This window comes from Chelmon rostratus, chromosome 1 (assembly GCF_017976325.1).
Source record: "Chelmon rostratus isolate fCheRos1 chromosome 1, fCheRos1.pri, whole genome shotgun sequence".
NCBI classification, from domain to species: Eukaryota; Metazoa; Chordata; class Actinopteri; order Chaetodontiformes; family Chaetodontidae; genus Chelmon; species Chelmon rostratus.
Window position 1 is genome coordinate 13818577 of NC_055658.1, and position 72089 is coordinate 13890665.

Sequence of the window (72089 nt, forward strand, 5' to 3'; positions counted from 1 at the left end):
ACGCAAGTTCATGAAAAATTATGTCAACATGTGAGACTGGATAATGTACAATAGGTGATTTTTTGACCTGAAGTATGTGTTTTTGCCACTAGGGGGAGTTCGAATACAGCCAAACAAGCACGGCCTTGTTGTCATTGAGTGTTGGAGGTTTACCTTGTTTATTTATCACAACACGTTTTCTACATATAATCCCGTATTGTTGTTGTTAGTGCTCTCAAACTCAAAACAGATACCGTAAAACCAGGAGATTACTCCAGAAAAAAGTTTTTTTCAGTATTTTCTGATATTGTATATAGTAAAGCAATGACTCAATCAATTAAAAAATAGTAGTAGTAGTAGTAGTAATAATAATAATAATAATAATAATAATAGTAATAGTAATAACAATGATGATAATAATGTGGGACTTAATCAATCATGTAAATAATTGGTAGTAGCCCTGATTGTAATAGACTAATATTTCTGTTAATTTAGCCTAATTGCAGAAAAAATATATAGTTTTAGTATTATTATGTAAGTGGAAGAGTCAAGGTGTGCTTGCCATCTGTTTACAATACATTACATCATATATGAGACTGAACTTTTTTTTTTTTAAGTTGAGACCTGGAATAGATGCTTTGTCCATTAGGGGGAGTCCGAATACAGTTAAACAGCCACTGCTTTGTTTTAAGTTAGATGTCCTCCTTGTTCATTTATCATAACAGGTTCTCATGTGCCGAGCCATCAGCTTTAAATAAAACGCATCCACCTGACACAGTTTCATCGTGCTGTTTTTTTTATTCTCCTTATGAAACTGAGCCTGTTTTGACGCATGTATGTTTTAAGGCACCTGCCATGTGTTCAGTGTTGGCAAAATGTTTTGTGTTCTTTGTGTCACTTGTTTCATCATATGTTTGTTTGCATGTGTCCAACCAAGGACGGAAGAAATATTTGTTTGACTTAACTAGAAACCGCACACGTCTGTTAATTTAACCAGATAAGGATTATCTATCAGTAGCCTATTATTACAGCATAGTTCTGTTATTGTGGTTACTGATGTCACTTTTAGTTATTGCGGTTAGGGTGATTGCTATTGTTAGTAGTATTGTAATTGCTGGCCGATGTCTGCAGGAGTAATATTAAGAGGAGCTGTGTTATTGACAGAAAGTCATGCAGTTTTCGCGTTGAGAGTGAAGCAGGCAGCAGTCGGCTCTTTTGTTCCAAGAGCAGATTCAGCGTGTGTGTGTGTGTGTGTGTGTGTGTGTGTGTGTGAGAGAGAGAGAGAGAGAGAGAGAGAGGCTGTCTTTGGGATACAGCAGAGTCAGTGAGGAGGAGGAGAGAGAGTGAGGGAGTGAGAGAGAGAGCGGGATGCTGACAGATTCCTGATAGATGGTTAAAATGGCGAAAGCTTGTTCGACCCCAGCGAGCCACCAAACTGTAGCACTGTAGGTCGGAACATGTAGTAGCCTGGCTGAACCTGGATATCTGTGTGTGTGTATGTGTGGGTTTTATTTTTATTTTTTTTTTACCTCCATCTATTCGCCTCACGTTGTTTTCTGCAAGTGCTGGAATATTTTCAAGTGTTTAAATGGCATCCGCGGGGCGCTGCCGCCTTGTTCCATGCTTTTTGGGAATACTCCTATATGCTTTAATCGGTAAGTGGCATATGTTATTACCGGAGTAGAGCGTTGTGCTGCAGGATGTGAGAGCTTTGTAGAGGACAGACGCGGTCGGTCTGCTGCTCTCCGGAGCACGGTGCAGGCTGCAAGCGGCGAGAAGTGTGCTGCTGACCAGCAACCCTGAACTTGGCCCCTCTCCGGCGTCCGTTAGTGTTTCGGCAGTAAATGCCAATGTGAAGACTACTGGAGCCTCGTGCACTGCGGAATTTGAGCCTAGAGGTCGCATATCTATATGAGCATCGTTAAAGTTGTGTTTTGTGCATTCTGCAGAACTTGAAATGTTCTCATAGGCTAATTGGTGTTGTTCCACATGCACATGGATGTTCAGGCAGCACCATAATAATATACGGTACCCACGTGCAGTGTAGTCAGCAGAGTTTCTGGATTGTTTTCATAGCTATTTTCATATGAACACCATCAGAGGAATGTGAAGAATGTCCCACTGGAAGGTGTCCAATTAGTGCACTGTGAGAGTCAAATATTTTTGTGTTACAATAGCTGTGTGCAGGAAACTCTCAGTGGTCTTGTCTGTTATCAGAAGTGGTTTTCTAATTCTCCTCCTGAGTGCCTTTTAATCATGTGTTCCAGGCGCTGTAGGGCTACAGAGTTAGAGCCACTTTCTCCACGTTATTGTTAACCACATCAGAACTAGAATCAGGATCTAGTCATTGACAAGTAGGTTTTCACATAGCAGGAATTTGCCTTGGTGCATTGAAACAAACATAGCAAGTAGAAAAATAGAAAGATAAAAAGCAAATACTGCAAGTCAAGAATAAGTAGAAAATAGGACATTGACAATAAAATCTGAAAAAATATCAGAAATAACAATATATACAATTTGAGCGTTATTTAAATGACAGCTGTACAGCTTTGTGCATGAATGTGCAAAGAACTTACTGGGGAAAGTGCAAAAGTTCACAGCATGAGAATGAGAATGAATTAGAAATGTGCAAGATAGTAATCCAAAAAAGATCAAAAAAGATGGTCACACATGGTCTCTATCCCAGTTTGGAGGGGAGAATTAGGACCAAATGCTTTAATATTTACGAAACTTTATAAAACCAGATATTAAGATATAGTAGTTGTACAGGCTTTAAGGCTTTTGAATTGCTATCCACTGTTGCCTCTAGCTCTTAAAATTGATCAAAATGTCCTACTACTTAACTCTTCACGCTAACTTTAAAAAGTGACATACTTTCATAAGTAGATGGAGTTTCATTTCTTATCAGAGGACCTGTGAAGAAGATGGAGTTTTTGACTGGTCAGTGCAGGACACCACCCCATGGCTGGGTGAAATGACAGTGGTTATTGCTCTGGGGATAGATTAAAAGACTGTGGTTATTGCCTGCTGGGGAGAATATTTGTACAGATTAAATGTCAAGACTGTCCCTCTCGTCCTTTTCAAATTTTCTTTTTTGGCCCTTTGTTCTCTATGATAGACAGTTTCTCTCTCTATATGAGGCCCCTTAATTCAAAGGCAGGAGAGAGAATTGAGTATTTGCAAAGCATACCACACAGGGACCCACAAAGGCCCCCACTGGAATCATAAAGGCCAGTACACAGTGGTTCATAACATGTTCAGTCAGGGGACTGGGAACAAAAACTTCAGAAACACGGCTCTGTGACGGATGTAGTTCCAATTTACCCATCGCATTAATGAAAATGAAGCTCTTTCAAGTGCTTGTCTGCCTCTGAGATTAGATTCAGTCTAGATAAAGGCAGTTTTTATGACATTTAAAACAGAGTTGATAAGAGTGGAAGAAGCAGTAAGAGGCATATCAGTATTATATATCTTATGGTCTGAAAAGCTCAAACTCTGAGCTAAAATGCAGCAAATCTATCAGAGGATGTCATGATATGACAGCTTTATTCTAGGGATGGGTAATTGTTTGCTTTGAATGGATTATCATGTGACTTTAAAGGACAGTATGAATATTAAGTGAAACCGAAGAAAAATAGTGAGAACCTTCACTTAGCTTTTCGGCTGTTTACACTCCTGAAAGTATGATCTGATTAATCTTAATCCAAAGCCTCCAGAATGTATATTTGGTTTATCATTTGGACTGTTAGAAAAAAACACTGCAGGTGAATGCTTTGGTGAGGGAAGACTGTGCAGCAGCTGGCCTACATCTGCTATCATGCCAACACATGGACTATTTCTCAGCGCGCTTGCGTTGCGTTTTCCTGCTGTAGCCTATTTACTGTCATTGTGTAATCATTACAGAGGTGCTTTTATAACAGGTGAATATCAGAGTACGTGAAACCACATGCTCACGAGGAAGCTAGGAAAAAAGAGTATTGATTCATAATTTATCAAGCAGGAGCCTAAGAGGGAAGTATCAATGCATGCATGCATAGTCTTCCCCCTGGAAATAGAATAAATATTGCTTTTTCGCCAGACACTATAAAAAAATAATAACTAATAAAATACACCTAATAAAGCTTGTGAAAAAGAAATTGAGTCGTTCTGTGGATGCTTTTTTTAATAGTTAATTTATACTAGTGACTCTCTGGTGTTTCATTCTCGCACATATACTAGATCTGAATGCAAATATGTGGTTTTAATACGTTTATACATATTCCAATTCAGCACTTAAGATAAATCCACAATTCTCATCCAGTGAACAAAACATCATTCCACATTCAAACAAACCTAACGTGCTGCAGCAGAGTTTCATAGCAAATAAAGCTGGTTCTTTATTTAAGAATATGTTGTATTTATTGTGATGGTGAACAGGAACGTATGGCCAGTGAGCTGCAATAGATGGTTGGTGAGAGAGAAAGGATAGACAGCAAAGTCACTTAACAATAAAAGACAAATCTAAATCCTAAACTCTGGAGTATTCCGTGAATGATATCATATTTGAATGAGCTCGATAGTGTTTATTAGATAAAACTATTAAATAAATTCCAAAACAGCTTTTTTATCAGCTATCATATCATATGATGCCAAGCAGCTGTGTTGCTCACGCTGCTGCATGTAAGAAGCCTGTGGTGTGCCCTAAGCTCACTTAGCTACATCAGTGGTGCTCGTGTCTGCTAACTACATCTGTCTGTCAGTAGCTGGTGTGTGATCCTCACTTTACTGTTGCAGCAGTAAACCTTTGTGCCAGCCAGCCACACTTATCTGTCAATAGTAAGCCAGAGCATGAACCACACTTAGCCAACACTTGTCTGTGGTCTCACTCGGTAATCCTACATGCTAGTGCCTCTTTCCTCTGTGTGAAAAGAGCATTAGTGTGTGTGTGTGTGTGTGTGTGTGTGTGTGTGTGTGTGCCTCCTTATCTAACCATGAAAATCCACGCCTGTATAGATTCATGTCTGTGAACATGTGTTTTTGTGGATAGGCGTGTTCTTGCCATCGGTTTCTGCAGCTGCTCTGCTCTCTGCACACCCTCTGGGTGCTCAGCATTCACAGATGACCTGAGCCTAAACCAAACACAGTGCAACATCCAGCTATCCCCTCTTTCTTTGGCCTCTTATCTCTTTTGTCTCATTGGATGTGTCTTATGAGTCCAGTGCTGTCTTCACAATGATTTTCTCTGACCTTTTTCACACTGTTGTTTGTAACCTTCTACCCACCCAGAGCTCAGCGTTGCATTAGCCAGTCGCTCCACCAACATGCTTTATTCATTAGGAAAGTGAAAGCCTGAGAACCCTCACATTGTTCAAGCTAATGGAAGAAAGTCAGATTAATTGAAGTCATGCGGAAGTACATACAACATCAATAAAGCTGTTTAATCAAGTCCAAATCAATGACATTGTAACACACTGAGCACTGTGCTGTTATTATCCTGTTTGCTGCAAGGCTTGACAACACTGACTAATGTCATGTGACAGCACTGAAAGCTAAAAATAAGAAGCCTCCAATACATTTCAGTCAGTCTGAGCAGTTGAAGGTTGAATAATAACATCCTCAAATTTATCCAAAAGCATTTTGCTCAGTGTAGAATACTTACTTTACTTTGAGAAGTATCCATGTTTTGATCTTAACACGAAGTGTGACTGACCGTGTGTGTGGCTGCAAGCTCTTTTTCCCTGTTTGCTGCTTCCTGTGGGAAAACATGTGATCTTTGTTGGACCAAAGGAGATGGAGCTCAGTGGGCAGCATCATTTTGGAGAGCAGCAGCCAAGGCAGCGGGATCACCGCCTGCCAGCTAAGGGTTAAATATTTCTCCCACCACCACCCCCTTGTTTTTCACAAGTGGTAGCACTGATGTCTCTCTGGTCCCATGGCCATTTACTTACCGTGCTTGTTGAGTGGAAAAAAAAGGGAAGGGGGTTGCACATAAAGAAAGGATACTGAGCAAAAAGAGAGGAGGAGGAAGTATTTTTTGCATTATAGTCCGTATGTGATCTCTCCAGAGGAGTGTGTCAATGAATTCCTTGTCTGCACCTAAGGGGAAGTATTTCTCGACTGGAATTTGAGGGATGAAGCTGGAGGTTCACTGTTTTGACCCTTGTGCCCCCCACACTGCCACCCCCCATCCCCTGCCCTCCCCTTGCCCCCCTTGCACCAGATTCCAGGGCCTGGGGCTGAGACTGGTAGTGCTTAGTCCATCAGCAGCTGAAACATGATACCAAGAGAGCCCGCTAAGCTCCTCTTTTATAGTACGAAGTCAGGTCAGGCTGTTTGCATCCTCTATTTATTGTTCTCCCTCTCTCCTCTTTACCCTCCGAAACCGCAAATCTAAAAAAAAAAACAGCTCCTCACACCATTATAGAGTGGAAACCATCACGACAAATAAATGTAACTGAGCTTTAAGTCGCAGAGTATGGTTTTGTGTTTTGTGGTGAAAAGCAAAAGAGAATACAGCTATCACAATGACAAAGTTGCTGCAAATGATTAACCAGTACTGCATATACAAGGCCATGCATGTGTGTTACAAGAGTACACTGGGTGGGTGCATTCAGTCTATAGCTGTGAATTCAGTTGTGACTTCAGCCTGGAGGTAGCTCAGTCAAGGCTTTTTTATTTGTGACCTGTAAGGCCTGATGAGCTGCTGTCACTGATACAACACAAAGAGTAGTGAGGAGGAGGGAAATGAATATGAAAAATTATCCCACAACTGTTGCAGTCCCTCTTGACCCTGGATAGTGATAAGTTTATTTTAAAAGAATGAACGGAGAAGTAAATCGAGGAGTAAATACAACCTAAATAGCGTGTCAGAAAATATCAGGATAAAATTAAATGAATTATATGAGTACCATCAGCAGCAACATACTACAGCCAGACTCTTAATAAAATAAAAAGATCACATAAACCCTATTGTAGCTTCTTTGCACTGGCCTGCAGTTGATTTTAGAAAGGTTTTAAAAATTTTTACCCCTTAATTTTTAAAACGTGGTTTGGCACCTGTGTACATTTGTTATCTTTGGTGCCTGTATGTTCATGCACTCAATCTCAGATCCTGCAACAAAATTCTCCGATCAATCCTGCAGTGCAAACTTTAAACTAAAGGTGATTGTGCATTTGCGGTAAGGGCCCCAAAGCTCAGGAACAGTCTTTCTTTTGAAATTTAAAGGCACGTAAGACCACTGAATTGAGTGGTATTGACAAAAACAGGATTATTCAGATGTTCAGATGTTTTTGTTAAACTACTGCGTACAGGGTCAAAAATGAACTTTCACCCTCGACTGCACAGTAACTGTTTGTGTGTGCATGTCTCTTCAGGTGTAATGTGCGAAGCCGAGCTCTCCTTCACACTGGAGCCCAGCGACATCATCGCCGTACAGGAGCAGCCCCTCATGCTCCACTGCCAGGTGAACGGCATCCCCCCAATTACGATGCAGTGGAGGCACAACGGCCTGCTTTTAACTCAGGATCAGCATCACACCACCTTCATCAATGGCTCACTCCTGATAGGCCACTTCCAGAAGACCAAATTTGATGGCTCATCTGACGAGGGCGACTACGAGTGCGTGGCCCAGAATTCTTTTGGGCTGGTGGTCAGCCGCAAGGCCCGTATTCAGGCAGCCAGTAAGTCTCTTTTTTGAGAGTGATGCACTTGTAAGAGGGCATATATATATATATATATATATATATATATATATATGTGTGTGTGTGTGTGTGTATTTTTTTAAGTTCTACACTGTGATGACATGCATTCATTCAAAACCCAATTAAAGGAATAGTTTGACATTTTGGGAAACACTCCTATTTGCTTTGTTGCCAGGTGTTACAATAGATGAGAAGAACAATTCCACTGTTTGTTTAATATGCACCCAGTTAGCTTAGCTCAGAATAAAGAATGGAAACAGGAGGAAACATCTACACTGGCTCTGTCCAAAGGTAAAACAATTTCCACCTGGAGTCTCCACTGGTTGCCTGGCAGCCACATGGTGACAAAAAGTTCAGGAAGTCACTGTGCCTGGCCAAAAGTCCAGCACATAACTCTCCAGACAACCACAACATATCACTTTCACACTTCAGTCTTTATATGGATTAAACAAACAAGATATAACGTGTTAATTAGTCAGCTTTAAACACGCTGCCAGTCGGACTGTGTTACCATCGGGCACTTCCACTCTTTATACGAAGCTAAGCTAACCAGCTGCTGGCTGTCAGAGTCAGAGAATCCTCTCATCTTACTGTCCTTAACGTAAATGTCTTTATTTTAACATCATTCAGTTTTCTAATTGTTATATTTAAATCCAAACTTTATCATTTTGAATTATCTTGCTATCTTGAACCTAAATGTGTAGGTAAGTGTCAGGAAAAGAATTTATGATTGAGCAATGCAGAGATGACCCAAGCAGAAACTGCAACCAGAGCCGCTTCCTGAAGTTTGATTAAGTCCTGATCTGTGTTCACTACAAATGTAAACATTGTAATTGAAATATCGGCTTAAGTCATCATATTTCAGTCCAGTCCCAGTCGTCGGGGTACTGCTGTGCTGTAAATGTTGTTGATATCCCCAGCTGTGGAGTCATTTGAATATTTTAATATAATTCTTTCAGTGTAATGAACTTTCTGATGCTCATCTACAGTGCTGCTTAGAAATTCAAGCCTTTGAGTTTAGCATTAACAAGTGCTCACGCTGAGAGTCTCCAAGCTTCTTTGTGAGAGTGCAGTAAGCTCAACGCTACCCAGCAGCCCAAAGGCTGGAAAAGGCATCAAGATAGATTTTCTCTTACTTGACCACTAGATCTCTTATTTGAAGTCATTCTAGTTCAACATTAAGTTCTCGGCATTGTTGCCGTGGTTCATTTACAATGTTTTTTATCGTAGTGAGACGGTCAGACTCAGTGCTCCAATTTTCACTTTTCTCTCACACACATATGGCACATGTCTCAACGCACTTTAAATCAAAGACATCGAGGATGTTCACATTCCTCTGTGGACAGGCTGAGATGTTACAGCGGCAGCTTTAGTGATACTGTACTGTTGCACAAGTTAAGACTTTCAGATTGCTCTGCTGTGTATATTGTGTAACACAGAGCTTGTCAAAAGCCCGCAGAAGCCTGTTGAATCCCGGGCTGCGTGTAGACAGCATACTGCTGTGCTGTTGTGGCCAATGCAGCCTTTCCACTCAGTGGGATAGTGGGGTTAGCATAGACGTCTCACTGAAGGGAAAAGTCACTTCAGCTCTGTTCTGTGGCTGGCGCTGTCAAACACATGCAACCTTTTAAGGCCTCCCCAAAGGGGTCTTTCTTTTTCAAAGGCCAGATTGTAGCCACTATTTTCTAGCACATTTTTTTATTCTGTATCAGGCAAAGGTAATCAAGTTTGCCCCCCCAAACTAAATGGTAAGAAAGCATGAGGACAATGAAAATCCACAGATTTATGAGCAGAGAGTTCATCACGTGAACAGGGACTAGAGAAAACAATAGACTTATACTGATGACTTGTAGGGAAGCAATATGCAGTGTATTGTATATAACTTCAATTTGTAGTGGCATTCACAAGTTATTCACTAAAAGTTTTGGCTCAGTATTTTCTTAAAATCTTCAATGACAAATTTTGAATCAGAGGGAGAGTCACTTTGATTGCCAGATCGATCAACACGTGCAGTTGTAAGTTGTCTCCTGTACCTCATGGGTATTTCAGTGAGAGTAGTGCAGTGCAATGAGAGGATGTCATGCTCTGATTTTAAGATAAGTTAATTTGTTGCATACATTGGATAAAAGAAGAAATTCGTTAAGTACAGAGTTGTGAGTCATCCAACAATCCAGTCCTCTCTTCTCTTAGCCAACCACAAACCACGCAACACTGTCCCTCACTAATCTGTTCCGACAGTTATTGAATCAGTCTTAAAGGTGTTGCAAAGTAATTGTGCCTCACAAATTAATCTGTCTGCATACAATTCAGCAAATTCATCTTTTTTTTAATGCAAGGGTTCAATACTGTATGAGCATGAAAAATTAAGAGTTATGCAACTGTAGAGCAAACCCCCATCACTTAACTGTTATAGAGTGAATACAAATTTAATCTCACTGAATGAACCTGACCTGAAGCACACCTCAGGTTCCTAATCATTCTTGATGGAAATCTTCTGTTGTGTCTGGCCTTTCCTCTCCTGCAGACCTGTTCCGCATTTTTCGTCTTGCCTTGTATTGATTAGGAAGGAACTGATGGATTACTGAAAGTCACATTTTGGGCCCTGACCTCTGACCTTTTGGGTTGTGTTGAGGAGACTTATGACATGGAGTTAAATGATTAAAGGCTTTTCTACAAGGTTGCTCTGTGTCTCGTTAACGTACTCTCACTTCTATCAATGCAGCAAGTAGTCATCACTGTGACAATAATCCTCCAGAAACCCCTCAAAGACACTCACAAGATTGGAGCCTCTGACTGTAAGATGCCCCCATGTTAGCCATCATTGCACACTGATACATTCTGTATTTTATAGGATTTGCAAGAGAAAGTAATGTTGGCATTTCACTGTAGAGTTGACCATGTTTTGAGTTGCCATTGTTTTTCAGTGTATGAAATACAATTGTTTTAGAAGTCAGATTAATGAGGCTTTCATTGCACCATTAGTTGTGGTTATTTATTTATGCCTAAGTTATACCTGCAGACATGACAGCTTTTTCTTTGTTTCTGGCTGTCTTGGGAAGGCTTCAGAGATGGTTTTTGTATTGTACATTCAGAAAAGTCATCCGTCAGAGCTCAGCTTCTTGCAGTCCTCAGCCTCCAGGTTCCTGCAGGCGCCTGTTCAGAACAGAAGTGCTCCCCTGTTGATCAAGCCTCAATTTGTCAAGCTGTAATGTTTTAGGTCTTAATAAGGTTTTAAAGGAGCTTAATCTTTGAGGTGAAGTATATTTCACAGGGGTTTGGACAATCGCTGCTCCATTTCATCCTCTCCTGTTCTGTGCTGGGCGTAATTAATTTAGGACAAAGTTTTTTCATTTTGTTTATGAAGAGAAATGACCCAAAACAAGTTAACGCTCCCCTTACATAGATTAGTGACTAGTATTTGTTTCTTTTTGTGTTCCAACTGTTTGTTAATGTTGACGCTCTCTTTGTGTTTTTGAGGTAATTTGCTGTGTTATAGTCCCTCTTACAACAGAGCTCTGACTTGTACCACTGTGATGCAATGGGTGGTGTGATTACTGAAGCCTCTTTATAGCCTTCTCAGTAGATAAAGCTTCCATCTTACCCTCTACACTACCTCCCTCCATAAATTTCACTTTTTACTTGCTTGACAACCATTTGTGTGAGCTCACTGTCGGGGGCTGGTGTAGGACGGACTCCCCGTCGTCCCTCTAAATCGCCGGTTGGTCCAGGAAACTCTTTTTCCTCCTAAATGTTATCTCTTTGATGGTCGGTTTCTCCCTCTTCGTCTCTCTCTCTTTCCTCAGTTTGTCTTGGACCTCCTCATTAGCTTACGTTCAGGAAGCTTTTCATCATTTGGATGAATGACAAGCCTGGTACAGTGGACCCGGCCAGGGCTCCTGCCCCTCCCCCACAGCACACCAGCGTCACCAGGCAACACACCACAAAAGCCCCCCTGTTACAAAATAGCTTTTAGGATCAATTGAAATGACTTGCTTTTGTCTGTTTGTCTGGAATTAATTGGAAAGAGTTGAGGCTTTGTTAGGAAATAATTTATTTTTTTCCCCAGTCCCATTCATAGGAGGAGACTGCAATTGACCTCAGGGATCATTCGAAAAGATTTGCAAACACAATATGGAAGTGTGAAAAGGCAAAGTCAGTGCAAACATGAGTAGAGTGAAAACACAATACAATAGTAAAAAAAATGCAATAAATGTAAGTATAATAACTGTGCCTTATACGTGATATTTATTTTATAGCCCACTTCAGTAAAGATATATAGAGCCCTTGGCTGCTGCATGATAATTTCTACCTTGTTTAATTCTGAGATCATTATGGTGAATCTTGCTGCCATTATAACAGTAGGCTTCTGAATGAGACTTTAATGAAAAAGCAGAACCCAGGGGGCTGTAAAGGATGAAATCGGAGAAGACAGAAGATGCCTGTAAAAGTGTCTCGGTTTATACCCATGCCTCTCATTTGTGTGAATTTAAGTCCTTTCAGGGATGTAAATGTAAATAAGTGTGATGTTGTCCGGACAGAGTCTGACAGAAACTGCGTGTGTAGCTGAGGCAGAAGATGAGAAGTTGCAACATGCTACATTTCAAAGCCTTGTGGATGGCTTACGACTAGCACCTTCTCAGACCGTGAGAGTGATTTATGTGGAGCTCATGTTAGTTTAGGTGAGAGCGCGAGTACGTGTGCGTGCGCGTGTGTTTGGAGGGTCGACAGTGGCTCTCCATCACCCTCCGACCCTCCTGTCCTCACCCCTTTCATGGCCTCCTGCCTGGGTGAGTGCTGAAGCGCCATTCCTACATCTCCTTGTAGCTCCCTTTGTCTGCCAGCCAAACCCCGCCCTCAGCCTGTCCCCCTCCTACCCTTGCTCGTCTCTGCTCAATCTCCACGAAGCAAGTCATCTCTCTGTCATATAGATTAGCCAACTAAATGCATGTTTTGACATTTAAACACGAACCCGCATAGTGTTTTCTGTTAATCCTCTCAAAATTAACATCATTTCAAGCATGAACTTCATCTATCATGATTTTTGAGAAATCATATGGTTTTGCCATTTCATGCCACAAAACAAACAAAGAATAGTCATCTCTGTAATCCTCTCGTTGATCGTTCTTCTCATTGATATTCCTGTCTTGAAACCATCACACAGCAGTAGTGCATACAGACATGGCCTCTGACTGCCCTGTTCCCTCCTTTGGGCAGGTATGTGGCTAATGTTAAATCAGTGTTCCCTCCCGCTGTGTGGTCAGCACCCCTCCATCTGTCCACCAGTGCGTCAGAGGGATTGAGGAAGAAACGGCTTTTTTCTTTCTTTCTTTTTCTTTTTCTTTTTTTCTCGTACTGACGAGGCGGGCTGAAAGAACGACTGTTCTGACCTCTGCTGTGTAATTACAGTAGAAACCGGTTTATTACTGTACACCTGCAGACTAAATACTAAGATCTCATTGCCTGATTATGTATGCTCTGTTTGAGTTGATTGAGAATTGGCAACAGTGAATAAGATATTTTATTACTTGTCTTAGAATAGAGGCTTTTCAGAACCGGTTGAGAGGGTCCTTTTCCTATGCACTGTATGGTTATACACGAGCAAAGGCAAGGGTAAATAACTGCAAATCTCATTGTATCTCTCTCTCTCTCCCCCCCCCTCCCTCTCCCCCCTTGCCTATAAAGAAGCTGGTTGTCCTCGACATTTTTTTTCTCCCTTTTTTGTCACAGAGCTGAATAAACAGCAATACTGAATGTCCCTAATGCCAACCCTGGATATTTGCGTTGACAAACTCTTCCAACTCTCCTGTGGGGAAAGGGCAGGAATCCCTATTATTTCTGAAGATGGCACGTCATTGACCTTGAAGCAGTGGAAAATCACCAAGGGATCCCATACTTTGCCCATAGTAGCCATAATATGCCTTTTTGTCTTAGTTTGCTCAATGTCTTTACACAGTGAGAAACACTGTCGATGTCCAAACCAATTAAGACATTTTAGTAATTTGTTCATTAATTACTAATCAAATATTTATTGAATACATTAGCTACTATTTATATTTTTGACAGTATTGATTATGCAGCATGGTTGGAAACACAGAAGGACATACACACCAACATTACATTCCTTTAATTCCCTCTATCTCCAAGTGTGCTTTAATGTTGAGCTATGATGACAGGACTCCAGCCATGCACAGAGCACAGATATGTGCGCAGAGTTAGAACAAGTTGATGTTCTGTAGAGGGGAGCTGCTTCTTAATAGTGCATGAGGCATGAGCTTCTGTGCGGAGCAGAACGGGCACCCTTGTGCTCTAAAAATATCTGCCTGTGTAAACAACATCACTTGGCAAATCAAGCCACTAAACGGTGGAAGGGATCCTGCAGAGTGGTGAAACAGCTGGGTGATGGAAATACTGAACTGCTTAAAAAGGCCTTTCGCTTATTCCTCCAGGCGCACTATCTTCGTGTTTGACATGACTGTAATCCTATTTCTGTCTTTCTTAGTGTGATATAACACTGTTTGTTCATATCGCACAGATTTGTGCCAAAGTGCTTTTTACACAATAGAAAATACAAGATACATACTTTATATGTACCAAATGCATATGTCCACACATACAATTTAGAGCAAGTAAGATAAATTGATGGGCTACATTTAGGTGTAAACCAACCACAACTAGATCTATTAAACCCACAGAGTCACGAAGAAGAAAACAGAAGGAAAGTGAAATAAAACAAGCAACAGAATCTATTACAATTGTATGCAAGGGGGAAAAAATGCCTTTTAAGAATGACAGAGTAGTCCAATCTGATGTTTAATGCTTAAACCAAGAATAAAACCTTGGTAAGAGGCTCTAAGGTGCCTCGAGGCACTGTGGTAGTGCTATATAGTGCATTAGTCAGTGATGTAAGTAAGTGCAAGATAATTCAAGGCTTTACATGCAAATTGCATGTCATCCAATAATGTTTTAAAGAAATGTATTAACACAGTGTGCATGATTTGGTCCCTGGATTTTGGTGAGGCATATATTTGAGTATTATCGGCATAACAGTGAAAACAAGTAGATTGTACTGTATAGTAGGAAAGGTAAGGGGCCCAGAATTTATTCCTGAGGGACCCCACATGGAGAGTGGAGTGGGACTTGAAATATCTAGAGAATGAAAGACTTCTGTCTTACGTGTAAGAGTTGATGCAGTTTAAGTCCATGCAGGAAGTACTACACAAGTCCATAAAATACTCAAGTAGAATAATTATGATGTGGCCAGACCTAATCTACAGCTACTCAAAAATGTTATATTTGTTTAAAGTGAAAGTAATTGGTTAAAATCATTTGTAAAAATTACAGACACAGTTAATTTTTTTTTCAAATATACCAGAAACTGAAGCACCATCTTCCTTCGGTTTTTGCTTCAGTGATCAGTGTCTTCCTTCTCCCACTACTACTACTGTTTTGCTGCGTATACTACACTTATTCTATAATATAATATAATATGATAAAAAATGTACTAGCTGCACAGCATTTTCCCCTTTCATATTATAATGTACATATGTGTTTTCCAGTACAAACTGTTTTCAAAACGTGCTGATAAAAACATGAAATATTAGCACATCTGCTGTAGCTCATCACTGAAAATGTGAGAAAAAAATGTGACACTTGAAAAGTAACTGATGGTCTTTCCATCATCAGCATCCTGGCTTGGAGTCATTTTTAATTGGTTTGATTAATTCTTAACCTTCAAACATCTTATTCCTCCTTTTACTGGTGCATTTTATATATCTTGCAGACATATTTAACTCATATCTATTTCAGCTTGAAATACGTGAGCAAGCTTTGACCCTGTCTTTGCAGGATGCTCCCTCCTGCCACTGCGCCAACTTCTCTAGCAGCCGCTCTCATCTGCTGTGTACACACTGTAGCTGATCAACCAGATAAAACCCATTCAGATAATTTCTTTTTATTTCTTTGTCATACAAATCAGTGTTAACTTTGGAAAACATTGTCCTTGGATGGACTGGAATCATATTTGTTTTAGAAAGTTATATAGCATGCTGGGTTGATTCTAATGATGCCAACAAGTTGTGGCGCAAGTGTTTTTTGACAGTGTGAGAGGTTTAAAGTGAACAAAACATCTAAGCTTTACTGTTCACCACACAAGGGTCAGCTTAGGCCTTGATGAAATTCAAGTTCAATGTTAGCAGGCTTGTTTGTGTAGCGTGTGTGTTTGTCTGTGTGTTGGTCTCCGGATGCCCCTGGACCACCCGAGCTATTCTCAAACAAACAAATGAAAAGGGGGCCTAAAATTCCTTCTGCCTACTTTTAAGGCTCATGGGAGGAATTCCTCAGTAATAGAGGTGAAAGGTGACAGGAAGGAGAGCAGAGGCCGGGCCAAAGGTTGGGCAGACCATTCTTCAACTGTCTAGCTTTATAATCAGTACACACTAATCTTACATTGTTTTGAACTGGACAAATCAGGTATGATCTCCTCTCCAGGAGTTTTGTCTGTTCCAAGCATGTCTTGATGATGAATCCTGTGTTTTCATGCCATTAATGTGTGTCATCTTCTTTTCGTCACCTGGCGCCTTTGAAGAGAGTGTTTGAACTGTAGTTCTTCAAAGTGAAGACAAAAGTGGTGTTCTGTTTGGTTCCCACTGGTTCCCCTGTTGTAGTCCTATGTCGTGTTAAGATCAAAAAGATGATGTGGTGCAGGTTAAAATCAGTCAACAGGTGATCAATTTCGGCAGTAGAGGGTCCTCCTGCCAAAAGGATATTTGTGTATGTTGGTGTTCCCATGATTCCAGACTTCACTCGAGGCTTGGCCAGCTCTCAGTACTGCCCCGTCACCGCGCTTCACTACACTTAACAGAGCCTTTATGGCCAGATTGTGCAGTTAAAAGCCTTTACAGGGTCTGCACCATCCACCAATAAAAACACCAAAACTCCCTCTTCCTGTCTTCTCCTTTGGCAGGCATTTTGTTTTGCATGTGTGAAAATGTGTAATAAGGACAGAGACAGACAGGAGGTGGAGCCAGTGGTGGACATTAGTTAGTTTTATTAGTAGCATAGATAATGGTCAACATGATCGTGCTGACTTATAATGCGATCGCCCCCACAGACACACACAAACACAGAGCCCCTCTGCCCAGTTTTTGCATTTTGTTCCAGCAAGGATCAGGAAATCCCTGTGGTGGCCAATAATCAGAAGAGTCGGAGACAAAGGCCAGTCAGTGATGGGCAGGCTCCAGCTCTCCTCTGGGCCTCAGCTACCTCTCCCTACTCTAGCCAGTGTGTTTGTGTGTGTTGGGGTACCTCTCGGAGCTGAGCAGCACCTATTGTTAGTTGTGAAATGCAGGGCAGTGGAGTGGCTGGGAACAGGCAGAGGCTGTGGAGATGTGCAGCCTCTGGTGGCTCTGCTTTGTGCCGGTGGCCTGAGCGTTTGTTCTCCTGACCGACTCAGCTAGCTGTGGCTGAGGCCCCCTTTTGTCACTGCTGACTCTGGGTGGGTGTGTTTCCCCTTGCGCCCTCCCTCCCCCTTCTTCTCCCTCTGTTTCAGCATTGACTCAGAAATAGAGGGGTCAGAGGTCATGAGGGGCTGGACGATGGAGAGGGGGGTTTATCTGGGAAACTGTGACCTTTTTGTGTGCACTAGGGCAGAATACCCCTCCCCTTTTTTTTTAAATTCTCCTCCCATTACGTTTCCCCTCCTCCAACATTCAGCCTCCTGCTCATTCCCCAGTGGAGACCCATGCCCCGGTCTGATGGCCCCGGGCAGTGGCAGTGACCTTGGCTTTGGCAGTGAAATAAGGTGGCTCAAAACCTGCCACAGCATCACAGCTCTAACCCTGCCCTTTGCCAAACAAGCAACGCAGCAGCCTGCAACAACAAGAGCAAAATAAGCACATTTTCCCTCACTCAGAAAGGACATTTATTTGTCTCTGTCTGTGAATAGAAGTCATCTCTATATAACAATGCACTTTTTAAACTCTGTTTACTGCTGTTATTTTCAGGCACGTTCTGTACAATACGTGAGTAGATGATTGATTGACGATGGACCTGGCTTGAGGGAATGCATGGCGATATTTCACTTTCTTCACATAATTGACATTAACATGGGTTGATTACACACAACATCTCCTAAGTCCTGTCCTCTGAGTAGAACACTATCATAGGTAGGTGTTGGACGGTGTATTTTTCACTTTTGGTGGAGACTAACTTGCATATGTATATAGGGAACGGGCAAGAATTAGATGGTGAGATGTGGGAGGAAATTATTGAATGGGTATAGCTTTACAAATCATTTCAAATCAAACTCTGAAATTGAAGATTCAGTGTAAAAACATGAATTCACCAGTGAAGTAAAAAGCAATCTTTCCTGTTTTCTCCGTAGCTGTCACATAGGGACGGAGCACCCGAAGCGTTTGGGGTTAAAAGCCTGTCAGGCCCAACTGTGTGTGGAGTCGGTCACCAGGGATAAAATGAATTCCACAGGAACCAATTAGAAGAGGTAGCTGCTGGCATAGGATGAAAGATTTCTGGGATGGCTAATTTCCTCCTGACAACCTGTTTGGAATCCCTTTAGTTTTGTTAGCACGTATCACTTTTAGGAATCTAATGAGTCGAAAAATGTACAGTTCAAGAGGCTTTTATTTCAGTGTATCATTACAAATTATTACAACTTTCAGTGTTGCACATTTATAATATTTGAGACTTAAGAATGGAAAGGTAGATTTGTGCCATTCAGGGTGGTTAAACCAGACAAAAGCAGTGTTTTACAGTGTTAAACAACCACAGATTATGAAGAAAACCTGCAATGAAATTAATCAGTTATTTAAACAGTCCGTTAAACCAGCTTCTCAACTGTTATGTTCTCATCATTTTATAGTCCTCTTGGGCTAAAGGAAATTGCAATCAAAATGACACAATATGATGCAACATGCAGTTTAACGTCTAATAGCATTATTTATTAGTTTTCATAGAGAGTAGAGTTGATTTAATCATCATCTAAAAGTGTAGGTGACCTCGCAGCATTAATTTGAGTGATTAGCGATAAGCTGCCATCTGTAAAGCAGGCAGGGGTGGATGAAAGTGGAGAGAGTTAGGGAGTAAAATAGATGGAGCATGTGTCGGTGGTCTCAAATGATCTCTGGGCCCCTCTTGCTCTGGAGACTGGACCTTGAACCGGGAAGGAACATTCCATTCCGATGCTGTGCTGCGACCTCCTGACCCCGGCAGCTTTGTTTCAAGGGCAGCTTTCGACAGGCAGCAAGATGCAAAGAAACAAGGGCGGGCTCGCCTAGCTTGAAGAAGCACGCCTCTGCCGTTAGAACATGCCGGAAAACTGCTCCCCTGACCCCACACTCGTAATTCCTCACTGTAACATGCACATTACCTACGCTTAACATCAAATAAATGCACCGACAGGGACATGTGCACACTCTGCCACAGGCTCATGGTCAGTAGCAGTACATACGGTACATACAAAAACAGCAATTAATGTGCAGTGTGCATTCCCTTAACACATGTTACTGAGGTCTTTTTTTCTATCTGAAGCAGCATTAAAACATTTAATTTAATTCCCACCTCAAGAGATGTAGTAGCAATTTTAGGATCCATCCTAAGAGATGTTTCAGCTGGCCCTCTTTAGCTGCTCAGTGGGTGAGATGTGTTTATTTTATAACAACATAAAGAATTTGTATCATCCGCCCAACTGCAGTCTTTAATCATGTTTATGAATGTATCTTTTTTTTTTTTCTTTATAGAAGTGGTTTCATGTCATGCGTTAGTAAGTTGTAAGGCGGACCATTTCATTGCATCAGCGTGAAAAGATGAAACATGATGCTAGTAGTGTAATAGCCCTCTCCATTTGCCAGCATAGGCATTATTTGTGAGTGGGAAGACAGTTTTAGAGGGTTAGCGGGCTGATGGCAGGTTGGAAGAGCCAGTGATATGTGCTTATGTCTGACAGCTTATGGTAGCGCTCCTCCCATCCACTGCAGGGAATAGATGAGAGCAGAGCATGACAGTCAGAAAACCACCATTACAGGCAGCTTGTGTGTTTTTTTGTCAACCTTTGTGTTTTGAGGACATTCTTTAGCATCACACCAGGTAGCAGAGCAGAGAAACCTGATGTGTGAGTGAGCGACTGCTCAGAAACATTCAGTGAGGGAAACGCTTATGCAACATATCATAATATTTCATGGAAAAAGTGGTAATTTAGCATCAGTGGAAACAACATTAACTGATTTATCATGCTCAGCTCCTTCGAATGTTAAAAGCAGGCAGTCTCGAGCTGAAAAGATTAGTTGATTAATCAAATAGTTATTTCACTATTTCACTTTATTTTGATGACCGGTGAATCATTTGAGTCATTGTTCAAGCTTGTCTTGACTCCAGTGTCAGGATTCGCTACTGTTCTTTTCCTTATGCGATAGGAAACTGAAAATGTTTGGGTTTTTTGGACTGTAGGCCAAATTAATCAAGCAACTGAATATGTCACTTTTTGGTATTTTATAAACAAAAAGATTAAACAAGAAAATAAAGAAAATAATGGCAGATTGGCTTAAAGATTGACAGAGGGAGAGATGCTTGGAACCAGAATTAGTCAGTTTCTAATCCTAATTAATAGGTTTTTTATTTACAGTGAGGAATCACTGCAAAGACAAAGCCTATATTTTATTCCATTGTTCATAAGCCCCAGCCTTGGGATGGTTTTTCTATGGAAAAAAATGTTTCTCTTAATTTATGTAAATCCAGAGCTGCCCTTTGTTTACTCAGATCCCGAAAATGGTATTTCATTATCTGATAGAAGAGATATGCCATCATAACAAATACAGTATCTGCACAGTCTTTGTTTGCACACACGCTATAGGTAGCAGCAGAGACAAAGGGCTTTCATATCTCACCCACTGTCTTGTAACACTAAATGGTCATGACAGGGCCTACATTTGCTTTTCCTCTTTCTCCTGTTCTGCTCCTCTTCCTCTATGGTTATTTTTCGCTACAAATTGGTGTGAGCTGGACTCCATGCAGTTGGCGCAGCGGAGGGGTCACACATGTTCATACGAAAAGAGCCAGGGGTTACCGACTGCATATTAGCATAAATTTATCGGGATTAGCCAGTTTGGAGTGGGGGCTGGGTTCGTCGGATCAGCGAGGGGCAGTAATATCCCTGGTGACCGCAGTCAGCTGGCAGCCTGAATGGAGGGACAGAGGGAGGGAGAAGATAGAGAAAAGAACAGAATGGGAGACAGACTTTGAATTTCCAGCTGTCTCAACACGAGGATGTGGTGGTGACAATAGCTTGACGTCACAAAATGAGGCGATGGCAATTCTCCATACATTAACGGCTGCTGCTCGCCTTGTCATTATCGTAAATGCTCCATGCTCTTAAAGGGCTGCTGTCACTGTAGCTGCTCTGGAATTATTCAGTCTTTATTCCATGCTGCCCCTCTCTTTTCTCAACCTTATGCATTCAAGTCTGAGTCTTCAGCACATTTCTTTCTCTGCTTACATGTGTATGACTGTGTGGTCTGTGTTGCTGCTACACGTTTCTAAAGGCGTTCAGCGGTTGGCACACGTATGTCCCACCTATCTTGTTGGTCATGATTGATGTTTGAGTATCACTCCTCCCACTAACTGAGCTCATATTTACAGAATAGAGCATGTGTGCTTTTGATACTTCAAGTCTTTGTCCTCCATTTAGCCCACTGTGAGCTAAGGCCCAGACTTCCCCTCTGCAGGCAGGAGATGGTTTAGCAAACCAAACATTTTCTTTATGAAGCACCATTATATTTTTTATGGTTTTCTCATTCCTTCCTCATCAGTCCACTCCCTCCATCTTTGTCACAGTTGCAAGCTCCTCCTTCGCTATGTTGTAGTCCCGTTGCCCCCCACGAATGCATCTCTGTTTGTGATGGCACCGTGTTGCCCGGGATTGTGATTAATGGCCGCAATTCAGCCTGAAAAATTCCCTTGAGTGGGTGCCAGTTGGCTTACGCAGAGAAGAAACTCATTACTGCTGTCAGTTGAACTGATGGAGCAGGGAGGGGTGTGAGTGATTGTACGTGTGTCTGTGTGTGTGTGGATGTGAGGAGGAAACTCATTTTTGTACATGTCAGTAAGTGCATGCATGTCTGTCCACCTTTGCTGCATAGAAGCCGTCATGCGTGAATAAGTATGTCCATGTGTTTTGAGCTGGGTGTAAAAGTGACAGCGTGTCACGGGGCTGGTATCCAAGTAACATGGATAATTTCTCAGAAATGACTGAGCCTGACTCCGTCAGCAACCTCCACACACAAACACTCCAACTTAAGCTTTTTAATAGATAACCTGTGCCCACCTACGCTGATTTATGACTACAATCGTTCTCCTCTATTGTATGTCGTATGTGTTTGGGTCGTAAGGGTTTTTGTTGTCTATTTCGACACATCCTCCATTTACAGATAAACTCTCCCTTATCTGTGGCGAGGTAAATGTGACAGGTGGTGGGAATATTACCCCTGCTTATTAGTCCTGTGCTGGAGCCTTTTCTTGTTAAATTAATGGAAAGGTTTCCATTTTAAACACAATGATTGCCTGTCCATGCTCATTAAATATGATATGGAAGTGAGAAAGTAAGCAGGAGAGCAGAGAAAAGGCAGAAGAGAAAGCAGTCTAAAATTGGTGAAGGACTGCATAATATGGATAACCAGGGTGTGTCGTTCACTGAGAGACTGTGATCAACATTTACTGACACGCTGCCAAAATAAAGATTTGAGAACATGCACATACACATTGCACATACGGTAAGTAGCTCCATATGTCTGCTTAGTTTGCAGAGTCTGGATCAATGCTGGGAGAGAAATCATATTTATTTGTTGTTTTTTCATTGTTTTTTTTGTACATTGCATGAAGTTATTTATATATCTCAATATCACAAGTTACAAATTTACAGAAAACCAAAAGGTTAAAAACAGATCACCAGGGGCCCAACGTAACTGAGATACAACTCTTTCTAGTAGTCGATGATTATTCAGAGAGCCTGGATCAAAATGTTGTTTCTTAGGTAGAGGTTTAACCACAGCAGTCTTGCCACAAATGGAGACAGTGCCAGTCATAAGTGATAAATTAACAATATTCAGCATGGTTTCCCAGAAATGGTCTTGAAAAGGTTAGCAGGTAGGCGTCAAGGTGTCACATGGTTGGTTTAGTAGCCAACACCAGTTTAGACAATGTATTAAGAGAGACTAACTGGGATTTAACAGTGAGTATTGCAATACCATAGGATATCTATTCAGATATCCACAGTGTGTGAATTGTGGATGCACAGTTTATAAATCTGGATATACTATTAGCAAATGTCTTTTCCTGCTCTCTGTCAAATAGTGTGTGCAGCTATTTTAGGTCAGGTTATTTTGAGGCTAGCAGGAATTGGGCAGCCGAGCTGAGTTCAATACTGCAAAGATTGCTGTTATTTTGTTGTTCTTGCAAAACTGTTGTTGCTTGTATCAAAGCATTTTAAAAGATGGAGGGACCCTCAGAAAGACTTCAGTACTGATGCAGAGTGGTTTTTGTCATATGTGTAAAAAACCTGTGATTTAGCTAACCATAGCCACATGACTCCGCTAGCCAATGGTCCGATCTTGTCGGGGAGTTATAGTAAACATGGTTATGACATGCAGCCTTATCACACCCAGTATCAACTACATAATGGCTGGAAAGAAATTTGTGGGTCAAATCTCAACACAGAATAACCAAAAAACACACACACATTGGTGGTAGTTGAGGACAGCTTGCGTTTGTTGGCATCGTTTGTTTTATTCTATGAATGATTTATCTTTGAGTTGTGCTGAGAAAACTCAAAGTAAATCAGTTAACCTGTACCATCAATGATTTTGGAAATCAAAACAAACATTGGGCCATACTGGGACATACTGGAGATTTCTGTCACATGGACATCTAGAGATTTCAGACTCTCACTTGTCACTCTGTTGATGGATTTGCTTTTTGACAGGATGCATTTTTGGAAACTAATGTGAGGATTTGGAAACCAAAAGGGACAGTGAGACACAGATAAATGCCCAATGGGAATGGGAACCACGCAGCTGAGGCACAGTGGACCCCCTCTTACAACTACTAGAGGCTTCTCTTGTGTGTGTGTGTGTGTGTGTGTGTGTGTGTGTGTGTGTGTGTGTGTGTGTGGGATGGAGTGAAGAAGGGGTGAGATTTACAAAGCCATTTCAGCCATTTGGGGAGCCCAGTTTTCTGAGATGCAGTGGAGCGCATGGGCCGGTCCCGCCCTGCGTCTTTCAGATGTCCCGTGGGAGTGCCAGATGTGGGGTCATCCATCTACTCCAGGTTCAGACCAGCCCCCCTCAAAATCACTGTCAGATGCATAGTTAACACTGCATGCTACACTTTCAGAAAGGAACACGCACACACACACACACACATCGGGGTATACTCAGGTCAGAAATTTCTTATATTCTCTCCACCAGCAGTATATGATCAAGAATCAGCAGCACAAAAGAAAGATTTTTCGGGAGAGATTCATCCTGGCCTCCTCAGAATGGCCTCCCTAGCCAACAGTTGTCCTCTAATGAGGGGGAAGTAATGAGTGTTGGACTGGGGAGAATGGTGATGCCAAATGTCTGTCCAGGTTGTTATTCAGAGCCACTGCTGTCTGCGGGCCTCGCTCGTTTCTGGCTTCACAAAACAAGAGGCGGAGACGAGCCAAAGAAGAATTTACTGGCATTTCCATTTGAATATAAATGTTATTTTACCCCAGATGCCTCTTAAATGTTTAAAATTTTTTCAAACCCTCCAACAAGAAGAACAGGACAGGGATAAAGCTAATGTAGTGTTTTGCTTCTGTGCTGAGTATACAGTGAATGAGCTGAATAAAAGACAGGACATAATTCTTGTGGATATGAGCTCATATATACTGGTAGGATGATGGGAGAGGCATCTCATTTGAATTCTAAAACAGGCAGTTTCATGCTGAAGTATTGGTGATATTAATTAGATATGTGGCCTCTGGGCAAGTAGAGAATGGCACTGTGAAGGCATAGTGTCTTCACAACGACAATTAGGTGTGAAGAAGAGGAGTGACAGAATCTTTGTTAAGGTGCATTAGTCTGTGCAATGCAATAAACGTTTGGAGAATGATGGTTGTTATGAACGCAAGAGGAGTGGTCTTGTCTTGGTGACGCTGTTGTGCTAAGAATTGCCTGAGTAAGTGTAGAAAGTGTGTGTGTGTGTGTATCATTATTCAGCTTTTTAGAAAGAAACCCTCTGTGAGGAAAACAAAATAGCCTGGCTGAGGCTGGTGGAACATGGGCTTGAAAAGTTGATGGGACTCCAGCGCTCTGGAGCTATCCCACTTGCAGCGTCCTTAATAAGGTGGTAATTTGGCGGAGGGACAAACTAAGGAGGGGGCAAGTTAAGAGGAGATCAAATTCTTTCAAGTAGAGGATTCCAGGCTGCGGTAATGGGAGAGTATGTTCATTCACTGAGAGCTGTCTGTGTCCTCAAATCCTCTTTACCTCTCTGCCTTTCATTTCTTTTTCAAAATCTGAGCAGAAGAAGAATTGTGTCCCCAGTATACAACCAGGGAACTCAAAGTAACGCCTATTAGGCCGCATGTTGTTACAGAGGCATTGTTTTCTTAAATAGGTTACGTTCAGGTGATAGACAGCAAACTTATAAAGATAAAAACACAACTCTCCAAACAGCTCACTCCTGAGCAATCAGGTCTGCTTAATGAGACAATGTTTGAATGTGTTTAATGAGTGTTCAGGTTTACACCCAGTTAGTCCTTTTATCATACAAAAAGCCTTTTTTTATTCGAGCACATCAAATCCCTTCTTTGTTGCTTGTGAGTCTGTGCATGCACTTATTTTTAAAAAAGAAAACAATATCAGCAAGTTTGACACTAACAAGGAGAAACACTTGACAATTCATTTCAAATCAAATGCTGCTTCTCATGGCAGTGGCTTGTCTGTTATTTTAACCCTCCTTTCTCTGTTGTCCTCCCCCAGCTCTCCCACTCTCTCTCTTCTCTCGCTCGCTTGTCTCTAATCTTACCCAAGCTGTGACTGGGAATCATTTAAATAATCCCTTAATTTTCAGCATCTGTTGTGCTTTAATGGGTCTCTCTTTAATTAGGGTCCGCATGCTGAAGTGAGTGTAGGAGGCTTAATGCGGGGGACTTGGGGCTACTGGGGCAGGGCAGGAGTGGGAGGAGCAGAGGGACGATGGGGTGTGGTGCATGGTGGAGGGGGCTTGAGGTGGTGCAGGAGTAAGGGGTGTGATGGAGGCACAGGCACAGAGCAGGGCACCAGGGGAGGCCCAGGCTTTGTCCCTGGGGTGGAGAGGTTAGGGGGGACGGGGGAAAAACAACTAGACAGTGAGCAATGTGCCTTTCCCCTCATACTCTCTTTGTGCAACAAAAAGCTTTTATCTTCTTACCTTAATTACTTTGCTACTAATAGCTGATGCAGAGCAACTTTGTGTTTACTCTGATATCATTTACACTGTCTAATTATGCTGTTTTAGTGTTTGTTCAGCATTTGCCATCTTGGCAGGCAGTATAATAATGTTTGCTACGACTGTAATGAATATAGACAGCCGTATAATGCTATTGAGCCTCCAAAGGGTTTGCAGCAGCATCATTATGTAATGTAACACTGCTATATGTAATTAATGCTCACCAGATGGAAGCAAGAAATATAAAATAAAAACTGTTTTACCATATTTACTGTTTGAAGGAGCAAAATATCTGAGAACCCTCCTGCTTTTGCACAATCCAGAATAATGCTGCAGTTTATGATTATTTCCATTTTCGATTAATCTTTTTAGTCAATTATTATCCTGATTTCTTGATTAATTCTTTCTTCCATAAAGTACTAAAATGTTTCCCTATAAAACCCAAAGAGATTTGTTCTGTTATTGTAGAAGAGTAACCAGCGATAAGAAACTGGAACCAGGGGCAAAGTTAGCAGAAGGTTTTAGTTTTACAAATGTAGTGGCAAAACAGTTTCATCTTACTCGCTTGTTCTGGAGCTTTCGACTGCATCTCACCGTCATCTTCAGCAGACTGAGTGAGTTCAGTGTTCAAGGACTTCTCATCTTAACAAAGGTAGTATTTATGGCAGAACAGATATGTTGGATTGCATTTGCAATATGCTGGGGTTTCTATTTTTCTGGCCACTGCATATTGTTGTGTTTCATTAACTTCCCTGGTTAAACAAAGGAGAAACGTTAAGCATTTCCACCTTCTACAGGGAGCCTTAATAGCAGCCATCAATCTTACTATATTTAACTTAGTGCACACAAGCTCCATAGTATTGATCACTACAGCCAAAGGACAAACCACTGGAAAGCCTAATGCAAACAAGCCAGCAGCACAAGCAGAAAAGGAAATTCAATTCCAGTCAAAACTATTTTGTGATGCGAGAGGGGAAATTCACTCATGTAAGAAAATCTGTCACGTTGAGCTGAGAGTATAGGAAATCTAAAGGTGGAGAATCAACATCGGTAGGCAAATCTTGGAAAAGAAAAAGTAGGTGTGTAATTGAAGTGGACAGAATATATATGTTCTTTAGTTGACATTTAGCTGTGTTCTGCTGTGCCATTTGTTGCAACAAAAGAAGCTCATGCCTTATTGTTTGCTTGCAATTTAATGACTGACTCATGCTATCTGTGACTCATGCTATGTTGTCATATTCTGAGCACCCTCTCTCTACATTTGGAGCAAGGTCACAGTGTACAGTGTTGATATTTTTAAAATTGTATAGGTGATCGTGCAGGTAGTTTTTAGCCACCCTAGCGGTGTGGTTCTGGGGATGGCGGTGTTGGTCTGTCGGTCAGTGGGTCCACCTCTTTGGTCCAGACTGAAATACAGTATTTCAACAACTGTTAAGTGGATTAAGTTAAAATTACAGACCAAGAGATGAATCCTAATAGCTATTGGATGGTTTGCCATGACATTTGATACTGATACTGACATTTCATCATCAAGTCAAAATGTCAGTTTGTCTAATACCTGCAAAACTAATGACATCCCCATCAGTCTCAGCTGTTCTTCCTGCCACTATATAGCTACATAGCTGCAGACTCTTAATTGTGTTGTATGGCATACTTTGTTTTTGCCTTTAGAGAAGCTTACAAAAAGCAAAGGCTAAAGAACAATTCCTCACTTAATTGCACTAAAATAGACAATTCATGCCACATTGAGGTAAAGTTTCCATTGGAGCACCACATGTGTGTTAACCTGTTGGTAAAGAAGCGATACTGATCATATGTCATCATCATAAAGTAAAACAAGGAGTAAAATGGCACACTGAACAGCTAAATAAAATACAAGACAGCTTGCTTGTGAGGTCCTGCTATATAAGCCATATTACTGGTACACTGACTAGAGAGCGTTTCATATAAATGACCAACAGATCTGTTTCCTGAGCTTTACTGTACTCTGCTCAGCATCTGCACATCTGCCACCTGAACCCGAGTGGCAGATGTGCAGCTCAACTGATGCTTTTGCACATGCAGGTACTGACACAGCAAGGTGCTGATGTGCCAAGCATTAAAGAAGGAGAATGGGTGTGTGTCACAGGAAGACAGGGTAGAGCCTACGCACGTGCAACCCTTCCTTTCATAGGTGATAAGCATCATGCACCACGAACCAGCAGATTGATCACAGGAGTGCCCGGGCTTGGGTGCAGGGTGGGGGTGGAGGTGGGCCTGGTGAAACAGGGAGCCAATAAAATATCACATCTGCATTAAAATGCCATCTCTAGGGTCCCAGCACAGCGCCTGCTATTTCAGGGATGCCTATTTAAAGGCTGTTGAAGAGTGGGCTCTCCACACTGGAATAGCACCGTACACCATCTCCATTATTTATGTTCCTCATCTCTATTTTACTGGTTTACCGGGGTGGGGGTGGAGTGGGTACGGCAGTCATCACCGCTGCTTGAACAACATGTGCTTAATGATGTCACAGGCTTGAGAGCACCCATGGGGGTGGGGCGAGGGGTGCAATGAAGAGCTGAGGAAACGGTTGAAATGCACAGTGGAGGGGGCTGGAGGCGAGGGGAGTTGTGAGGGAGGGCGATGACATTATAACATGGGGGTTCACTGAAGCTTTACGCCATAGCTGCAGGTCTGAGTGGTGCTGTAGGATGTCTGTCCCCGGCATCATTACCTCTGTCATATCAATGAATCATCCCTAGCACAGGAAAAAAAACATCCACATATGACCACAGGTCTGTAAAAAAAGATGGAAATGTCTCATGATGGAAATGGCTGATTTGGTCACAGCAGTCGGAGCTGTCACAGAAAACAGCACAGTTTTTTAATCACCTTGTTAATTAGTCTTTGTTGTGTGTGTGTGTGTGTGTGTGTGTGTTTAACTGAGCAATAAAGGAATGGATCATTACTTTAGAGCCATTAGGAAAAAAAATGATTCAGCCAGGGGTCATTCAAATAATCACCATTTAATCTACGTTTCTTCATTAGATAGATGTGAGTCGCTCATACGGAAAAGGCAGAAAATCCGCTATCTCAAATTTCTTTTGTACATGACCAGTAGTGTGGAATTGAAGGATGGGAAAATTCGTCAACATCGGCTGCCCTTTTTAGCTTGTCACAGGCCATCAAACCCAATAATCAGTGGTAGCACACCTGCACTTGGACTTTGCATTGGCTTTTAAAACAGTTTTGCATGTTGATTTCTACCTGGTTCTGACTGTTTTTGGAGCTGTTTAGTTGTAAATTGTGAAGCAAACAGCAGGCCAGAGTTTTGACAAGTCCTGATCTACAGCTCAGCTACCCGTCTAAATCACCACGCTTCACATTTCCTGTCTGTGACCTTGCCTCATATTACTCCCTCACTCATTCTTCTTTTGTGGTTGTCACCGAGGAACCGTCAAACATATGTTCAATGAGCAACCTCCTCCCTGTGCACTTGTGTATGGATTTCTTTTTAGTATGCACCCCAACCATTCTCTCCCTTATTGCAGTAATTAGACCTGCTCCATTTAAGCCAGCAACGTCATGCTGGTAGTGGACAGTCTTTAATCATGTGTGAGTGTCTGTCAACACTTTGCAAAGGAAGGGTGAAGAAACAATTGAGGAACATGTCTGTTGGGGCTGGGTGTTGGGATGAGAGAGAGCACCTCGTTGCCTCATGTGTGTCTGTCTTTTCCTTCAGCGCAGAGGGGGATCGATATAGTTGTGGATTTCTGATGAAGCAGCTCTTTGCATTTGTTTGTACTGTATGTGTGCCCTATAGCTGAGCTACATCACTTTAGATTGACTCTGCAACCTCTTCGACAACAAAAGGCACACACACAATGCAGATTACAAACTGCTGTTTTCCTTTACAGCCAGCACAGATGGTTAACAAGGTTCTCTGCTTCTGTATGTGTTTATCTGCCTATGTAACCCTATTGTGACTTTTCTGATGGCGTCTGATTGTACGAGTGTGTCGATAGTCGCAGGGGTGTGGGCCTCTGAGAGAACCCATGTTTTATGCATGAGGGCCAAGGGTGGGGCCCGTTAGGGGGTTTAATGTCGGTGGACAAACACAACAGCCAGATCAGCGGACACCATGACTACTTGGCAAAGATGCACAAGAAAGCTCCTACGGGCACTGGTCCATCTTTTTAACTCCTTTGTTCTTCAGCATTCAAGTGCAATTTTGTTTCTTTCTCCATGTCCCCAGTGTTCCCAGCACACACGGACAGTACAAACAGTGTGCGTGCATGTGTATATCTTAATTTGAGCCTGTAATCATATTCTTTGATCACACTAGTCGATCTAAGTTCCTTGTTTTCTGCGTATTTCTCTCTGAAGGATTCCTAGCTGTTTCACTACTCCTGACCTTTCTGCACCAGCAGTGACAGTGCCTTCAGGGCATTAATTCACTGCTACACTCTGTCGTTCTCTGCCACGGGCTCCGTATTACAGCAGGCAAGACAGAAAGTATAGCTGATTGCTTTTGTCAACAGTCTTGAAAAGAAGTGAGAACCCATGAGAATGGTCTTATGAGCCAATTTTCTGTCTTTTGAAATATTGAGTAATTTGCTACTTCTATTTGCAATGATTTTCAGTGTTTTACAACTTTAATAAAGTGAAATGAATGTTTTAGAGCTTGATGTTCTGTCATAAGAAGAAATAGTTATTATCTAAAGAACAAGCTGTATATGTACTACAATAGTGGTTTGGTGATGTAATATTACTGATGTTCTCTGTGATTTTTAAGCCACCCATGCTTCGCTGTGAGGTTGCCCAAAAACATTTTATGGCCAGAAGGTTGTGAGTCCCAGATGGAAAAAGTGCAGTTGGGCCCTTGAGATAGGCACTTAGGCTGAATTACCCCTGAAAGATGTGCAGCTGTTTAAGTGCAGGCTTACAGTAGAGAGGCAAAATAAAAAGTATGAGGCCCAGAAATCTGTCAGGCAGAGTAACAACCAGATCTTCTATTTGTTTCACCTAAAGAAAAAATAATGGAATGTGAACATGCTATCTCTTCTCACAGAGAAGACATAGCTTTGGAAGAGTTAAATGTCAGTACTGGGAGAATACTGAATTAGCATCTTTAAATTTTCATCAGGGCTCCATACATCCATCCAGAGATCTAAGGTCAAGTCGTGTTGGAGAATGCCACACTTCTCATTAAGCTCTGAAATGGAATAATCACAGCATTAGACCACAGACGCAGCCATATTGGTCTAAAGTACTACCACTCTATATCAAGTATATATATATATATATATATATATATATATATATATATATACATATCCCTCCGTCTCTCTGTCTCTGTATCTCTCTCTACATCCCTCTCCATGAGCAAGAATTTATAACAGAATATAATGTTTACAACACATCAGTAGAAAAGATACAAGTCACAAACAGATAAGTAAGTAAACAAGCTGAAGTCACTATCCACAGTGCAAAACAGAAAAGGGAAACAAACAGGAGGAACAAAAGAAGCAATACGAAGGACAAACAGACAACAGCCAATCATGCCTCAGGCATAAATAAAGCGCTCGGAGTCGTGCTGCTTACTACTTGCTCGCCCTGTAAGTAATGAATTAATGCAGGCCACAGGTTGGGGAGAGCAGGAGGTTATGAAATAATAAGGGGGCTGTCCCTCTTGTTATGCTAACAGTGTTCAGATAAGTCCTCCTTCGTCCAAGTTAATTATGGTTAACATTTAAATGAGTACACTTGTGTTGAAGAAGGTGGGAGAACTGTGGAAGAAGAGGGCCTCTCTCTAATTGGGTTTGTCGCTGGCTCCACCTTGGATGCCTCTTTTGTTCTGCTGGGAGTAGATATGTGAAGTGCAGCTGGATGAGGCTCTCTGTAGGGATATTGATACTGGTTTTGCTGTATTAAGGTGTATGTGTGTATCTGTGGTTTGTATGTGTTAGATGTGTTTTAAAAATTGTGCCCGCCCTACATATGGCAGGAAATCCATATGCCTCATGTCTGTGAAGATCACCTTCAGCAACTGAATAACTGTGGCTCAGATGGGTCACGTCTTCTCTTAGGCATCAATGTGCAGATATGCTCAGATTACTTGAGTAAGTTTCCTAATGATGGCGTTTTTAGAGAAGGTTTTTAGAACGTTTTCTAAGAAATAAATGTAGGATTTGGAGCATTTGGATCAAAATGATATTAATTTCAAATTCTTACTAAAAGAATAATGCTCTTAAATGCATATTGCACAAAAAAATCAAGTGTCTACAACAACATTTGTGTAGAAAGAAGAGAATAAAGAAAATCCACTTGTAAGATTTCTTTAAGGAATGCAGAAGTAGTTTTCTCTTTTGGTGATTGCGACAACCAAACTGTCCTTCAACGTGTACAGGTTATTAAGGGCATTATTGAAACACACAATATCTAACATTCCTGCATCAAAATGTCGAATAACAACCAGACCTATGTTATGCGTTTTGTTTATTTGTTTCCTTACATTAACACAAACATTTCCAACAATGCACAGACCCAAAGAAAAACAGAATTTTACTCAAGGTAATGCTGTGTTTCATTTGGTCATCTCTAAACACAGTACTGCAGAGAGGGAGGAAGGAAGTCAGCGAACATGACTAAATGTAACGTGAATAAAACACAGAGTCTGTTTAAACTCATTTATTGATTTAATATTGTAACTGGTAAAGTGACCAGCGAGCACTGTTATAAGACTAGCCAGTGAGTCAGTATTCACACCCTGTGAACCACTGTTTCCTAGTTTTTGCTATATCTGTTAACGAATGCATGCACATGACACACAATGTTGATGGGACTAGAAAGGACAACGTAAACGTGTCAGAAGAATTCTCCATACTTTGCTTGGCCTATAAATATGTATGTATGGTAAGCAGTAGGGTTTGTTGCTCTGTTGTTCTGTTCGGATGTTATGAACTGATCCCCCTTTCCCTCCCTCTACAGCCATGGCAGACTTCCATGTCCAACCAGAGTCGGTCCATGCTGAGGAGTCTGGTGTGGCTAGATTCCAGTGCCAGATCCACGGTCTGCCAGAGCCTGTCATCAGCTGGGAGAAAGACAGCCGTCCGGTGGACACCAAGGACGAAAGGTTGGACCAACCACATCAGGGCCTAATGCTTATTACAGATGGCAGTACTTTAGGTCGTTTACCATTTCTCATCGCATTTGTTTCCTGTTTCTGTCTAACATCTTGTATTCTCTCTCTCGTAGGTACACTCTCCTGCCGACTGGAGTTCTGCAGATTACAGGAGTGCGTGAAGAGGACAGTGGAAAGTTCTGCTGTGTGGCCCATAACAGTGCAGGAGTGAAACACAGCGCAGAGGCGCTCCTCACTGTTTCAGGTTGTTGTATTTAATGAATTTCACAAATATAAATGCTGAGCAGCAAGAATGCATACCCTCATTGTAGATTAAGGGTTTTATACATGAGATTTTTAACATTAATATAGTAGAAAACAGTTATTTTTCTGAACAGACAATGAAGTCTCACTCCCTCTGTGCAAGTTGTAATTGGAGCTTCTCTGTTCTTTCTTTTGGTAGCCGGTCCGGCCATGCATGCATGTTAGTGTGTGCAAGTCCCTCTCTGTGAAACTGTTCACCATGTTTCTAAACAGATAAACCATAAGCTGTAAAACAGCAATCATCTGCAGGCACCGAATGTGTGTGTTACTGTGTGTTTGTGTTCAGTTCAGCCTCTGACTGAATTCAGTATTCACCAGAAACTCCAGCTCTTTGTATTATTTCCCTCCAGTCTCTCTTCTCAGTCAAATTACATTATAACACCCGGCAGTGGAGGTAGGCACCTCGGTGCTCGCTGTTGCAGACAGGTTGAGAGACAGGGGTGAAGACAGAGCCACTTTTTAATCCCAGAAGTTTAGGAATCAAACTCTGAGCTCTCCTCCCGCTGGTAAACGGCTCAGAGTAGAATCCATTTATTCCTCCAGAAGCTCTGGCTCTGCCCTCAGCTCACTTCTCCAGAGCTCCCCAGCGCTCAGCAGCTCTGTCGGCGAGCAGCTCCGTCCATTGCTCCACCGGCAAAGCCCCAGAATATTTTCACATTTATCTCAGTCAATTAAGGGTTTATTTCAGCCAAACCAGAGTTGGTAGAACAGTGGAAAAACAATCCAAGACACTTTTAGTGAGTTTTATGTTTATATTTAAAGGAAGTGAACTGTTTCTGTCACTGGGCACTGGTAGCTTCAAGGAGAGCGAAGCGATATAACAGCTTTTTCTGGTTAAGGGGGAGGTGTGGCTAACATGCCCATCTAGTGGTCGCAAATGTTGTATACAGAACCTTTAATTTAGCTTTAAATCTGTGTCGTGTACCGGTCTTTTGTTATCTTCATCATTGCTTGAATACAGTACAACCACTGCATTCACCTCTGTTAACTTCCAAGAAAATCCACAAGATTTTCCAAAGCTATTGTCCCTCTGCCTGATCTCGGAGATACAGCATATCGAGCTAATGCACTCCAGAGAAATCCAATTAAAGGATGCCATCCATCATGTTCATTTCCATCTTATGCCCTCCCTCTTTCCTTTTCCTTTTCTTTTTTTTTCCTAGGCTCCCAGTCGTCTGTTTACAAAGAGCCTATGATCCTGGTCGGTCCAGAAAACCTCACTCTCACTGTTCACCAAACCGCCATCTTGGAGTGTGTTGCTACCGGATACCCTCGGCCCATTGTGTCTTGGAGCAGACTTGGTGAGAAAAAATTCCTGATCAGATCAAAGAAAAGACTTCAGGAGGATTTATGTTATGTTGTATATGCTGTTTGGATCTTTCATTTTATGCATGACTATGTGTGTGTGTCTGAGGAATTATGTGCCACTGAGCTGAAGTACAACCACAGTGTGCATTCATGCAAGGGGAAGTTTCATGTGGGTCATATGGGCTTTGTGTCCTTATGCGTTTGTATGCTGTTTGCAGCACGGCTTTGATCTATCCTGCACTGCGTTATGTACATGTGTGCGCAGAATATATTTGATACAGTATAGCATCTATTCGTATACATGAGGCAATGGGATTCAACATTAGACCTCAGGGCTAAACATTATGTTCGACTCTGTGTTGATAAATGCATGTTTCATCTCCTCATGAAGTTGAACCTCCTTCGAAACCACCGGAGAGTCTCTGAGTAATTGCTCGGAGGTGCTGAGACAGATACGATTAGTTTCCCCTCCCTCAATGTGCATTTTTTTCTTGACTATCACTCAAAGTCTGTCGTGACCAATTTTTCAATCTGGTATCTGTTTTCCTTACCTATTATCCAATCTGATTTGCGGTCTGAAATGTAAATTGCTGCCCCTCCCAAGAAGTTGGGCATAATCAGATTGAGGGTATTGCTTTACACAAAGTCGCTAGAATGAAATGCTAACACGATGGGATTTGTATGTATTAGATTACAGCATGGAGGCTGGGATAAGCTGCATAATGAATCTGATAGTTTCACATCAGTCACTCCTTAATGCCAGAGTTTGTTTGTATGCTATTCATTGAACAACACCACAGCCTGCTAGCTTGTGCTCTTTCTTCTCTGACACTAAGTTAATTAGTGCTTCACAGAGAGAAAGGGATGGAGGGGGCAAGAGAGAGAAGGAAATGCAGTAGAAAAAGGCAAGAACAAGACTGCTTTTGTTGAGACAAAAGGCATCACAGTCCAGTGAGTTAGAAAGAGATAATGGAAAAATGCAGAAATAGCAATAAAACACATCATAATGACAGACACAGAGCGAAAGCATTTGGCGCTCAAGTTTGTCAAGATTAATTACAAACATTGTTCTCTTCGTAATTTATCACCACAACATCACTTTCTTTCTAGATGAAGCTGCAAGATTCCTCACAAAGACTGTAGAGCTGATATCACATTGGCACCTGTTCCGTTTTTGACTGACTAAAATTCTTATAACTGCTTTTAATGGATTTAATGGCTGTTTTTTGAATTGTTGACTTCCATCATGAAAGCTGTGAGAGACGTTAGGTCTTTAGATAAGGGCCTTTTTAAGGTGCTGTGTGATAGTTACTTTTTGCAGTGTTGGACCACTGAGAATATCTAATTAATGGGCATTTCAAAACCCATCTTTTCACATTCGTTTGCACTCATATTCTCTTTGATTTTTATTTGACAGATTTAATTGTCTGTCTCATTGTTTATCCCTTTACACCTATATTTCTTTGTTTTATATTGCTGTGTTTTGTACCATTTTGACAGAAGGAGTAGTACAAGTTGTTCAGAGAAATATTTGATTACAAATAATTTAAACTTGCTTTTCCCAAGTTTTTTACAATAAAGATATAAACCTAAAAATACACTGCCGACCATGTGGTTTGTATCTGTAACTGGAGCTTCTGCCTCTGCATGTGGTGCCCAAGTCCCTGCCTTCCTGACTGGCCCTTTAGCACATCAAATCTGGACCATACAGGCTTGCAGGCTGCAGATGGAAGTCAAAGATGGGATTAAAATACCCCCTTGGCCCCATAGCTAATATCAGAGGCAGGCTGGAGTCATTGTTAGGGTTTAGACCACAGATAGGGAGCACAGTAAAGTGTGAGCTTATCGTGTAAGTACAGAGGCAGTTATGGATTGTGTAAGGAGATAGGAGATTAGAAGTTGCAGTTAGATGTTCTGGTGCCCTTGGTGGCGGCTGGAACATCTCCTGTGTAACGGTTGAAAAGCAAACGTACTGAAAGTCTTTGTCAGGCTACCGCATGAAGAAAAAAGGGTCCTGCTCAAGTGTGGAACCTTTAATTAACTGAACATCCATTAGAGAAGCTGCACCTACAATAAGAACATTAATTCTTTGTCAGACATTAGAATACCCAATGACTCTTTCTAAAGAGAAATGTACTCTTTAGAATGGCAACCATTACAAGCTATCAATGAAGACAGCTAATTACAGCATGTATGCCACTCACACAGCAAACACAAACTCAGTGACCTTCCCTCTTTTGCACAAGACATTTCAATTCTGAGAATCACATACTTCACTGTGAAAGCTGCATCCTCGACCTCTGGGAGGGCCAGAAATAGCATCTTGTGGCTGTAAATGTGCAGTATGCTTGTCTTGATTGCTCTTGATTCAAGCCCACTTTTACCGTTGCTGCAGTACCCCACCTAACATGCTGTGCCTGTGCATACCTGGTCCTTTTTTGCTACCCTACATGAATTATTTCCTGTCCTTCTCAACTGCTCTTTCTCTCTCTTATCCCTGAGTAGATGGGCGTCCCATCGGTGTGGAGGGAATCCAGGTACTCGGCACAGGGAACCTGATGATCTCAGATGTTGGTGTGCAGCACTCGGGGGTCTACGTGTGTGCTGCTAACAAACCAGGGACTCGTGTCCGCAGGACTGCTCAGGGACGTCTTGTGGTCCAAGGTGAGTTCTGGATAAAAGAAAACCTGCCATTTTTGTTGCAGAGGAAAACTCAAAGCACACAAACACAGCCGTGGTCAGATATAAGGCAACGCTTGTGGATTCTGTGGGTGCAGTCAACCTTACTACCATATGGCAAAGTCACCGACTTCCCATCAGCCAACATTTGTGTTAGTTGGAAGCCAGCTGGAGGCACCTCTGCCTGTAGCTAAACCAGAGTCTCTACCATGATGGGTGAGCGTTTTGCCCTTGCAACACTCACGATCTTCCTGTGGGTGGACTTTAATTTAAATCCCTAATTCTGACCTAGTGGGTTGTGCAGATTTGCCCGACTTAAGGGTTTTATTTTTTGTGCATTACTGCCAACCAAAGCAAACAACAAGATTTTAGAGTCATTTTCTAGCTGCCAAACAGCAGCTGGAATGTTTGTTTCTAGTGCATCAGATGTACCAGGTTGATACTAAAAAACACTTCTTTACACTAATAGATAATAAAAGAGTCATACATGAGGTAATACACTGCATTGAACTGAGATGTCAACACCAGGCCATGATCAGAGAAGCAGAAACATTAGAACAATAGTGCAACATAAAGTGTCAGGTAGTCCCAGAACAGGTGACGACAAACACTAATCAGTCCAACTAGCTAATTCCAGTGTCATGATTTAAAACACAAATTCTTTCACAGCTTGACAAATTCTGCAAAAGGAGAGTATTTTTGTGTGCTTCCTCTGTGGGGTGGTTATGAGTCTTTTCACCTGTCTTATGAGACATTTATCTTGTTAAATTAGCATTAGATTACAGGTTTTGATCTTTATAAAACATTTAAGTTCAGGTTTACAGGCCAAACATAATTTTCATCAGTAGAATGTAAAAGGAAAATACATGTGCTTGATTCGGCGCTGTGCCCTTTATTTGTAAAATTGTAATGTTTTTTTAAAGCCCAAAGCCCAATGTTTTGGAGAACAAGCCTGACAAACTTTGTACAAGATGTTCATAGTATGATCAAAGAGAAAATACCCTCAGAGGCATTTTCTCTCTGACTGCAACCCTGCAGCAAGGCCAACTTTGTGAGATGTAGTTGTATAGAGACTCTCAATGCCACAACAAGGCAAAACAGCATTAGGGAGCAACTCAGGTCTACAATATATGACTTAAAGTAAATCCAGAGAATCTTCAATAGGGCATAAAATATTATAATATTGGACCATAACTATGGCAAAAATACTGTCAGTAAATGTAATGATGTTTAGTCATTTATATAATATAATATATATATTTGGTTTTATTCTCTTTGTCCATCCTTCATCACACACGTATCGTAGCATTTACTCTGAAAGTGTTTGATGGTAGGTTGGAGAGATGGATGCTTTCAACCAATGAGATGAGGCCAGTTGAGGGTGGCCTTGTGCATTAATTGTCACCAAGCAGGAAACATCCATGTGCCTCATTCACATATTGACCGGATGGACCACACTTTGCTTCAGCCCATAGCAATATTGATCCTGATCAATATTTCATTTTATCTGCCTGTCAAGTCTGAGACAAGCTCGTAGCCTAGCAGGAAAATGAAGAAAAGCCAAGGATGTTAATTACATGTCAATGTCTTTGGTTCTTGTGATCGATTTGTGGAAATAAAGGTGTACTGTTAACTCCAAATAAGTGTAGGTTGCGCCTATTTCTTTTAAAAACAAAGTTTAACTGCATGTCCTTGAAGAATTGGCCTGTTAATGTAGGGTAAATACAGTAAGCCACTCAACACCTCTGTAATTATGAGAGGGTGTGGGTGTATGTAATGATCACATATCAAACAACTACACTAATGCTGTCAATCAATTATGTTAATTTTGGCTCCAAAATCAGAGAAAAGAGAAACAAAGACCAAATAAGGAGTCAACGTTTGAGAACAAAAAGGGAAAAACGAGCAAGATGGATGGATGGTACTGATCATCTAACCTACACCCATACAGGTGCAAATCAATATTTTCCAAGCTCTGTCTGACCTTCACCTTTAAGACAGCCCTCAAACAACACGGCTAGTGAAGAGAGAAAGAGAGATTGAGGCCAGGAAAGAGGGAGATAAATGAAAGGACCATCACAGGCTGTCAGCAGCCTCCATTCAAGAGCCTAAGGGTCCCTTAACGCTTCCAATGGGAAAACGGAAATACTTGCGCTGAAAAAGTGTCAGACAACATTTTGCCTATTAGGGAAAGAACAAGAGGGAAGACAGAACTGTGGGGAAAACAGTAGGAAAATATTAAATTGGACAAAAATCAAAGCAACTGAAAAACAGTAAACAAAGTTATTTTATTGCCCAAAAATGTGGCTGTTGTATTAAAGGATTAGGGTGGTTTTATTCAATAGTTTTCTCTTTGTCAACAAATCTGTTGAAAAGACCTCAACCAACAATGAACCAATCCTGTTAATGAGTATCGTCTGTGTAGCCAATTGCTGATATAACTGGACACCGCAGTTTGTTTTGAGCCAATCCCACATACACTGCAGCTGTTAATACTCACTAGTGCACAAATACCAGTACTACTAGCAAATACTCACTATTAATTCACAGGTGAAAATAGTCCCCAGCAAATTCGCTATTTAGACCAGTTTGAGTAATGTTTGCTTTAAACTGCAGTGCCAAGCTTTTTTTTTTTCTTTTTTTAAATGAAGCTATGTATTAGTGACTGGTGTTTAAACAGTTTTCAGTAGGAATGAATGAATGTGAAGCTGAACTCAAACATTGTTTTAGAGGCTCAGGCTAAGAATCAGCACATTGATCCAGGTTTATCTCTGTGTTTAAACACACTCAGCAGGAGAACTCTTTTTTTTTTTAACCACCATCTGTGAAAGCTCTAATTTTACAATTTGACAGTTGCTCAGTGCCATTAAGTAATGATGAGTTAAATGACTGGGACAAGCAATATGATGGTGTTGGTGTTCCAGCTTTTAGCTCTCTAGTGATTACTCTGAGATGTTTTTATTACCATAACATTTTTTGTTAAACTTAATATGGGTATAAATAATTCAGGCTATCAAATCCCTGAAAACCACTGGGACAATAATGGGTGCAGAGGAGATGATACAATACCTCTCTATCTGTCAGCTCAAATAAAAACACCAACCCTGCAATTAAAACTCCAGCAGATGTAACTGTAATCACTCTGCAATTTAAGTAAAGTACCTGCTCTTCGAAGAGAACCGTTTCGTATGAATAAGTTATTACCACTAATTGACCATAGCTGCGGGCTCTAACATGGGATGAGACAGGATATGATGAAACTATGAGCTGCATCACTTTATTTTCATGAAAATTCTGCTTTAAAGCAAATTACTCCCTTTTTTAAGCAGGACTCACATTGTCTTGCTCTTCTCCTTCTACTTTTCTGCTCTCGTCTCTTGCTCTCTTTTATTTCCCTGTATCTGCATTGACTGGTGTCTCTTATAATCCTGCTAATTGACCCTGAATTATAGCTTTGCAGCACTAGTTATGCCATACACGTATGATACAGTACAGCACTTCTGATTAATAAATGAAACCCTGCAGGCTCTCATATTTTTCCTACCCTCATTCTCACCCCCTATTGGTTTTTTCCTTTTTCTTATCTTTTTAGCAATCTCACTTTGTCCCTTTGTTCTTGCTCTGATTTCCTCTCCTTCTGTGTCCGACACTTTTTTGGAAATTAAGATTTTGCACCTCTGGATCCTGCTCAAATCTTAAATTTCTTGTGTCTCTGGTGCTACTCTGTTTCCCTCCTGTTTCAGCTCCAGCAGAGTTTGTTCAAGCTCCGCAGTCCATCGCTCGGCCCGTCGGCACCACTGCCATCTTCACCTGCCAAGCACAGGGCGAGCCTGAGCCCCAACTCACCTGGCTAAAGAACGGGCAGATTCTGGAGCCTGGGGGACACGTCAAACTCAGGAATAACAACAGGTAAAAAAAAAAAAGACTTTGTCTTGTATTTTCAATTTTTGTCGACAAAAAAGGGTTTTTTTGTACAAAATGGCCCTTTTTTGACTTTGTTGACATTTTAGTGTTGTTGAGCAAAGGAGAGTTACTTTCGGTCTGCCAGTTTCTGAATAATTCTTGTGCTGTGGTGTTTACCATCCAGCAGGACAATTGTATTTTTAGCTCTTAGTTTCATCAGAAAGACTCTCTAATAGACCACTTCCCTTCTGCGAAAATCTGCAGACAATCCTCATCAAAATCCATTTCTTCTTATCAACATTAACTGCCCAGACTTCTCTTCCAACCACCACTGCACTCACTGTATACTGTCACATTTGGACCCAGCTCACAGAAGTAATGTGGATGTCAGTACTAATCACTACTGCCTTGATTTTATCATTGGTTTCATCAAATGTGCAATTTCTCTGCATTTCTGTTGCTCCTCACATGGCAGCTGCTGGACTTCATGCTTGCCAAGACATGAGCCTCAATTTATTTGTGCCTTTGTATGTGAGCAGCGTATTGACTGGATGTTGGATGCTTTCCCATGGCAGTCCCCAGGAATGTCACGAGGAGGAGGACCCCACAACCAGCTCTGTTAGTTACCACGCTGAGCATTGCAGCGACTGTGTGTGATCTCAGAGATAATATTGAGGATTAATTGCATGCTGGACCTGAGTTTTATGGTCATTTAAAAGCATAAACTCTGTTGTAATGTTGTTGACTGACTGGAGGTTCATGCAACACTGTCAGTGTCCAGCCTGTTGCGAATACTGCTGAGCGTGTGATTGTAAATTGCTGTACTCCATCCATCCAGCAAATGTGTTTTTGAGTCAATTCTGTCATGCATTACTGTACATACAAAGTTCAATTTTTCCAGTTGACCCTGGCAGCCAACCATCCGTGTATTTTGTTATTATTCAGAGAGCGAAATATGAAGTGAATACATTAAAAATGCACCAAAAAATCAATACTTGCACTCAGTAGCTGTGACTGACGGGAGCAGACACCTCCATCGCTCGCGTATACTGTTCCACTCCCACTTGCTTCCACCAGTCTATATTTGTCAGAGAGATGGAGCAAGGGACTAACAAAAGAGGAAAGTAGAGGGGGAAGACATAAACGAGAAGCCAGACAAAAAAAAAGAAGAAAAATGAACGTGGTCAAAAGAGAAATGATGAGTCGGCAGGATGAACAAATGAGGAGAGAGAGAGAAAGATAGAGCGGGTGGTCAGAGCACCGCAGTGTTTCCACTTGCCACCATTAGTGTATGCCATAGATCTGCTGTAATATAGAGCTCATGCATGACAAAGCCCACTCTGTGATTTGTTAAGGAGGCAGGCTTCATCTTGAGATCTACCATTAGCTAATTAGCTCATAAACTCAGCTAGTTGACCAGGAAATGCAGTCAGCCATTTAGAGAACAGAACAGCTTGATGTGCATCCAAAGAGTTTGCACTGTTTAGCAGAACTGTGACGGGAGTGCAGGGAGCTCATTACAATCTGCTGTCATATTACACGTCATCTGAATATGAAAAGCTGTTAACCCTGTCTCTGACAAAATATGTGTATATACAGGTACTTTGCGTTGCCAGATAGGGTTTCGAGTAAATGTAACTGCTGCCTGGATTATGTTTACTTGCAATTAACAATTATTTTCATCAGTGATTGATCTATTGTTGGTTTTTTTTTTTTTTTTTTTTTGTCAATTCATCAGTTCATCGTCTAGTCTAAATGTCGAAAAATAGCATAAAATGCACACCACCATATCCCAGGGCCTAAGTTGATGTGTTTTGTCCAACCAACACTCCAAAATCTCAATATATTAATCAAAGCAGAGTGAAAACAAGCAAATATTCACAATTGCAAAGCAGGTGCTGTTTTTTTCAAATCCAGGAAGTGTGTTGTTCTTCACAGAAGGACATCTAGGTTGTCAGGGATACGTAACACTAGACAAACTGGGGTTTGGTGTGAATAGAGAAAACGTCAACGCTGACATACAGAACAGGATGCAGTGACGCCACCAACGTTTAACCAAAGCCACAATCTTTCACGAAGCAGAAGTGCTTTGAGTTGCCAAAACAAAACCTGTTGTTTGAAATACATTAACAGTGAACATTTTGCTGACTCATTCGGTGTGAACATGTTGCCTATTTGTTCAGTATGAACAGTTTGACGGAACTGCAGAACTGTAGCTAACACTTTTGTCCACAAAAACACGACTTAGATGTCCTAAACATACATTGGAGGAGCCGGGGGTAGAACCACCAACCCCTATGATTAGAGGCCAGCACGCTCTCCCACTGAGCTATGGCCATCATGTAAATTTTAGCTGTATATGAAGTTTTATAGCAGACCAGGTTGGGAAATTCATAGTAGGGTGAGTTTTACCTCTGGCCCCAAAAGCCATGTGGTGTGTTTTCTAGTGTAGTGAAGGTTCTGAAATGAAAAGAAAATTACATGGCAAGAGGCACAGTTTGCCCCCCGAACCAAGCCAAAACAACAGGAACGATATGCAAATGATATTCAACAGCTCCAGGCAGCGAAATGATTCTGTTCTTACATATACATACTTTATCTGATACGGGAAGCTTGGATATACAATGAGTGCAGCATACCTAGCAGAGGGATTTTAATTAATGTGTGTGCTCGTGTGTGTTTGTGTAAAAAAAAAAAAAAATGCGCACAGAGGCTTCTCCCCTCCGCCATCTCTCATGACGCTGACCTTCAAAAGCAAATCGGACAAGCGAGGGAAGGGGAATCGATTGCACATTTCATTCACACACACGCATGCACACACATTAATCAAAAAGCAAGCAAGCCTGTATGTGCACAAATAGCCCCGTGGTGCATGCCATCATTCATTCTGTGCACACGCATAATCAAACATGAAAATTCACAAACGTGTTGCTCCTTAACTCCTCAGCCGCACGCACGCAAAGCACACACGGAGAAGACTCAGCTACATGAAACGCTGCACAGGATGATGTCAGAGAGGAGCTGATTGGCTGCTTCTGTAAACAGATACTTGCTGCTCAGGGCAAAGCTGTGTGTTTGCCCTCTCTGTTGTATCTCAAAAGAACTTGATACACACACCTGCACACATGCTCAGACAGAAACACACACACACACACACACACACATCATTGTCGCCCCATTCATTATTGGTCTTTGCTGACCGGACTGCTGTCGAACATGTTGTTGTGGCTATTTGAAGCCTCTGTGAGGGCTGTTGCTAATTATGCATAAGAAATCGCCTCACTCTAAAGCTTTAAAGCTGATAACTGTAATCATCCAACACTTGCAAGGTGTGTTCTCACATCATACAGTGTAATAATCCTGAGGTTGAACACCAACCTGTAGTGTTTTAAAACTGATACTGTAGCTGACAATGACAAAACTTTTAAATTAATTGTGTTGAATGAAGGCATGACATAATTTACTAATTAATTTACTTTCTTTCTGTAAATAATGTGGAGAACGTAGGACCCTTTACGTATGTGTACTAAGAGTTTAAGTCCTAGTAAAGAAAAGAACATGTTTCATGTGTGTGTGTGTGTGTGAGCGCCGTGGTGTGTTTTATAATTAATGGCCAACATCTGAAGGAACAGGCTACCACACAAATCTGGACATTTCGTTGCAGAATCCTTTCAAAGGGTATTTTTTTTTTCCTTTTCTCCTCTTTTCTTTTTTACCACTTTCTTTCACCAAGATCTGCCTTTCTTGTTTGCGGCCCCCTCTCGGTGCCCCACATCCCCCTTCCTGCCCCCATTACAGAGAGCTGGGGCCTGGGCATTGGCCTTGAACTCTGACCCCGCCTGTAATCAGTCATATCCCTGGGCCCTTCCCTCCTCTCAGGCCACAGACAGCTCATCGCTCCTCCCCTCCCCCCTTCCCCACCTCTTCCTCCTGTTCTCTTTTTGTCCGCATGTTTTTTTTCCCCCTTTCCCTCTTGCTGGATCCAGAATGGCCACGCTGGCTGTTGATGGGGTGCTGCTCAGAGACAACGAAGAGTAAACACAGCCTCAGCAGCGAACAACAGGCCCAAGGACCCACAGTCAGCCACTCCCCTGGCCCACGGCCTTATCCATCAATCTGTGAAATGACCTTGAACTGATGAGTAAATGATGGTGTCAACCTGTCAAGACAGGACAGCTTGGCTTTGGAGCTCATTTAAGTCAAGCCCAAAACAACCCAAACTCAGGCCGTATACCTCCCAGATCTCCTCTTTTTTCCTCACACATTGTGTGGATGTGTGGTGGCCTGCTCTGCTGTTGCATATTAATGTACGTAGACCTATTCTAAAACTACGCAAAGAGATCAAAAGAGACATCCTGTGAACTGCGAGTAATTTTGTGATCTTGAATGAGAATTTTGCACCTCAGTGAGAAAAGTTTTTTATCTTTAAGACTTATCCTCTCAAAATGAGAAGGTTGTCCAGAATAACTTTATATATGCAGTATTCTACTTTGCAGAACACATAGATTTTTATAATTTAACAATCCAAAGGATTTTCCTGAATAAATGAATTCAATGGCAGCAATTGTGATCCAATCTAAAAATCATTTCTTCTAAACAGCCATCATCCATTGGGTCTCTCTCTCTGAGAAATACCAGGAGAGACCCAATGTACAGGAAGGTATGTGGTTTGCAATTCCAGCTGCAGCAGCAGAGTAGAAAACCATAACAGCTACTTCACACGGAGATACTGTGCTCATCAGTTACCAAATTATGTCCAGAAACACCAAAGTATCTGCTTACCACCAACGATGATGCCAAAACACTGAATTCAGCAGAATTTAACTTTAGCTGAAGCCAAAAAGAACTAAACACTATTCATCTCAAATTGTAGGCAAAAACACTTAAATCGCTGTAATCATTTACTGAAAGATGCAAAAGCAATTGATGATGCAATGAATATGTTTAAGGTCATTTAGAAGAGTTAATTTGAAGAACTGATCCCCCTGAATGATTGTTGAAACCACTAAAGCTTTCATCCTGGAAGTTGGAAAGGAAGTTTTGACAGCAGGTGTGGAATTTCATCAGCTTCACGTCAGCAGGATCAGTTGGCGTGTATGTAGGCATGTGTATGAGTGTGTTCATGCATGTGTGTGTGAGAGAGCAGACATGCGGTTGAACGCTACCGCACCTTCGGAAAACAAGCAAGGTCTTGTGAAATTTCAAGGCGTTCCCCATCCGGGCCCCCGGTGGCGTTGGGTTGTGCGTCCCCGGGGGCCTCTTTGCTGCGTCTGCAGCGTCTGGTCAGGCTGTCTGTCTGCAAACACTCCGTCCATCGCTGATATGAAAGGCTGTCAGAAATGTGATGGTTGAGTAGCGAGCTGAGGGCTGGCAACTGCTGCCACCTCGGGGGTCAGAGGTGAGATTGGCCCAGTGCGGGTGATATACAGAGGGCCTCTTTGACCTGGTAATTATCCAGATTGAATCCACCTGACAGGCCGGGGAGAATAATAACTCTTCCACCTGGCAGCCTATGCTGACCCAGATTATAGACGTACAGTAATTGTATCCCAGCACATCAATTTTGAGAAGGAAATGGAGTGATTCACTTCTCCAACCTGCCCACTGACCCAGAGGAGCACTCCCCTGTCCTTACAAATCTATCCTTGCAAACCACAAAACTGGCCTGAGGTCTGCGGTGTCTGTCAGGAGCTGAAATGCCACTTTCCTCATGTCCCATTTCACAGGTCCAGAAGGTGGCCAGCAACAGCCCACGTGTAACACACAGATCTGAAGTGGTCTTTCAGTAAATTGTATGTGTTTCCTCCCGGGATCGTCCTGGCATTTCTTCATAAATTTTGATTTAATACACAGAGGATCCAACCTGTCCGTCAGAGAAAGATGACAATCTGTTCGACGGCTTCTTACAAATACCAAGTGACAGATTAGCGGGATGCTGCAGGACACGTTGAACTCCTGTGGCATTCAATTCTGCTGTTTCAACTTAAAGCACAGCATGAGAAGTAGAGGCCAGGAGGTTTTCTTCCTTTTATTTGAAAAATGCGTCTGATCTCTTAAAATGCCGTGACCAAGGGGCTTTCCATATTCCCATGGTATTCATTATTTGTGTGTTCTCACTTTTCTCCTGCACATATTACAATTTAAATACAGCAGAAATGGCCTTGGCATGAAAATGGCATGAAGAAATGTCTTGTGCCACAGGCGCTTACTTTCCATAGTATGTTAAATGTTTTATTTTTCCTGTAGCCTTAGGAAAAACACAATGAGAGGAGTGGATTATGTATGCATGTCTAATAACACCTACTCAACATGCACACACGTACACACACACACACACAATTCCACTCTTATATTTCTTCTATAATGGAAGACAGGCCAGGGTAGAGGCGAGAAGCAGAGATACAGTAGAAAGACGAGGACAAAGAGTCGAGTGGTAGAGGTAAGATAGAGAGGAGTGATGACAATATGGAGTGAAGGTTTACATGTGATTAACATTGTGTGTGTGTGTGTGTGTGTGTGAGTACCTGTGTGCATGGACAGATGAAAGATTTCAGTCATGTTGACGAATTTATTTTTTTTAAACACTGAAATATTATTTATCTGGTGGGGTTGGAGGTCGAAGATGACATAGTTTGAAAGTATGTGCTTTGCATGAGTGAGGATCTTCAATACACACTGCTGCTGCCTGTGCACACACACACACACACACACACACAGCTGAGCACAGTACCTTTTGAGATACTGTCACGTTCACCCTCTTTGCTGTGTGCAGTCCTTATCTGACGTATGAAGTAACTGTTTTAATTCAAGTACAGGTACTTTACCTCTGGGAGGCTTTTAGTCAAAGAAAAATTGTACTTTTTACTTCAGCTGCAGTCTGAAAGCTGCAGTCACGAGTTACAAACGATAAATCTGAACAATAAAATTTGATGCTCTGCTCTGCTCTCAGTTGATGGAGTAGTTTCCTCCATCAAGGGGTTGCTTTTGGTGCTGCTGGTTAGCAGAATATTTCAAATAGTAGCAGAGGCAGATTTTGATTCATTTTTAATGTGAATAGTGCCCCATGTGATTATTTATAACACACATAAAGACTTATAACTCCTGAAACATAATGCATAGAGGGTTTTTTCCTGAATTTAACACAAATCTGCTGCTTCTACTGACAGATTTCCACAATTTTGCATATCATTCAGCAGTCTGCTGTGACATTTCAACTCATGTACGCCAAAGCAGGTGTTAAACACATTTGGATGAGTCTGAAAACAGTTTTTTCCCCCGTAATTGTTTGCCAAACTCTTGTGAGCGTGGCCTGTTGCAATAAACTTCATCACTCCTAAACTCACATAAGCTATGAATGATTCTACAAGGTCAGATGGCATTTCCAACATCTGTAGCACTACAGCAACGTGATAAATTTTAAAGGTCATACCTCAGTGGTCATGAGTGTGACTCAGTTGAAATTTTGCACACGTTTTTTTGAAGCCATAATGCTCCATAACAGGATTTAGACGACCTATAAAACTCATGGCCACTATCATGTGCAATGCAAGGTGCAGATGTTTCATGGCTAGTTGCTAGTTTGTTGCCTGTTGCTTGGAATTAGTAATTTTTCCTGCACCTTCGGTACATTCTACCATAAATACTTGTATTTAAGTCAAAAACTGAATGATGATTACTTTTAATTAACAATTATTCATCAGTACAATTGACCCATTAGATTTTGACTTCACATACAGTCCTGCACAATATAATCTTATGTTTCATGTCAGTGTCAGAGAAACGTAACAACCCCATTTAATTTTTTCTTTCCCACTTTCCTTCCTGTTCCTTCTCTTCTCTCCTCTCACAGCACGCTGACGATATACGGTATTAGCCAGGATGATGAGGCTATCTACCAGTGCATCGCTGAGAACAGTGCCGGCTCCACACAGGCCAGTGCCCGCCTCACTGTGCTCTGGGCCGATGGACTGCCTGGTGTGCCCACCCACGTGCAGGCCGAGGCCCTCTCACCCACCACCATCCAGGTGTCCTGGAGGGAGCCTGACCAGAACACTCAGGACATTATCGGTTATGTGCTCCACATCCGCAGGACCTCAGGTGAGGCTGCGCTGAAGATAGAAATAGTTGTGTGCGGCAGGTAACATGAAAAATTGACAACAAAATGAAGTAGTAAATGAAGCATTGTCACATGAAATCACTGTCAATGACCAGATGAGATGAGTTGAGGCAGGTGATGAAAAAAAAACAGCATGAGCTCTCTCATGTTAATAAATCCTACACAGAATCCAAAAGACCAAAAAAACTTGAAGTTATGGCTGCAGCTAAATATTTAAGTGCTTAAATCTGAAAGACAGAGAGGGAGCATTTATTTGAATATATTGTATTTAGTGATGTAATTAAGATGTTATACTGAAGTAATGAATGGAGACGGTGTCACCAAGGGGTCCGTTTCACAAAAGCAATTTCTGAAACGGACGCCAGCCTTTCACAAATGACTGTCACTTGCACATTGCAATTAAATGGGCGACATCTCTCACCTGCTTATTGTGGTGTTTCTTTTGATTAGTTAAATGTGTCAAAATTAACACGCGAGGCAGTGATTTCCTATTGCAAGTTGCAGCCTGCATGTTGCAAATTTGGTGAAACAGGTCCCTGACAGAGGCAACCCAACAACCCTGTCAGCAGATTTAACATGGAAACTATGATAAATGCCCTGTTTTCAGTGTTTTCCATTACATTTACTCTACATTCACTTGGCAGATATGTTGGTCCAAAGGTCCACACAGCAAATACATTCCAACTACACAGGAGCAAGAGGTAGATGTGAAAAATAAATGAAAAGGGAAATTCATCCCTCCCATCTAAAAGTCTGCTCAGTGCTACAGTACAACTCCACCCACTCCATTATAAACATGGTGTAATAAAGATGATTAAAAAACAAAAATTGTGATTTTTTGCCTTGGGAGCCATATGTGTGGACTGTTGGGGCCACACTCCCTTTGTGCGTTCATACATGCAGATGTGTATGCTTGTTTACGCACATGCTGTATGTTTGTTTACAGCTTTAGGCAAGCGTATGGGTGTGTATGTGTTTCTGCATGTGAAACTCTCCAAACGCCAGCTGCCGTTCTCCTCGGTGGTTCTATCGGATGGATAATTAAGGGCCCCGGGGGCTGACCAATAGGATCTGCAGTAATTACCGTTCCAGGATGGCATGGCCCAATGGGTTGAGGGCTGGAGGTAGACGGTTATGGTTGGTTGTCTTTGGATTAAGAGCAATAAAATGCTTTAACACATTCTCTATAACTCCCCCTTTTGCCCCCTCCATCTCCTCACTCCACCCCTGCTATTCGCCCAACAATTGTCATTCTGGCTCCCAGGGTCAAACTAGATTAGCTATTACCTAACAGAGCTGCTCCGATAAAACTGGTGAAATTGGCAATAACCATAAAAATGATGACAGAAACAGATTGTATTTATTGTGTCCTTTCTTGATCTTATTTTCCATCTCTTTAATGCCTGCTCCTCCTCTCATCCGTTTTCCTCTCCCCTTTATGTCTTTCCTCTTTTCTCCTCTGACACTTTTCTGCCCTCACCTCCTCTTTCTGTGACTCCTTCTCCTCCCTCACACCTCCTTCAGACCCAGTGGAGATGGAATATGAGGAGGCCGTCAGTAAAGTGACGCTGCAGCAGATCATCAGGGACCTGGAGCCCTCCACCAGTTACACCTTCTACGTCAAGGCCTACACATCCCACGGGGCCAGCAAACCGTCGGACAGTGCTACTGAGAGCACTCATGGGGAGGGTGAGTTGGAGGTGGAGCGCGTACACAAATACACACACACACACAACCACAAAGAATACCTTTTACTAATAATAGACAGACATGCATGGAGATTTGCAGTAGAGCTGCATGTTTGTAGTGATCGCTGAGAGTGAAAACACGCAGGATTTTGAGCTTATAAATAGAAGAACATCCATACAAGATGGAAAAGCTCAGCACAGTTATGTGATTTGAAGGTGGATTTGTGACGCCTCATCAAAATTTGTTACAATCATTTTGAATACTTACGTTAGATATTGTTTTTGATCCAAACATACAACATACAAGCTCTCCAGTTAATTAGTAGGTGCTGCTATTATCATGCTGTCGAACCGCTTTGGTTGACAGTCTGCCTTGTATCGCAGTGCCCGCGCCTCCTTCCCTCTACACCAAGGTGGTGAACAGCAGTGTTATACAAGCAACATGGGAACCTTCCTCCAAGATGGGCCAACATCGAGGCTTCAGGCTGTATTACAGACGAGCCCACACACCAGTGTTCACCGGTCCTATCACCTTCGCTCGCAACGTCACCCAGTACAGCATCACTCAGCTGGGTGAGACATGTACTTTCTTCTGACTACAATCATACTGATCATATCAGAAGACGCCATATTTGACAGTTGGACTAAAAACACTTCTACCTCAGAGAATGACGTAAGAGTTATTCATGAATCCTCCTGCTTTTAACAGTGAAAAGGACAACTTTCCATAACCCCTTGACGCCTGAATTTATTTATAATTATAACATAAAATAATTATTTGTGTTTTTGCTTTCAAATTGATCCTAAATTAAGAGGAGTTTGTTCATTTTTTCTGTAGCACATACAATAGATGTAAAATTAGCAAATTAGCGACAACAGGCGTTAATGCTTAAATGCAATAAAAATACTTTTTTTCAAAATTCAGAAAAGTGCATCATAAAAGCCAATCAAAATTCATTTATTTCATCCAAACAGCCACAAAATTGTCTTACAACCATTACATTGTAACAACAACACAACGGATCAAAGCGGTATGATGCGAATTCGCGCCAATCTGCGTTAAGGGGTTAATATGAGCAGTCTATTTTTTTGGTAAAGCTGATAATTTTTCCTAGAGCTAAAAGACGGATCAAATATGCATCACTCTTTTTTTTCTTTGTTTTTTCCTTGATTCATTATCTGAATATCTCTTGCTGTCATTTGTTATTGCCCAGATTCATCACTGGTCTATGAGATAAAGCTGCTTGCATACAACCAACACGGAGACGGCAATGCCACCATGCGATTTGTTTCGCTTCGGGAGGCAGTGGAGAAATCTGGTGATTATCTGACACAAACACACATACTGCACAGTGTGAAGCTGAGTGTTAATGTCTCCCACACCTCCTTGACATGGCCTCATTTATACAAACTGTGGTGGTGCTTTGACCGTGAGCTGCGCTGTTCCTCCTCAGTGCTGGACGCCCCGTGCGACTGTGTCAAAGATGAACAGAGCAAAACATCCACTACAGGCATCATCATTGGCATCCACATCGGCGTCACCTGCATCATCTTCTGTGTGCTCTTCCTCGCCTTTAGCTACCGCGGCAGGTCAGTATAGATGTGATGTATAAGTCCCTAACAGCGACAAACGGAACCACTGGAAACAATTTTCCAATAACTTTCGTCATCGGTCTGTCATGTGTACGCTGCTGACGAGTGTTTTATGTGTGTGTGTTCATGCAAACGGCAGGTTAATGATGTGCAAGACGGTTCAGGCCACGCCCCAAGCAGGGCACAGCGCGGTGCTGGAATCCTCTTCCTCTTCCCAGGGAGCCTCCGGGCTGAACGGGGCGGCCAGGAGAGAGATGGATGTCAACAGCAGTGCAGCGGGGAAGAAGGTGGCCGACAGCAACGAGCTTGAGAGACTTTTCACTCAACCCAACGTACAAGATACATGCATGGTGAGAAGTAAAAGCCTTTATAATCCTTTCAGCTCAACGAGAACAAAAAAGACCAAAAAAATGAAAGAGTGAACAATAAGTTAAAAAGTGCAAAAATATAAAATGGACAGTAAACAATATATACAATGAAATTATGTAGATGGATTGAAAATTACAACCTAAGCTGTCTGTTGTAAACACTTTAACTATACTACTCTGAGATGTCAGAAACTACTTGGTGATTGTTATTACAGATTTCCCTTTAATTTCCATGCAGTCACTCCAATTTATTTCCAATAAGCATAGAAAACAATTCCACTGACCATTTATTCCAGCAGAAAAAGCAATACAGAAGCGTGAATGAGACACTTAAAACTATATTATTTCTTGTTTTATTGTTATTGTTGTCAGTCTTAAATTATAGTCACTTTTCCAGCAAAAAAACAAGCAAACTATAAATGGTTTGTTTGTGTTTTCTGCCTTTCTGCCTTTCTATTTTTCCTTCCCTTAAAACATAAATATGACCTAAAGCTGCAGCTTCGAAAAGTGACCACCAGCTGCTACATCAGAGGGCAAATCAAGAATGAAATGACTTCAGTCCTCATTGATTTACTGTATTCATGGTTATTCAGACCAATAGAAAGTCAGTTATATCCAGCAAAACAGTACAACAGAAACAACACAACACAATAAACCAAAGACAAATTTAGACTAGACTAGAAAAATGGTTTTCTACAGCTGTAAAGGTGTAGCCTGAAGCTACAGCTTTTTACACCTACCTTGGCATATGCTTTTTTATGTTTCATATATTACAGTGTGATAAAAGCACTAAAATACTGCCATGGAGATAAAGCAGTGAGGGAATTCAAAGAGTAAACAAAAGTCCCTGCTGCACTAAAATTGATCCTCACATAAAACAGAAGCGGGGCGTCCTGGTGGCCTCAGGCATGTGAAGCTGTCATGCAGTCACAGATTTCTGGCCAGGGACCTTTGTTGTATGTCATCTCCTCTCAACTCATGTTTGCATTCTATCTTTCTGTTTTCCTGTGTTTTCAGTCTGACTCCTACGTGCTGAACGACACCCAGCTGTCTACAATACCGCTGGACGAGTTCGGCGTGGAGCGAGAGACGCAGTTCCAGGAGCCTCCTGCAGCAGGAGCGGGTCGCCAGGACCACGGCTAATCATGTATGAAGGCCAATTCACACGGCGCTGTCCACAGTGTCCACTTAGACTCTTCTCTCACTCAGGTTGACAAGTGTTTCCTTTCAAGGTAGTTTTTTCTTTTGTGCAAAGATTTTTTATTGGTAAGTTAAGAAGTTCTAGAGGATCTAGGACTGTATATCGGAGTGTTTTTGGCCCGGGGTTTGGGAGAGCTCTCTTCTGATGGACGGCTGTTTCAAGCTTGGCAGGCCAGTTAAATGTTCTTTATTTGTACAATTTGGTCTTTTGGTAATTTTCTGGTGTTGGGCAGCACACAGAATGGAGGCCCCAGAATGTCCTTGTTAAACAATGATGATTTTATTTTTAAGTTTATAAATATATATATATATATATATACATATATATCTTTAGCACCTATATGTCAAAGTGGTTATAAGTTATTGGTCTTATTGAGGGGGGCGCGGCTCCTCTGCTGACCCCGAGCTTCACGCTTCACATTGTGCTTCACCATCTACTTTTCTGTGGGTGTCAAAGACTCCTGCTGCCTGCTCTCACCTACCAATGATTCCACCTTCTCGCTCTCAGAAGACCTCAGCCTTCGTCCAGGGATTCGATATATTCTGTCTCAGGACTTTGTTTCAGTGACATCAACATTTTTTATGAGTTCTCGGCCTTCATGCAGGCACTAGACTTGGCTGTGTGAACCTTGCGATTCAACAAAAACCTACCTCAGCCGGAATGAATGTGTTGCGGGAAGCTTTTAGGGACTGTACCTTCCCCTGTGCTCACAATTACTTAACATGCGGAGGAACTGATTGGTTTGAAAATTACAAGATCAGGTGCCGCACTACCTCAGATGTCAAGAATCTTCTCTCTGTCTTTTGCTCGTCGAGGCAAAGTGAAAAAACGAGTATCCAACATAAAGCACTTCCAAATGCTGAAGTTAATGTTCTACCTCAAGATAACAATGTTAATGTTGTCGCTGTTGTTGTTGTTGTTTGTCTGTTTATTGCATAATGAAAAACCCTCTTTTCCCCCTCTGTGAAATCCTGGCTTCCCTTTGTTGATGAATATGGTGTTTGTAGATACAATGTCGGTACCTCATGCAAGTTGACAGACTGATAACACTGTTGTGTGAATTACAGTATGTTAAGAATATGTATGAATTATGTTGTTCCATTATAAGCTTCTTTTTTTTTAGATCTTATTCCATGCGAAAGATCATAATATTCTTTCCAAGCGTAGTTGCTCCAGTTGAATGAACTGTTAGAGATACACTGCATCGCTAATGACATTTTCAGGACTATGGTTAATTGTTTGCTATTTATTATAATATGCAGACATCATATATGTGTCAAACATTAGTCTGAATTCTGTGTGCATGTGTATTTGTGCACATGTTTGTGCGCAGATATGTTTTATTGGTTGAATGAATGTTTTCATGATGTGTGTAAAACAAGACGAAAATTAAGCACAAAGCAAATCAAAAGATCCCAAAACGTTCCTCCACTATTGGTGGTTTAATGACTTAAAGGAATTTTGGGAAATAGACGTATTGGCTTTCTTGCTGACAGTTGGATGATACCACTCTTGTCTCTCTGTGTTAGCTGTGAAGCTGTAGCCAGTAAACAATTAGCCTAGCTTAGCATGTACAGTATGACATATAACTTCGTCCGATTACTGTTTGACTACAGATTAAACAAACAAGATGTAACATGTAAATCAGTGACCTTTAGATGTGCTGGTTGGCAGACTTCTGAATTTTGGATCGAGCCGTGTTAGCTGTCTCATGTCTTCATGCTATGCTAATTGCCTCCCAGCTCTAGCTTCATACTTAAAAGAATAGATTTTCATGTTGGGAAATACACTTATTTTCTTTCCGCTGCTGTTAGATGAGAAGATCGATTGTGTGTATGGTTAACATAAAGCTACAGCCAGCAGGTATTAGCTTAGCTTAGCAAAAGACTGGAAACTATATCCAGCAACTGGTGCCTCTAAAGCAGACTAATTAAGACATCATATCTTTATTTGTTTCATCCGTACAAAAACCGAAATGTAAAAAAAGCAATTTGCTGTTGCATTTTTTGCATGTTTTTGGATTCCAGACTGTTTCTTGACCGCTGGTTGCCTGGCAACTGCTCAGAGATATTTGACGGACAGATTCGACAGTTGTATCGATCGTCTCTAACTTTTGCCAGAAAGAAAATAAGCATATTTCCCATTGATTTAAATTGGCAGCAGTGTATTTCTAACCTCATACTGGATATTCGTTGCTGCAGTGCTCTTAGCGATTTTATTTTCATATCACATTATCTGCCTCCTTTTTAAACACAATAATAGCCTTTTAGACATCTGGTGCCAAGGGGACATGACAGTTGCTGATCATACTTGATTATTCTCTTCCCAAAACCGCAGTTGCTGCTCAGCCTTCTCCCTCCTGTCAACACTGAGTAGTTAAAGTGCTTCAGGAACACATTTATAACAATGACCCAGACAGAGAGCTGGTTGAGGGAGATGGACGGTGGTGTGGCAGCTCTACGATGGCCGGATTCCTCTCTCTGGCTCTCTGCTCTGTGTCTGTACAGGACTTGCTCTGATGCATTATGGTTACCTACCTCAACCCTGTTTTTGGCCTTTCTCTCAGGTCTTAACGAAGGAAACATACAGAGTACAAACAATGGCGTAGAGGAGTACACGCATACTGTATGCAGTATATAAATGTATATACTGTACATATATTGCAACTGTTGACACACGCTGGACAGACAGACAAAGAAGTAGACAGAAAGAAACACACACACAACACACACAAATGGAGGGAGAACTTTTTAGGACCTTTATCTCATGCACTAATTATTAAAACAGTTCAAGTTCATGCTTAGGTTTTAGTGGATGTGAATGTGTAACTTCATCAGATTTTTATTTTTCGTTCATATCACAAGCTTTCAACTTTATTTCCTCTCACTGGTGTTTGACTTTATATCCTCTGTGGGAAGTTTATCCGTGAATTTGTGAAGTAAACTGAGAAAAGCAAAGTGGGTGGCACTTACAACTCCAGCACAGTCGTAATTCAACACAATTGGTTTATTAGCTGATTTGGCTCTCTGACTCATTTCTAAATTAACTACAACTATGTACATAACTGTACTGCATTCACGTGATATCTTTCAGATCAGTTTTTTTGGGAAGACCGTAGATGTCAGCCTGCTGGTGATATTGGAAATTTCTGACAGCACGATATCTTCCACTTAGCGTCAACAAAATAGGGTTGCCACGTTTTCAAAAAATCAACTTCAGATGAATTTGGACTACTAAATTATTTGTTCAGATCATTGTGGAGCGATGGCTGACTTGATCCCCTGCTGCTTGTGACATTTAGCTGATTTAAAGAAGCTACTGTATATACTGCTTGCATGCACCTGATTTCACACAGCAAAAGTAGCTAATTTAGGCTGTTTAAATAGTCTGGCAGTGGGGCTAGCATCTTGATCTAAGTCAGAATAACGGGAAGTTTTCCAGTTTTTCCCATTTTGCTGACATTGTGTGAATGCAGCTAACATTTCAAAGGCAAGTAATGAAAATATAGTCAATCGGGAAAAAGTTTTCAAAATGCATATTTGAATTATTTTGGGTCTCCATGACATTCCACAGGAGAGTTGTACCTGTCCCCACAGCAGAGAGTCACCTTCCACCTTTGTGTGTTCTGCTTTACACACAGATTCCGTGATCATGGGTTAGTAGTAGTAGTTTTATGCCTTTCGCATGTATTTGTTACGCTTATTTGTTTGCAGATTTTCTCCTTGCATCCATTTCTTTTATTTAATTGTACACTTTGGTGTTAATATCATGTTACAAGTTCTGGAAAAACAATAATGGTACTTGTCAAAATAGTAGAAGAAATGCCCAACCTTAATGTCTCCTGCTTGTATATTTATTAACCATCAGTGTGATATTTTCTCTCCAGGGCTGCTGCAGCCTCAATCAGTGTTTTTACTTCTCTTGTTCTGAGTAATTTCACTGGGGAAACAAGTAGTGTGCTTTCTTTCCTTCCCTTCTTCCTGTCTTCTTCCTTTCCTTCCTTCCTCTGTCTCTCGGTGTAATTTAGGGTTAATCTCCTCCTGCAGGAAATTGCCCACATCTCACCCATGGGTGTGACAGGTTTTAGTGCCATACTGTTTAACCTGATTCACTGGGGATGTGGCGCAGGGACGATCATGTTTACGTGATTAGACTTTGATAGCTCAGGCTGTCATTTTGCTGTATAATATTAGAACTTGTGTGATTTAATGGAGCCCTCGAAGCTGAGTGAAAGCCTCACTGACTGACTGGTGCTGTACCTCCATCAGCAGTAGGAACCAGGTCCTTGGCTGACACGGTTAGTGAAAAAAAGGGGCCTTTGTCTTGTATGTTTTGCAGCCTTGGGAAGTGCTATATCACCAAACTCCTGTCAGTTACAGTGTCCTTTTTTCTTCATTCAAGAATCCTGACCTTCAGACAGGGAGAGTGTGTGCTCAGGGACTCTCTGATCCTCTTATTAGATGTACTACATCAGCCGGCCACACTTGGCCTACTGGATATGATTTTCCTCTTTAAATTCTGCTTTGTGCCCAGTTCAGACAGATTTGCTGTAAGGGATGTCTTCTCTGTCGGTCATTTAAGTAAAAAAGAAGGAGTTGGCAGGATAATGATGGCCACTCTGCTGGAAACACAACAGGAAGGTTTCTCAGAAACTCCCTCCTCGGTGTCCTCAGGGGTCATGAAAACATAAACGTAGGGATTACACATTAACATGAGGTTGCAACCTCAGTGGAGAAATAATCTGCGACAACTTCAGGGAAGTCACATTCACATTCATATTTTTATCACTCTCAGTGCAGGATTACTGATTACTCTTTTAACTAACAGTCATTCTAGAGCTGAAACAGTCGATGAATCGAAGCGCCGACCAGCAGAAAATTAGTCAGAAACTATTCTGATAATCTATTAATCATTCCAAAAGTGAAAATGCCAAAAAAAAAATCTAGTTCAAGCTTCTAAATTGTGAGAATTTGCTGCTTTTATTTATCATATTTGATAGTGAACTGAATATTTTGAGGGTTTTAGACCGTGGGTCGCAAAAACAAGCTTTTTAAAAAAGTTAGCTTGAGCTTTAGGAAACTGCGATGAAAAATGGTGATTTTTCACTATTTTTTAACTTAGACCAAAACCATTACTAGAGTAATGACAGGCTGATTAATCGATAATGAAGCCAAGCATTAGTTGCAGCTGTAATACATTCATACTTCCTCTTGTACACCTCAGGTTCTCACAAAGAAGGCATCTTGAACTGGGCATGTGCAGGATTTGTTTTACATTGATTATGGTGCCAGTATATCGCTCTAACTGTTCAGACCCTACATCTGTCTGTGCAGGTCTATCTCTTATTATGCATTAACTGAACACAGGTAACAGGATCCAGTCTGAAGGACAAGAGGCTTCGACTGGACACGTTGTGTCGCTCTAGTATGTCTGTTATGGACGTAAGAACAGTTCTGCAGCTCATTGGTTGAGGATGTTTTGGATAACCTGAAATACTCTGAGTCTAATTTCCAAAGCCTGATGCCTCTTCATGAAATATCCTTCACATTATGTGGTATTGATCGTTGTGGCACCAAATGACCATCCGATATGATTGTGAATTGATTACATTTCCGATGCATTTATCTCTATGGTGTTCTGCTCTGAGACCCCGATGCCTGTATGTCAAATAATGCTGATGCTGAGTTTAATGGTGATTTAATGTAATTGTACTTTAATGTTTGAGATCAGTATTATATTTTATATACCTCTGTCAAGAAAGCCAATTGAATCCGCTGTGTTTAAAGGCAGTAGGCAGAGAGATCCTACAGTAGATCTGCATGAGAAACAAGAAGTGTTAGTTAATCATTATTTGACTTGTGATGGTAACACTGTGATATTTAGCCGATTAATGGCAAAATAATGTTGTGATCTCAATATGGTGCTATTGATGGTTCTGTCTCACATTGTCAATCTGTTTTGATGGTTTGTATTGATGAAAATAGGTTGAGTGACCTTTTACGTTGACAAATCTAACTCTGTCTTGCCTGATGATCGCCTCATCCTCATCCTGTTCCCACCAGTCATCCTCACGCGAGTGACTCGGGGTGAGGTCCTGTCAGCCCTGTTACCTTTAAAATGACAAGTTGTCTTCATTTTCCCTCACAAACCATCTTTGCTTGAGGAGACTGTCTGTTCTGTATTGATGTTGTCAACACGATCCAACGCTGTTCGCTCAGCCGTAATTTGGCCACTGAAAGAGGGGCTCCTGAGTGGAGTCTGCTCTGCAGGTGATTGACCGCAAACACCCGTCCTGTGAAGTTAACGTCAAACGTCAAAAAAAGTCAATAACGGCCTCTCAGTAAAAACATCATTGTTTAAGCCATCTTACAGAGTCGTGCACTGAAAACCTTCCTGTATAGAGCACCGCATAGCAGATTTGCTTAGCATTTATGTTTATAAGTCACAGTCTAAGCTTCAATCCTGCAGCAGTGCAGGCAAAAAAAGTACTTAGTCTTAAAGAGAAAATTATGCCAATATATTGTTGCCATATCAAACCATGTACTGTACGTAGGCGTAGGAATATTTGACCCTCTCTTGCCTTGTGTCACTGGTATTTCACCATATGCATAAAATATAAGAACGGGTGTGAAATAAGTTTTAATCAAACTTTGCATTTAAACTTTCCATATCCTGTTTCCATCTCCACTGGAATTAAGAAATATGTCCAAGGTTGTGTAAAAATCCTAGTTGTTTAAATCAACGACTACATTGCAAAGATGAAGACTCGCCCACAAGTATAATTTAGTCTCCATTACTGAATTTAGAGCCCCTTTACATGACATTAAATATTTAAGATTAAATAAAAATCTAATCTGCTTCATCAAGACAGATTTGATTGGCCGCTGTCTGGCAAACTAGCCAGACAAGCCAACAACCATCATCAGATCAGGATTGTCTGAATCCTGATTGTCTTGGGGAAGCTGATATGAGCAGGACGGTAATCTGACATCACCATCAGACTTTATATTAAGCAGTTTTCATGATTGACTGAGTTACTGAGTTTTGCTGCTGTCTTTTTTCCCAGTTCGGATTAAAGCTCATTAGAATGTCTGACCACAACAAAGGGCAAGAGAAGGGAAAAGGCCGTCTGCCGTTTTATTCTCACTTCAGTAGAGTCGCTGTTAGTGACAATGCCATTTAAAAGGAGTAAAACTTATATTTAATCTATGCAGTTTAATTTATTTTTTCGATCCTGCAGGGTTTAAGTGTGGTACCAACCTGAAACCAAAAACCATGTGCACTACCAGCTGCGTCAACCACGTGTTTCATGTCGCAAAGTCAGCCTCATTAAAAGTGTTACCTGCGCTTCATTAATTGATCGACCATTATGGATGGAACGGAGGGAGCGCAAACCTGTAAAGTCAGCCCATGATCACACATCTGTCTGTCTGTCTGTCTGTTTTCCTGCCCGTCTGTCTCATTGTGTGTCTGTCTGCTGAGGTCACTGCTTTTGTCTGCTTCTACGGTTTAATTCAGGTCAACACGAGATGATTTAATAAGCGTTCTCAGAGCATTGTCAGGGATCATGACTGTATGTTTTCGCAAAGTTATGTTTCTGCACTCTCTGGACAAAGGTGTCACAATGATGAATCTGTATACGTATCCACATATACAGTATCTACTGTGTGTGTGTGTGTGTATGCGTGTAAAAAGGCAACATAGACCATTTTTAGTGGTTTGTATTGTTTTAGGGTTCATTGTGCAAAACTGAAGAAAAAAACAATAACAGTGATAATAAACTAGCTCTAGTAATAATAAATGCAGTGATTGTCTTTATTCTTTTATTGTGTGTGTGTGTGTGTGTGTGTGTGTGTGTGTGCGCGCGTGTGTGTGTGCGTGTGTGCCTGAGACTTGAACCTGATGGGTAAAGAAGCTTAATTTACAGCACAGTTGCGTGTTAGCCTGCTTGCGCCCTGCAGTCCGCCGGGATGCAGCAGATCAATGTGATGCAGGCCTCTCCTCTCGCTCCCCTCCGCAGCATCCTGTTCTACCGTTCAGCACATTAACTCGCGGCCTGCTGGCCAGACAAAGGGTATCGAGCATGAGACCCAGAGCTCCTGGTCGATAAAGGCTGGTGCCGGACTTGTAATCACTGTGAATCCCAATGCATGATTGAACTTCAAGACAAAGGGAGAGTCCAATATAGATCAGCCTCCTCCTTCTCCCTCTGTCTCTCTCTGTTTTTCTCTCTGTGTGTTTTAGGTGAGGTGTCGAAGGATGATTCTGGTTCATTTTTCATCTTCTTATAAGTAATGATAACAAGAGAATTATTTGACAAAATAATCTCACTTCCATCATCTGTCACAGTTTACCCAGTTTAACTTTGACCTATTGTACTTACAGCTGTGCAGTTTTCCTGTGCAATGAGGGCTTATTACCAACACTTCAGGTGCATTTACGTTCAGTTTTATCTCCTGATTAAGCCTAGTTAAGCCTGACTATTGGCCTCTTTACAAGCTGCCTGACTGTCTGAATGCATGTTTGTTGCCTGGGACTTCTTCACAGATCACAGATAAATATTCAACAGAAAAAATGTTCAAAGCTGAGAGATTTCTCAGTTCTTTAGCTTCTCCGCGTTTCTCAAGACATCCGCATTTCAAATGCTGACCTACGGATGCGCAGCAAAGCTGATGTCTGTCAGGACGCGTGCAAGATTTTATTTCTGTCTAAAAGTTTAATGACCTGCTGGTTGCTACAATGCTTCGGATCTGTTCATCCGTTCTTTCGTAGGCAGAAGCCAACCTAAAGTGTGTTTTTGTTCAGGTGTGATGATGAAAGCTGTTTCCTTTTGTAGTTTTAGGTGTGAACATCAGATAAAAAAGTAAGCCTTTCATAATATGTCACTGGGTTTGCTGTAACAGACTTGTGTTCAGCAACTGTAGCGGCTGTCAGTAAAGGAGACTCTGTGTGTGTGTGTGTGTGTGTGTGTGTGTGTGTGTGTGTGTATGGTTGTGTGCATTTGCGTGGGATGAGAGGTGTATGTTGTGCAGCAGAGGGAGCGTTGTGATCATTACAGCAAGTCGCTTCTTTATTTGTGGTTTTAATAGAGAGACAACAGCAGAGTAGTTTTCAGGAAGCAGCTCCCCTTTCTCCCCCCCCTCACGGACACACACACACACACACACACACACACACACAGTCCAGACTGGCCATGCAAAGCAGTGAAACTCTATCCCCGGCTGGACCACCTCAACTGGGCCCCGGCTCCTCTTGACCCCACAGCATTTAAAGCGAGTTGAGAAAGGGGACCTCGGTTTCCCAGAGAGAGCCCAGAGGAGGAGAAGGGGGGGTGCAGCTGTCTTCTGGCTTCTCACACCGCACGCCTTTTAGCGGCTCAAAGGGAGCAGCCGAGAGAGAGAGAGGCCAGAGGTCACGCCAACCAACTTTCATACCGCCTACCTCTGATGTTCCCTGGGTTTTTTTCCCTCCTCTTTTTTTTTTTTTTTACTGTTTCCAGATTTCCCAGCCGTAACACACTTCCCAGGTGACATCCCTCCTCTCACGTCGCAAATAATCAAAACCGTCATGTCAGCTCCTGTTTCCTTTTTATGCTTTGCTCCTTGTGCATGTGTGTGTGTGAAGTGTGTGTGTCAGACTTTACTCGGTCGCACCGCAGTGGAAGCAAGTCAAAGTTTCTTGCTACTTTACTTTTAAAGTAAATAAGTATTGTTGTCAAAATCAGAAATCAGCTTGAAATGTATCAAACCCATTTTAAATCGTATTTGCCTGTCTGTGTAGTGCTTCTCACTGTTTATTACCAACACTTCAGGTGTGTGCACGTTCATGCTCTTCTTCTGTATTCTGACATGGGAGCCACTCAAGGTGTGTTTGCTGCCCCCAGTGGTCGATACAGATACACTACCATTGTCCGCAGGTCGACCAGGTCCTGAGTCCTAAAGAGTAGTTTTTCTTTGCCATTTGGGGACACCAGAAACAAGCTGTGAACATAAAATCAAGTATTGCTTAGTTACACATCCAACAGTTAGAGAGAAACATCACCATTCATTCATTCCTTCTCTCAGGGTTTCATTCTCGCCTCCTCCTGCCTGCATTTTGAAGTGTCCTTGAACAGGAAACTGAACACTAATTGCTCCTCATGGTTCGAGCCGTACCTTCCATGACAGCTTGCCACCATCACTGTAAATGGGAGGCAAACTGTTAAGTGCTTTGGATAAAAGCTCTTTAATAATGCAGTCTATGTTTTATAGGATGTTTCCAATGTGAAATCTACGAATAGCTTGTTATTAAGATGAACTCTTGCTTGTTGGATAATATGCACGTACTTTGCCTGTGTGGGTGTGTTTGAGAAGAGTCCAGTGCTTCTTGAAAAACACAATGTAATTTCTGCCACTTTCTCTTCCTTTTGGCTCTTGCCGGTGGTTCCAGTTTAAAGATGGAGTGTCATGTGGTGGAGGGTGACTGATGGAGAATGTGGGCATTAACATGCTGAGGCCACAGGAGACGTGGCACTGAAAGCATTAATGGAGTGACTGTTTCTGAGAAAAGGAGGGCTGATGTGATTGCAATGTGTGCCGGGGGAATCATTCTACAGGAGCCGACCATGCAGGCTGTATGGCTGCCCTTATAACACATTTATATGTATTTGAGAGATAAATCGGGTGGCCTTTGCAATGGCACTGAGTGTAGGGCTCACATGCAGAGATATGCAGTCATCATCTATGACACCCACCCCCATCCCTCAAGTTTCTCTTCATTTATCACTCAAGCGCACATACATGGACACGCACATACATGCACACACCCAGTGCTCGAGCGACTGCTCACCGCTAACACGTACAATGCACCCAAGCGCCCTCAAGAAAGGAAAGAGGGGGAGGAGGGTAGAGCGTGGGGGAGGGGGAGCGGCGGAGATATTGCATCCCCTGTGCGCACGATGTGTGGAGCAGGACAAAGAAAAGATGGAGGGTGGGACAAAGGGAGGAAGGGACGGAGATGTAGAGGTGTCTTTGAGGAAAGAGAAGCTATAAGGATGCTGGAGGCAGAGATGAATGGCAGAAGGTGTGAGGATGCAAAACCTGAAAGAGAGGGACAGATGGCGCATGTGTACAAAACTGGTTGGCAGGTACACATGAGCGACAAAAAGAAAGAAATGCATTCTGTCAGTCGCTTCAAAAGGTAGCTTTGTGTACCAGGCAGCAACTGTCAGTGGTCATCAACACACATTTCTCCTACATCTTTCTCGTCAACATATTTGACCCAATGAAGTAACCTGCTGTCAGAGATGTCCAACAATCAACAGACATTAAACAGGTTCTACCGCCTACAAAGAAGCATCAAACTGAACCCGAGCAGAAGAACAATTTTTTCTGAAAGTGGCTCCGAGATCGAATTGAATTTCAATCATCCATTACGTGATAAACACGGAGCACACGAATGCATCACAAGCTATTGCTAACAAACAAACTAGTCAAGCTGAACATCCTGTGTGCTCCTATGCTGGAGGTTTTTGCTTGAATGAAGTTGCTAAGAGTGAATGTCAGAGGTGCATATCATTCACGTGAAGGGGAACACCGCTAACACAGAACATTGCACATACTATCTGTGGGGCGTTAGGAGCAAAGTTGCAGTCTGCATTTTTTGTGCTGCTCTTTGATAGATCATAAAAATCTGGGCAGGAGATGTTTACGATGCCTAAGTGTCCAACAACATTTTGGAGATGCTATCCCGAACTTCCTTGGATGGAGAAGTGAATCTTCATCATCTGCTTGCTGCTTCAAATTACAGAACATATCGTCCCACTCCTGTGGTATCTAGCTATGCAGATACGTGGATGCAGGGTTTGGAGATATTTGGCTGAGATTTCTGCTGAGGTAAATGGATTTCTGTTTGTGGTGGTTGCATTATTGAACTCACCATTTGGATTTTCCCCACTATCATTTTTAACACTGGAGCACCATGTCTTGATGTGCAGAAATGGATCAAAAAGGCCACACGAGAGCTTTCAAATGCTGATTTCACAGTAGGACAGCACTGAACTGTCTGTCAACAGTTTTTATAAATAATATTCTTTGTAGAGAGCAGTTTGTATGAGAACTGATCACAGTGAGGTCTGTGGTTAATCCAGAGTAACTGCAACACTGTGTCTGGAGAGATTCATTGATTGAGGGTGTTGGTCTGTCAGCCAGTTAGTTTTTAGAGAAACGTCTTGACACCTGCTGAAAGGATTGTCATGACATCTTTTGAGAACATTCATGGTCCCCAGAGGATGAATTGTAATAACTTTGGATATCCTCTGATTCTTCATCGTGTGCCTCCATGAGGTTGACATTTGTGGTTTTGAGTGATTGCATGTATTGCCATGAAATTTGGCTCAGATTTTTGCAAGAGGATGAATTGTAATAATGTTGGTGATCCCTTACCTTTTCTGGCGCCATCATCACCACTTCCCCAGCTGTTCTTTGTTTGGTGCTAATTAGCTAATGTTAGCCTGCTAAATTGCTAAAAATTGATAAACATGATAAACATTTTACCTGTTTGACATTGCCATGTTAGCATCGCCATTGTGATCATGCTGACATTTAGCTCAAAGCACTGTTGTGCGTAAAGTTCAACCTCAAAGCAATGTTAGCATGGCTGCAGACTCTTTGTTTTGTTTAAATGTCATTTTTCAATGCTTTGAATGCCAAACAAAATTTAATTTTACTCCATCGTACTGAAGTGGAGGCAAAAATCTTAAAGAGACAGATCTACTCCTTCTGTATGGTTAGATACAACTAAAGGTAAGTGAGGAAATGCAGGATTGTTTTGTTATTTGGCTGAACCGACCTGAGAGAGAAGGGAAGGGATGGTGGAAGATGGGGCGGAGCTTTACACTCACTACAACAGTTTGGGTCTGTGGTCACCACGAACCCCAGCTGGTCATTTCCACCTCTCTTCTCTCACTCATTCTCTCCTGGTCTATGCTCCATGTTGCTGCCTGTTGCCCCAGGCCTGTCCCTCTCCATTAACCCCAGCTCTCACCTATCTCTAATCCATTCTCAGGAAGAAACCCACCTGGGGATTGTGGTCTGCAAACAGGGCTTTGTTCCAACAAGAGGGTCAGGGCTTTGTTCCAACACTTGCATCTGGCCTCGAGGAAGTGTTGTTTCATGGCGAACGACGTGAAAAAAAGATGGTATTCTCTGTCTCTTTGATTGACTCAAACATTTTACCTATTGATTTTTCATGATTTAATCATGCCGCTTTGTGCCAAGGTCGGCTTCCTGTTTCATTGGTCTGAACAGAGCACAGTTCTTGCAGGCACAGAGAAACAGCTAATATAGCAATATATTCTTACCCATCAATGAAGGAAACATGGAAGAGTGGACCCCGCCTGCACCCCCACCCCATCCTTTCCTGTCTTTCTCTCCCATTACCCCCCTCCTCTTCCTATCTGTTTAATCACATAGAGCCATATGGATGCACAGTGTGTTGTATTAATTAGACCCCAGGGCGTGGTCACACACTGGGGACCGGAGTGACTCGAACAGTTGCTATGCTAGGAGCAGAAATCTCCCTCCCAGCATAAACTGGGAGGCTGGAGATGGCGTGGGTGAGCTGTGGAGGTGAGTCACCTGCAGCAAAGCAATTTTTTCCGGCGCTGCAGCTGCTAAGATGGAGACCTGTTGTTTTCAACGAGCATCAGATCTGGTCTCAGGTCGGCCGTGGTGGCATGTTGACGGTGGCTGGCTGCTGGCAGAGCATCAGAGCAGAAAGACTCACAAGGGAGGAATGAAACTAACACTGAACCGACTGGAAAATGATCCAAGGAATATCAATAGAAGGAGTCGACGAACTGATCACACAAGTTGATCAATGTGCTAAAGTTCACCAAATTGAATCCAGATCCACTTGTCTTTACTCAACAGCTGGCTGTTTGCCCATGAACAGGATTACATAAAACGTCAGCTAATCAAATTATTCTCACTGCAAACATTCTAGAATTATTGTGTTATTATTTATATATTTAATCTATATATTATTTTTCATGCTGTATGTTTTGTTCCTCCGGCTGCAAGATCGCACCATTTCACTGATCATAAGAACATGTTTTATTTTGATTTGCTTGTTTTTTGAGAGCTTCTGTTTCTTAAATGAAAACTAAGCACCACCTCTCTGTTTGAAAGATCAGTGCTTAAACGGCTTGGATAACTTGTGACGCTTGATTTCACGGGTCCATATTCTAATTCCCTCCTAGAAAGAAACTTAAGCAGTACATAAATGTAATTTCTGGGAAACATTCCTGGAAGCTACTCTGATTTAGTAGTGATTATAGTAGAGGTGTCCACAAAGTAACTGCCCTTTAGTCAATGTGAAGCAGGTCACATTAATATAGAAAAGCCTTTCAATGCAGTTCTGACTTGTTACAGGCAAGCATGCAAGAGTTTTCCAACAAACCAAGGATCTAAGGACAGACGAGGTGATTTCCTGTAAGACTGTAAAGCCCTTTGAGGCTGTATGAACAGTTTACTTGACTTGACAGAGTGAATATATACGGCTTAGATGAACTTCAGTCATTAAGATTTCAGCAGCTCAATTCAACAATCTGCTAACGACGTACAGTCACTATGAAATAAGTGAGCATCAAATTACATAGTTGCTTTCAGGAAACTTCCTTGGAGACTAATAGACAATACCTGAAGGCGTCACCTGATGATTAGCCTTGAAGTGATTGTGTGAGGAACTCTGTTTCTCATTAACGTTCACATTTAGCAAAGATGACACCAAGCAAAATGTGTGTAAACAAAGCCAGAGCACCGCGAGCTTTAATTCCCCCACAGGTTGCACCAACACGTCAGGCTGACATCTGTTTTCCGTCGCGCTCACCTGATCTGCCTTTATTGCTTAATGCATGCTCTTGCATGTGCATCCAGTACTTTATAATATCGCTGAGTGAGTGAAGAGCTCAGACATTTCAGCTCCTAACATGCAACATTTTTTTTTTTTTTTGTAAGAATGAGAGAGCTTTTTTTTCCTGTAGATTATATACAGTAAGTCTGGCTGTCTGAGCCTTAGAAGGGTTAAGGAGTGCTCTCACTGGGGAATAAGTCAGGCGAGAGCGGTTGTTGGTCTGTGAGTGTGTGTGTGTGTGTGTGTGTGTGTGTGTTTGAAGCTGAGAAAAAGATGGAGAAAGTGAAACAGATATAACAGACAGAGAAGATGTCTGGATTTAGCTAGGCTTCATCCTTCCTGCTGCAGAAAAGAAAGGAATAAAAGTTTGTATATCCAGCTCTGTACATGTAGTAAAGAAAGAAAAAAGGAAAGAAAGAAAGAAAGCTGGCGGCAGTGTCTGGCTAGCTGGTCCCATCTAAAGACGCTGGCCCTGCTCCTTGTGTGGAGCGACCTCATGTATTTGCCCAAACTCTTAAGTGTTGTGAATTCCTGAATCTCACACATCGCTCCCGCTGAGGGACCACAGACCTGGGTGGGCATCAGGTCCAGTTGCTTGGCCGACGAGGTGGGTCGCTTGAATTGAGGGGCCAACGCAGGGAGCGGTCGCGGGGGCCTACATGGGGAGCCGCTGGGGGTGAGGTCGGCTTAAGGGGTCATGGGGAAAGGGGCAGATACGGGTCAGTGTTTGCCCAGCTGTCTCCTGGGCAGCTGAAAAGGAAGTTACTGGATATAGATGGTTGGAGAGAGGTGTGACGTGTTATTCAGGAACCGTGTTTATTGTGGCCAAAGGTGGCTGAACACAGTCAGAGAGTGATTTAAATCCTTTGTGTTTCCTCCTGTCCTTTAAGATGCAACAACAGAAACAAACAGAACAATCCAGCACATACGAAGCAACATTATCATTCATTCTGAGTTTCAGGCCGCATGAATGTAGCGCAAATATTCACTCTCTTTTTAGCTCTGTTTTTGTCTCTACCTGCTCCTTAGAAAAACGCCTGGCTCTTAAGCAGCTAAATGCCCCGCTTTGTTCACCAGCTAGTCACTAAACGTCTGTCTGCTGTTGGTTGGTTTGCATCTAGCGTCAGTTTTTAGAGCTTTTTTGTGTAAACTGCACCATGAGAGTAGAACAAGAACGGCCAGAAGGGCCAGAAAATCACCTGATAGATAATAAAAAAGCTCATTGAGCTTGGGGGAAATGCAGAGTTTGGTACTATTAATTCATCACTTGTTACATTTCACATGTATCCTTTTTTATTTTAAAAATATTTTTAAACGAGCTAAGGGTCTCGAATTATCACCCATCTCTGCAGCTCCCCTCGTCTCTGTGGAGTGTTTTAACATCTTTCGGCTCATTATTTTGGTTTCACTTCTTAGATTCACTCTCTCCAATCTGATCAGCAAAATTCCCAGACAAAACAGGCAGCAGTTTCCAGCAAAAAAAAAGAGCTGTAAAAAAAAAATTCACTATTGTACATTTTTCTTCATTACATTTATCTCACCACTATAGTTACTGGCTGCTTTGTAGATTTTACTGCACTTATGCCTATAAAACTTATTACGTGCTCATGAAATATGATGCATTTTACATCAAAACTGCTCTAAACTGCTCTAAGGTGTAAAGTAGTTAACATTTGAGCATAGGTGTTCGTTCTTGATGTCTGAGAGATCTATTCCATATATAACTAAAATTGAAAGCTCTGAATGAGAACCATAAGATGTGTTTGAATAGGTGGACCACTGAGCTCAGACTATTTTATTACTTATAGTTTAAATGGTTTTAAATTTAGCCCTCAACCAGCAACAACGTTGAAATGCTGCACGATCGAGTTAATAATATGTCAGCCTTGTTTTTACAGCTTGTCTCAACAAGGACGAAATGATAATAATTGTAATAAAATTAATGCAGGTTTAGATTAAACTTTTAGTCCTTTATTGCCTGCGGTGTCTCTCATTTGAATTCTGTCGTCTCTGGTTCACCTTAAGGTTGCAGCTTCACGCACGGTGGCGAGATTAATTGTCTGTATGTGCATCAACAATTTATGGAGCTTTTTGCTCAGACTAATGCAGTCCGAAGAAGCCAGTGGTTACTGCGCGTCTCTCGGCCAAACACAGTATGTGGTCACTTACGCTCACCGCTCTGATATTCCTCTTCCTCCAAACATCTGCGGTCACAATAATCCTCTCAAAGTTACCCTCCATTATTCTCTTGCTCTGTCTTGTCCCAGGAGAGTTCATTTCCACCGCTTCATCTGCTTTACCAAATCCTGTGGAACAGGCATGCAACACACAGGTCCTTAATCCTGTATCAAACAGGGCCACCTTTATTAGATTTGCTAGATGGAGATTTTTTTGACCTGTATGTCACAGTTTACACTGAAATTTGGTCTGTAAGTTAGAGGCAACAGTGGACTCCTTTGACATTTTTTTAAAAATATCTTTCATTTCCTGTTTTTCACATCCATTTGTTAAGCATATAATGTTGAAGCAAGGGGCAGTATCAAAACTCATATTTTTAATCCTCTTGGGTCAAGACTCAGCCCTAAAAAAGAAAACAACTGGGATTTTTCATGTATACAAACCCTTTGATTGAAGCTTTAGATCCACAAAGGCTTGTTTTATTGACAACAGAAACATATATAAAATGAGGACTGGCCTGAGGGTCCACTTTAATCCCGTTGTTGTACTCCAAGATTGGATCATGTGGAATGATTTCATTGCTCTCAAATTGCATCATCACCCGCAGGATGAAGGA

General features: G+C 41.8%; 1 protein-coding gene across 1 annotated transcript; it reads left to right on the forward strand.

The window, feature by feature from the left end:
- Positions 1–1567: 1567 nt before the first annotated feature.
- On the forward strand, positions 1568–54345 carry igdcc3 (immunoglobulin superfamily, DCC subclass, member 3). The gene is made up of 14 exons (XM_041942197.1): positions 1568–1634; positions 7333–7638; positions 33091–33235; positions 33358–33488; positions 34711–34848; positions 37361–37519; positions 41278–41443; positions 49287–49534; positions 51078–51242; positions 51626–51814; positions 52456–52560; positions 52696–52831; positions 52974–53184; positions 54220–54345. The coding sequence occupies exons 1-14, from the start codon at positions 1568–1570 to the stop codon at positions 54343–54345; spliced, it is 2292 nt and encodes a 763-aa protein (XP_041798131.1).
- Positions 54346–72089: the final 17744 nt, after the last annotated feature.

What these genes read in the sequence shown, in the direction of transcription:
- igdcc3 (XM_041942197.1), top strand. Translation starts at nt 1,568, where the DNA reads ATGGCATCCGCGGGGCGCTGCCGCCTTGTTCCATGCTTTTTGGGAATA. An exon ending in TGTGTCTTGGAGCAGACTTG is followed by an intron (nt 34,849 to 37,360) that starts GTGAGAAAAAAT and finishes ATCCCTGAGTAG; the next exon opens with ATGGGCGTCCCATCGGTGTG. An exon ending in GGGACGTCTTGTGGTCCAAG is followed by an intron (nt 37,520 to 41,277) that starts GTGAGTTCTGGA and finishes CTCCTGTTTCAG; the next exon opens with CTCCAGCAGAGTTTGTTCAA.